Raw genomic sequence first — 72,089 nt, 5'->3', positions numbered from 1 at the left:
ACATGGATATTTAAAGGAAAAAAATCACAAAGTTTCATAAACCAGGTGCAGGCAGGATTGGGGTGTGAGGACAAATCTGATTGACTTGGGGCTAGGGGTTCTCTAAAATTGGTCTGACGACATTCCAGGGTGGTCAAAGTATCTGGAACATTCCCGAACAGGTTGGGCCACCCGGGAAATGGGTTTTTATGGACAGTTGGTTTCAGGAAATGGGTTTTTATGGCCAGTAGGTTTATCCTTAGCTTAACACCAACAACAAGATGGTTGCAGTTTCAAGATGGAGTAGTCCTAGTCTTTCGACACTATATTTTTATTCACTATCAAAAATATCCTGGTGATAGGATGGTATTTTAAGAGACTGAAAATTGATTTTCCTTACTGCTGTATATTACTCTACAAGCCAAGGACACAAAATGGGTATTATTATATCTTCCAAGTGAAGTACAATTTTATAATTGAAAATAGAGGAAATAAATACTGGGGAGACTCATGGAAGGACAATTCAGTATTAGATGCCAGTTAGTATTCTAGTTCAATCTTGCCATGACTAAGCCTTCATTTTTCACTTAGGATTAATCAGTGACAAGTCACATTCAGACTTTGTCTCCAATTGTCTTCAAATATATTGGCATTCCTCTTTCTTTATTGTCCTGTGATAATGATTGGGAAATCATCACACCAGTGTTTCATGGTATTTCTTCCAATAGTCTTAGTCTTCTAGTCTAAACATTACTGCAAGTCTTGGGATTTAGCAAATAACCATGATGTTTTGTTAAGGTGACCACTTTAATCCCTTTGTCTTGGTTCTTGTTCTTTGAAGAGGTTGTATATGTGAAACATGGTCTTTGGTTGCCATCTATTTTTTAAATTATATCTACATATCTCAGTAGAAATCTATCTTCCTCGGTTGCTTATTTAACATTGCTATTCAGTAACCAAAATGCAACTTCATCTTTCTTGTGGTAAGTACTGACACCTAACTTCTACTATTTTGGGACAACATCATATTATAGATTTTTTTATGTAACCACTAAGTTCTTGTACCAAGGGGATTTAATTCAGCATGCAAGTTTATGAGAAGTTATACTCATCTTAATCCGTGTCAACCCTTCCACCATTCTCCCCCATCTTTCCTAAGATCACACATCCCTTTTGAGCTAACTGTTCCAATTTATATGTATGCATGCTGAACTTTATGGTAATCTCACAGTGTGTATGTATGCATGAATGTCTGTCTGTCTGTATGTATGTATGTAGGTATTATTTATGTAGGTCATGGAGCTTGAACTCAGAGAGTGGTCACTGTTCCTGAACTCTTTCCACTTTGGTAGTGTGGGCTGGGCTGGCTTTGCACCACAATCTGGAGAGCTCAGCCCCTTGAATAGCTAGGATTATAGGTGTGAGCCACCAGTGCCTGGCCTGGACAATGTGATTTTTGTTTGTTTGTGTTTTGCTGTTGATGTTGTTGTTGTCGTTCCGGGGTCTTGACCTCAAGGCTTGGGTGCTGTCTCTCAATTTCTTCTGCTGATGGCTAGCAGTCTACCACTTGAGCCAGAGCTTAATTTTTTGTGTTACATGTTGACACCTAGCTTTCATCCAGGGGAAACTTATCACAAAGATATCATAAAACCTACCTTTAAAGATATTTTTATTTCTGGTTTGCCAAAGATGGCCATAATCACATCTTTCAGTGATACTGTGCACTATTATTGGTACAGTTGAGGGCGCTGATTAAAACAGTGATCACTCTGTCTGTAAAATGTAATTATCCTATAGGTCTTCATATTTCAAGTGATAAATTCCTTCCACAAATTCCATTTAGCTCAACCTCTTTATTTGTTACCCGAGTTTATCCCAGGCAAACCACACATTTTGATTTTATTTGACTTTAACTATTAATGTCTTAGAGTTACTTAAATAAACCCAGATAGAAAACTTTCTCCATTTCCTGGGATCCAAGCAAATATTTGAAACTTCAAGTTAATGAATCATTGTAATTTTGCTGCTGCAGAAATTACCCAAAATTCAGCCTTAATGGTAATCCCTCTTCCTGTCAATGTATTCTGTAATTTTATATTTTTCTCCCTTTTATTTCTTACTATACCCATCATATACTCACTTAAATTATTGTCAGCTCTAAATCTGATTATTAGCCTTCCAGTCAAACAAAATCTGGATAGCACTTAAAAGTAGCGTTTGCTAACTCATGGAGGAGTGATGTGCACATAGTCTTACCAGAATGGAAAAACTAAGTCTTCCTGAGCAGAGATGCAACATCTCTATTCTCTGTTAAAACAACAGCATCTGTAAGAGTTATTATCTACATGAGCACCTCAATACACATACACAAACTACCCCTCAGGGCCCAAAAGTGTCCCAACCAATTTCAGATCAAAAGATCCTTCTTGAGAAAATGTTCATCTCTGGAATATGCAATTATCACTATCAAATTTTCTATTTGCAAATGTCACTTCTTCAGTTATCAGAGGTAAGAGTTTTCTTTAAAAAAATACACATGGATTTTTTTTTTTGTAATCACATTTAGCTATTAGTGTCTTGACTCAACAACCTTAGTTTCTCACAATCTCTCTGCAGGTCACCAATAAGATATGGATTTCCACAGGGTTTTAAAAAAAAATTTTTACTCACTATGCTCACAGATTTTAAATGCATGAATCATTTCTCTGAAAAACACATTTCAATCTGGAAATCTCAAGTGGAAAAAGTATTAGTAATCAGGCTGCCACATTGTACCAGAAATTTTACACCACAGCTAATATTTAGATTGGCTTCCTTTTCACCTGTAGGGTAGCGAGTGATCCTATTTCTGTGACCCATTTTCCAACTAGTTCCTTGAGCCTCCCTTAGTACTTCTTTGTGTTATGTGAGATTCTCTGAGAAAAGATGCCAAAAATAGCTTCTTATGTAAGGTATTTGTTGGGAGACACGAGTTAAAGTGAAGGGAGGGGAGCCAGACATGGCACATTGCAGGCTCAGCTCACGGGAGCAGAATAGGTCGTAAGTAGCCATAAGTAGGAACAGTCTTAGAGCATGACACATCTCTAAGATATATTTGATTACACCAATGGAAACCACACAAATTAAATCCCTTTTTCAAAAAAAATTGGAAGTAGGAGAGATTAAGTAAAAACCTCAACTAGGGGTTAAATATGCACAGTGGGTAGAACTATAATGTAAAATGACCATTTAAGCACTGTTTACATCCACACGATTCTCACATGGAATCTTGGCTGTATTTGGTATTGCTCAGCTCATCCAGACTTATTACTAGTTAAAATGTCATAAAGGCTCAATAATGTGGTCTCCCACAGCCAATTTAAACCCTTTGTACAATGTCAACATTTTTCAGATGAGAATATGATGGGAACTGCAATCTACCCAAGCTACAGGCAAGGCTACAGGGCTATAACTACAAGGGGGTACACAAAATGTCCATCCTCTCATTTTTTTGTCTGCTCAGGAGTATCATTTTCTTCTCCCTGAAAGCACGATATTAGACTACAGATAGAATATTACCAACACTTATTAGAGGTTCTCTATACTCCAATTAAGAATCTCCTCCTCGGGGCTGGGGATATGGCCTAGTGGCAAGAGTGATTGCCTTGTATACATGACACCCTAGGTTCAATTCCCCAGCACACATATACAGAAAATGGCCAGAAGTGGCGCTGTGGCTCAAGTGGCAGAGTGCTAGCCTTGAGCAAAAGGAAGCCAGGGACAGTGCTCAGGCCCTGAGTCCAAGCCCCAGGACTGGCAAAAAAAAAAAAAAAAAAAAAAAAGAATCTCCTTCTCTTCCTCTTGTTGCTCTTCCTTCTCTTCCTTTTCCTCATTCTCCTATTCCTCCTTCTCCTCTTCCACCTCCTCTCTGCTTTTCTCTCTCTCTTCTTCCTCATCCTGTTAATTTTCTTTCAAATTTCTTCCTTTTCCATTCCTCCTCCTCCTCCTCCTCCCCCTCCTCCTCCCCCTCCCCCTCCCATCCCCCTCCCCCACCCCCTCCTCCCCCTCCCCCTCCCTCTCCCCCACCCCTCCTCCTCTACATCTCCTGTTCATTCTCTCATTCCATTCTCTTTTTCCCTCAGATTTCAAGTAGGATCATTTCTCCTTGCAAATTTGAGAGTAATGATCATTCGACATATGAATGTCAAATAGCCAACCTTTTATTTTTCTGGTCTGCTACACAAGTATTATCATTTAGAATAGATGCTTAATATTGTTTAGGAAAAAGGAATAATATATCATTTATAAAATATCACAGGACATTATTATATCTAACTTTCTGACTCTTTTTACCATGACTATATGTAAATATTTGGAATGATGTATTCTAGTTGGCTTTTCTATTGCTTTCTTCTCTGGGGCACAGTTATATATCTTGATGTTGCTGAAATCAGTCATGTCCATGAGACTGGGGTTTAAAGTGCCGCAAAACCATGTAGATTATTATTTTGTAAAGCTGATTTGGGTGAGAAATATCTCTGATCATTAATTGGCAATATTCTAGACAGATTTTTTTCTTTATAATGGCATCCAGAATAAAGATGCTATGAATCAGTATCAAGAATGGAGTCAAAGAAAAATATTTTAGCTCCTACTTGGACTCAAAAATGTTAAAGAACTTACCTATTTTCAGCAAGCATATAATTACCAAATAAAATGTCCATTTTTTTCATGAAAATTAACTATAAACTTTTGGTAACTATTCCATCTTGACAGAGTTTCAGCATTCTGAAGGAAGTATAACTTGACATAATAATTTCTCCTCAAAGTTCTGACATGTTCTCACATACCCTTATAGCTCACCCTTCAATGTTGGCACTAACGGTTCTCCGATTCTTATTTGTAATATGTGGGTAGCTAAAAGTCATTGGCCTTTTACAAATAATCTACTTTAGCAATGTTTAAAGAATATGAGTACACAAACCTTATCAAACCGTCACACTATTCCTTATCTTCTTCTAGCAAATGGCTAGTCTGAGAGGATGGTGCTGACTACTGAGGGTGCTCTGAAGCTAAGGTTTAAAGAAGATTGCAAACTGAATTTTCGGTTTTCTTTTCTATAAACATGTCATTGCGTGTCCAAAAATATGAGTGGGTTATGCTCTGGTCAGCATATCTAAGGGGTTGATGTCTTAAAATGTTAGATCATGTGGGAGGGAGAAGGATATTTGTTTGTAGAGATACTTTTGACTCGAGTGTTACTACTCTTGTTTGATCTTTATAAGAAAAACTGGAGTGAGAAGAAGATTGTTCAGACACACTCAAATAAGGTTCTTAAGGAATATAAATGAGCTGAAAGTGCACTTTGATGTTATTTACCACAAAATGTTTAGTCTAGAAAAGAAAACATAAATGTAACAGAAGAAAAGTTGCATCAGTAACAATCCCCCACAGGGAAAGCCATTCATACAATTTTGCGTCGTTAGAGGTCTTTTTTTTTTTTTTTTTTTAAACAAATCGCTGGTCAAGTAGGTTTTTGTGTGGAGCTTGAATTCTGGGCCTGGGTACTGTCCCTGAGCTCTTCAGCTCAAGGCTCTACCGCTTGAGCCACAGCACCTCTTCCAATTTCCTTGAGGTTAATTGGAGGTAAGAGTCTCATGAACTTTTTTACTCATGGTGGCTTTGGACCCAGATCCTCAGATTCCTAAGTAGCTAGACTTACAGGCATGAGCCCCCAGCACCAGACTTAATCAAGCAGTTTTGAAATGAAGAAAATGGATTCATATTCTTGAAGTAACAAGGTTTTTTTCTTGCCCAATTGAATATCCTCTTCTACTGACTACATACTAGGAAGTAGCTAAAATGATCCTAATTGAAGATAGATCTGTAGTCCTGCCTGGCATGCCATGAATCACTGATGTGAAAGTAGATTAATTAATATTTCATTGACAAAGTATTAATACCATTTCTTAAAGGAACGTTCCCACTGGCAACTTTTTTTTTCTTTAATATCATCTTGCTGATTCCTTAAATTACCTTCTAGATAGTCTTCAGTACCATAAATTGTACAAATGGTGACAATCCCTGGACCACTACAATTGTCAGAGTGTAATTACTTGAATTGCCTTTATTTTGAGACAAAATTATCTACCCATGGAATTTGTACATAATTATGTTTCCTAAAGGCTATCAGTGCCACATGCGGAGAACACAGTTAAGTAGCAATAACTTCGCTTTTTGTTGTGGTTGTTGTGGGTGGTGGTGGTCATGAGGTTAAGCTCAGGGTCTGGGCACTGTCCTTAAGCTTTATTATTCAAGGCTAGGCTCTACCACTTGTGAGGCACTCTGGTTTTCTGGTGGTTAATTGGAGATGAGAGTCTCAAGGACTTGCTTGCCTTGGCTATCTTTGGACCACAATCTTCAGATCTCAACCTCCTGAGTAGCTAGTATTACCGATTTAAACCACTGCTGCCCGGCTGATTTGAATATTTTAATTTCCTATAAGATGGCATTATGAAAGCAAAATATTACATTTTATTAATAAAGTTGTTCTTTGTCTTACTTTCTAAAAGTTCACTCATGTAATCATTTCAAACATGGAATGTCCTCACTCCTGTTATATAAAAGCAAATTTAAAACTAGTGACCTATAGCTGCTTTTTTAGGTGACCTGTCTTCGCTAATACTGAATTCTCGTGGAAGAGCTTTTAAGAAATGAACAGCAAGTTAATTTTAGCAATGTAGTCATAAAAATCAGACTTAAAATAATTGTTTCATAAATTGCATTATGCTGGGGGCACCAAACTAATAAATACAGACTCTACAAGATGTTTTAAGTCTCTTCTTTAAAAGCCAGACTTTCAAATCTGTGGTCTTAAAATTGATAGCTGCAATTCTCCACTTGCTTTGTAACCCCAATGGACCTGATACAAGCATGATACTCCCTGAAAAGAGAAGTGCTATGCTTAAATTAAGCCCAGTTATGGTGCAGAACAAGTCATATATTTAGGTGAAACTGTTTCTTGGGTGAACAAGATATCTTGACACGTCAACGGAATATGAAACTCAATTTCACAAGATTTTGCTAGTGCCAAAAAAGATTTAAGTAGAACTATCACTTTTAGTCTCAACAGAAAAGATAAGTCTTCCTGTATGGACTTTTACATTCCTTGTCTATAAAATTAATTTCATCATTCCTCATAAAGCCTATCATTCTTTAAATCTTCAAGGAAATAAAATTACACTTCACCATTGATTTTTTTTTGTTTTTACTTTTCAAAACTTCTTAGACTTCCAATTATCCTATACCTCTTTTTCTCCAACCGCAAGAGTATCTTTATTAACCAGACAGTCTTCACAGAACAGGGAAAAGGGGCACATAAAGATTTGTTAACCTATTTTGTCATAAGAAAAATATGTCAACTCTCTCAAAACACACAAAGAAACATATCACCTGAGTAAAATTAAGGCCATTTATAAACAGAAGGCAGGGAGAATGCAATCAAGAACTCAAGGCAGAGCCTACAAATTAAGAAAAGTGAGTATGGACCCATTGGCTAAATGGATAAGATAATCAGCTCCTAGAGGTGGGGATTGTAGGTTCAAGTCCCAATTTGGGTCATATCAGGTTGCTTTTAGCCCAGCCCACGGTGGCTCATGCCTGTAAGTCTAGCTATTCTGAAGGAAACTGAGATCTGAGGATCTCAGTTCAAAACCCAGTCCAGCAGGAAAGTCCATGAGCCTCTTATGTCCAATTAACCACCAGAAAACTGGAAGTGAGGCTGTGGCTCTACTGGTAAAGTGCTAGCCTTCAGCTGAAGAGCTCAGAGACAGTGCCCAGGCCCAGAGTTCAAACCCCACAGTTGCCCCCTCCACCCCGCAAAAAAAAAAAAAAGGAGAATGAAAAGTGAGGGAAGGGCAGGTTGTGAGGAGTGTGTGAGAACGTTAAAAGAGGAGATATTGTCCATGATGCATTGTATGTTTCCATACACTGCTTTGCAAAAGAGCAACTTCTTTGTGCTGCTGCAAGTAGCAGTAAAATATTAAACTTCAAAAGGGATTTTGAAATTAAAGAACAGACAAAATCCACCCGAAAACTTTTCAAAAGGTAATGGTTATACAATGGTTATACAAAAATAAGAATCTTACAAGGAATTTCATTCTGACTATAGTGATTCTGGAAGCATTGCTGTGTTCTATAATCTCTATTGATTTCCTAAATTACTGTGCTTTCATGTAGTATCATGTTCCTTCATAACAGTCAAGTGTCAACAGCTGAGTGTCATTCTTCCAGACATTACACCTGGCATTGGTTCTGTTGCCCAAATTAAATTCAAGCGTTGTAAACTTGTTTTTTTTTTATTTTTTTTATTTTTTATTTTTTTTGCCAGTCCTGGGCCTTGAACTCAAGGCCTGAGCACTGTCCCTGGCTTCTTTTTGCTCAAGGCTAGCACTCTGCCACTTGAGCCACAGTGCCACTTCTGGCTTTTATCTGTATATGTGGTGCTGAGGAATCGAACCCAGGGCTTCATGTATACGAGGCGAGCACTCTACCATTAGGCTATATTCCCAGCCCCTGTAAACTTGTTTTTAATTAGAGGAAACATTAAGCATACCTTTCCCAAAAGTTCTTATTATGAACATGCTAGTGATTTAAGCAAAATCTGGCAGCTATCAGCGTTCTTCAAGTTATCATACTGCTTGAAGGAGGTAATTTTCCGATAGAGTAGGAAAGGCAGCTATCTCTATACAGTTTAAATAACACATTTATTTTCTTACAGATGTCTTTTCATTAATCAGCAGATAATAAAAATAATTACACTTCTACAACCTTTGTACTGTGGACAATTTGTTCATTAATTTCATGTCAAAATCTGTCACTACATCTGATTTTATTTATCCCTGTGATAAACTACCATAGATTCAAAAAGGTTTAATTTTGATTGTACATAGTGATAATAAAATATTTGGAAAGCATGGTAAACATTCACAGAAAAGAAACATGGAAGAAATGAAGCTAATGGTAGGACAGGGGATCACTGAGTCAAAGGATGAGAATCTTTCCTTGAATTTGTTTAATCTCTCAGGTTGTGTTCAATCAAAACTGCTCCTATTGGGCTATGCACACTTCCAAGAGACATTTTGAGGGACTAGGAAACACAGACACACAAATAGTCCTCTGAAATGCCATGACTTTCCTTTGCTGCCTTCATATTCTATTACCAACTCAGTTCTACCTTTAAGTCAGCTATTGCAAAAAGGCCCATCAACAGACAAAATCCTTTGCCCAGTTTAATCTTTAAAGTTCACTGCTCTCTGTGATGTGTGTTGAGAAAATGAAAGAATATAGATGGTGAACAGGTTGACTGCATTGTTTATTTATATGGCAGTCCTTCGAAAACATTGTCTTTCACAGCAGATGCTAAATCTACTTCACAGTTCTTTCCATAAAATTATTGATGTGCTGCTACACTTGATTGGGCACCATGGGTAATACCAGAGGCCAAAGAATGTACTACGGCAATTGTAGCCTACAAATACAGTACAATGTGCCCAGGTTGTGCGGCTTTTTTTTTTTTTCACTTAGTAATTTTTTTTATTAATTAAATTTTGTTGACAAGGTGTTGTATAAAAGGGGTACAGTTACATAATAAGGCAGTGAGTACATTTCTTGTGATATCTTACACCCTCATTTTTCTTTCTCTTCCCTAGATCAGGTAGGCATATATACAATACCCAATGTACCAAAATCATATACAATAATCACGTAGCATATGCCAAAGGAACTTCACCTAGAACTTTAAATGTAACGACAATAATAGAATCATCCTGTGTCCTTTTCTTGGAATTGTTTTTGTTTATCCTCGTCTTATATGATCATATGTACATAGCTGTTGAGCTATTGTGATCCACTGATAGGTCTGTTCTAGACCTTTTTATGTTTAGTAGTTGTTTGGTTTTAGATACATAATGTAAAGTTGCTGACCCAAACTTGTGGAAATACCATTTGAAAAGAAGTTTGTTGTTTTGCAGACCTGGTCTCTACTGCGCAAAGGAAAAGACGACTTCATGTTGCCTTTATGATGAGAAATATTACCAAATAACTACCATCAGTTTGTTTCTGCTAGGGACTATGAATGTATGCCAAGTTTTCCAATGGCCTAGTTTGTTTATTCACTTCCTTTTTATATCATTCCCTCAGTAGATTATGATGTCATAAGCCTTTGCTACATTTTATAGATTATCTTTATGGCATCAACAAGTGCTCAGTTTCTAATAGTAATATAATAATAATGTCATATATCTCACATATGTATTTGTAAAAGTGAAATGCTAAAGGTACTGGCTGACATATCAGAACATTATGCTTACTGACACAAATTGCTGAAACTAGCTTGAACTTCCCCTTGTACATTTTGCTGTCTCAATTATTTATGGCTAGTCCAGCACATCTTTATTTCTACCATCTGCTTAGTATCCCAGTTACAGTGCTGAGCTTATTTTAATTAGACTTGTCATAGGTGATTCACTAGTTGCTTAAACAGTCAAAGAGCAATGCCGAAGCCAGACTGTAACAGATTCTGCCAACTTTGACCCTTGTATGACTGCTTATTTGTTCTTGGCTTTTAAAACTGACACATATTTCTCTATTCAAGATAAATGTGAGCCCACTTCCATTCTTGGCAACATAGTACTCTGTCCTTTGGGTTGGATTACAATCATTATGGTATAAATTGTGCAAAATGAGTAATACTAAAAAGCTCTTCCTTGCCAGCAGTTCAAAGTGGAAGATGTTGTTGAATATAAATTGAAGCATAGAGGTTTTTACTCAAAGGGTATACAAAGTCAACATCAACTGCGTCCAAGTGTATACCATGAGAGAGTTCTAATCACATTTAAAACCCACGGAATTTACCGTGGCCAGACTTAAAAACAAAAGCAGATATTCATGTTAGATAGATACCTAAGGTGCAATATTAGGCAAATTAATTTGTAAGTCAAAGACACAGTCGTGATACAAAATTTATGCTGGGTAGTGCTATCAGTTGCAAGAAGACCTCTATGAGATAAACCTATTTCAACATCTGGTATTTCTTTCTTTCCTTTATTGATCAGCATGATATTCATAGAACATAAAATTAATCATTTAAGAAAACCCACAATTCTATGACCTATAATACATACAAAAACACCTACAAAAATTACCTCCCTCTAGTAAAAAGTATTTTATCATCTACAAAGGAGAACTCTGCTTTTTATATTGAGCATCATGTTTATCTCTTATCAGTCTCTTTCAACTGTTAGGATGCTTTCTGTCTCTATTGCTTCATCTTCTCGGGATATGTCATGCAAAAGGAATCATATGTCATGAAACCTTTTGTGTCTGGATTTTTTTTCACTTAAATAATGCTTTAGAGGTTCATCCATACTCTCCATATAACCAATGCATACCTGCAAGTCATTCTTTTATTTCTGTTTTTTTACAGATTAACAACATTCCTTAGTTTTGGTATGTCACATTTAGTTTATGTATCTGGTAATCGATTTTTGGGTGTTTCCATATTTGCTGGTGATCTACAGTGCTGCTGTGAATATTTGTATATAGATGTGTGTTTAAATACCTGTTTTCACTTGCTATATGATCCATCAATGTTGATTCATATAGTAATTTTATTTATGATTTTAGGAATATGATACTTGAGAATGACATTCATTTGTAAGACTTACAACACAATTCATTCAGAAGTTATTTTCTGCTTTTCCTCACTTCATCATAACAAACCTCAAGGAAAAATATAATTTGATGTTTTATACACATAGTTACATATAGCTGTCCACATTTTATAGATATAGAAACCAAATCTTGATATCTGAAAGTTTTGTGTGTGTGTGTGTGTGTGTGTGTGTGTGTGTGTGTGTGTGTGTGTGTGTGTGTGTGTATGCATGCCTGGTTGTATTGAGTTTGAAGAGATGGTCTTGAATTTGCTAGGAGGCAGGCACTTTACTACTTGAGCTACGCCTGCACCCCTTTTTTTTTTGTTACTTGTGTTCTTTTTCCACAGGACCTTGAATTTTTGCCCAAATTGCCCTGGGCCACAGTTTTTTCTACTTATGTTATTAACTTATGTTATATTATATTAGGTTATGTTATGTTATAACATGTTATTTGGAACAATAGGCAAATGCCACCACACCCAGCTTTTAATTGGCTGAGCTTAGGTTTCACAAACATTTTGCTCAGGCTGGAACTGAACCCGAGTTTTCCTGATCTCGCAATACTGAATACATATGGTTCCTTATAGGCATGGGCCACCATGACCTGCCTGATCAAAAGTACTAGCAAGATTGTATCTACAGTTCACAACTTGAAACCTAAAATCCCACTTCTCTACATTCTATAATTGACCATGTAGATCCACCTATTGGCTTGTCTAGTGCACAGAGCGCTGCATCCATGACATTGTTTTGGTTTCATTTTTCTGTTCCTGATTTTCCAAACTGTGTTTTGTATCACAGGGTGCCAGTGACAGTCTGCCTCAACTTGGAGCCTTGGAGCCCTTTCCACTGTGTGAATTCTTTTCTATTTACTAATTCTTGCCAGTAACAATGCAGATTTGTGACTATGTGCTTGGGGCATAATTATCAAAAATTACTATTATGATTTACAATTTAAATCATTTGCTATTACAAAGGGAGAAGCCTGGCTGGTTCAGTATTCCAATGATAAGACCGATAATTGGAAATCAATGGAATATTAAAAATGTGAAGACACCTTGACATCTTTCAAGGAAAAAAATGTAATCATCTACATTTATACTTGTGATTATTGAAAAGAATGAGGATATAGCATGGGTGGCACAGAAATGTGAATGAATGGAAAATGGAAAGACAGTAGGGCAGTTTGAATAGCTGGCATGATTTCTGTTTTTCTCTCAGGTTATTTTCTACTCTAACTTGATTTTTAGTCCATCTCCCTGCTAAACACTTCTCCTTTCAGTTCCCCTCTGAGCCTTTAGGGGAGATTGAAAGTAGCAGTTAAAGCTGGATATGCCCAATAGCCAAGGCAAATTTTATTTACAAGATGCTCCCTGTTATAGTGTTTGCATTGTCTAAATAACAGGCAATAAAATCTATCAGCTGGAAATCTTCCCTTGTTGTAAATGAGCAGAGGATTTTAATCAGCATCTTCTGCTGAACCATCTTTCAAGGACAGTCTAGACTGAATATTAAGAAAGCTACCTAAAGCCAATATGCAAGCTTTTATGGATTTAATGATCACACAGAAGCCTACTGACAACTATGATGGGTAGAAAGGTAACAGGAAAAGTTTCTGTTTCTTAGAATTTAGCATCTGAGGGTGCATATTAATGCACGAATTAGGAAATATTTTCTACGATTCTAAGTATGCATTTTGAGATCAAACTCAAGAGAAATTAGTTTGGGCCTCGAATACTTTAACAGAATTTCAAGTAAAAGCTAGAAATTAAATTGAGCCTCAAAGAATTTTGGAAATGTGAAATTAAAGGGGAGATAAAAGGCAAAACAATAAAGACAAAGAGGTGTTTAGAGATTTATGTGAGATAATAGCTTGAAATAAGAAAATGCATAAAAATGAAGAAAATACCTTTAAAGAAGGTTTCTCAAGTTGTACAAAGTAGTTTAATTTTTTGAAAAAGTAATTGTAGCTCATTGAGCTGAGATTAAATAAGATTGGACATACTAGAGACACATATAACTATAAAATTCTTCCAAAAGATAGCTAGTAATCTAGGACATTACATCATATTACAATCTGAGGGTAAGGGGATGTAAGTCTAAAGGAGACAGTGGAAATGGTGTAGGATAAAAGGAAATTAGACTTGATATTTAATATCCGTGACCTTTTTCTTACCTATTAGTTTTGTTTAAAAACAAGACAAAAGTCTACTTTGCTTTAAAGCATAGAATATTTCCTTCAACTCTTTTTTTGTACCCTATGGGAGAAGCCAAATATAAAATGAGAAATTTTGCACTGCTATGATTCAAATGTTTCTCATTAGAATTTATAAAGTCCTCCTAATGGAGGTAAGAAACACCTATAACTCATGTGCATCATAAATACTTGTAATAATTTAAATGCCATAATAATAAATTAACTTTAAAGTTCATTTCCAACATAGTGTCTTGTGAGTATTGCTGTTGGATTGTTTCACCCTTTGTACTTTGCGTGGACATTTTATTTCCCTTGCCTTCCTCAAACGGATTGGAGACACAAGGTATCAAAATAAAAAATAGTGACAACAGGGGATAAACCAAAAGTGAAAAAACATAAGGAAAAAGGAATAAATACATATATTACATTAAAAAACAAAAACAAACAAATAACAAAAATCCTCGTTTTCATATCTTGGAGCAGATATGTTCATTGCAGCATTATTTACCACTGCTAAGATATGGAACCAACCCAGATGGCACTCAGTAAATGGATAGATCAAGAAAATGTGAAATGTACATACAATGGAATCCAATGCTTCCATCAGAAAGAATGGTATTTCCCCATTTGTAAGGAAATGGAAAGACACGGAAAAAAAAAATCATACTAATTTAAGTGAGCCAGAACCAAGAAAACATAGGCTCCATGGTTTCCCTCATTTGTAAAAATGAGTATATGTCTAGCATAGTCCTAGTGGAGGATCACTATAGCTCAATAGCTATGAACATATGACCATATAAAATGAGGCTGAGATCTCATATAGTAGGAGGTAGAATACTTCCCAATTCTCACACTGTCCTCTATTTCTCTCCTATCACTACAGAATTCTCCAGGCTGCCAAGTTTCTTATGCTTTTAGTCAGTTCTCAAAGGTCCAAAGCTTACAGGGAAAAAAAAATTCTAGATTCTTAAAGGAATAACATTGTGATATTTTTTTTCTGTCAGTCTGTTCTTTTCTCCTGTTGATTCAAGTGTCTGTTTCCACTTGGAGTGGCCTCTTCTCATTTGATTATCTTCTTCTTACCTTCTTCCCAGCAAATCCTCCAGAAGATTTTTCCTTATTTTCTCTCTCTCCATGTTCTTGCAGGATGAAGTTCTGTTAAGGGAAAACCTGAAATATTTCCATTTTTCTATGCTGACATGAGGTCACAATAAAAAATTTCACACTTGACCTCAAATGAGCTGTTGAGGTGGGAACTTGGATTAATTACAAATATTGTTTAAAAACATTTTCAGCTATAAGATGAATATAAAATATGAATATATTTTGTATTTAGAATTGGCTCCCATCCCAAACCTATCTCAACAAGTTTTGGATGTAGTCCAAATTAAAAAAAAATAGATATAAGCATGTTGCACAAAGAATACACAATCTGTAAAATTGCTTTATAATACTTTCTGTGAAATTTTAGAAGATCTCTCTTTTTAGATATTCATATATACCTTTCTTTTTCTTTAATAATTTAAATATGTCTTTGAAGGAAAGGTGACACACAAATAAATATCAAATATTTTCTAATATAATAGTTTGACATGAGAAAATGACTAAAAAATAACTTCTGGCAGTATTAATCAATTGGAAAAAACAGATTCTACCTCGTTAATTTTGTTTGTCTTCATTTCTTTCTCATTTTAGTATTTTTCCACCTATTAAACTATTCCAATAGAGTTCGAAAATGTAAAGAAAAGAGAGATCTTAAATGCTATAGTAAATAAAATCTCCCAATTGTAGGAATTTTTTTTGCTTTCAAGAATAAATAATAAAATTGTTTTTGTGAGAACCGTATATTTTATGTCACAATTTTTTTTATCCAATTTGTATTCTTTTTTAAAATAGTTACTTATTGTCAAAGGGGTTATTGTGATTTACTGTCAAAGGGGTTACAGTTTTATACGTAAGGCAGTAGGTACATTTCTTGTACAATTTGTTACTGTATTCTTGAGAGTCTAATAATGTTGCTTATCATATAAAATCTGAGTCTGTGTCTATAGACTAATTGATTAAATAAGAATAATTCTGAAGCTATATATTATTTAAATTAATTTAGAGAAACTACGAGAAGTTATGCTTTTTCACTGAATACTTAAATGATTGTATGTATATATTTATGGATATACATTAAAGTTTAGCTTCTATGAGAGTGGATTTTAATAACATTAGGATGTTGTTATACAATCTCAGGTTTAAAATTGGGATATGCAAAACTATTGTCAAATGAATTTCACTTTAATCTTGTGAAATGACCACTACTCACCAGGGTCTCTTTTGAGAATTCTTGTAACTTTTACAAACCAAAACACACACACACACACACACACACTGAAATATCCAAGGTCTCAAGGGTAGAGAACCTCCTTCCTGCCAGGGGCTATTTAGCATGTGTTGGTAGCTGGTATTGATGTTTATGTTGCCATGACAAAAGCTCCTATAGTATTGAATTTTGTGTCCCACCTGCAATTGCCTTGGCAGGGGCCAGATCAAATATTAGGCCTCAGGCTGGATACTTCCCATCACTGCTTGGGGATCAATATTGCTATTCCAAACAGAAGCAGAAGTCTTCATGTAAATTACTTTAGACACGATGCTGTATTTGGACGCTATTGTATTTAGAACTTAAGGGAGTTTCTTACCCATTATTTTTCTTATTCCACAGTTTCTTGTATTTCTTTGCAGTTACACATCTACGACAGTCTTCTTTCCTTCAGCACACAGTTCATATTGAAAAAAAATATTTGCTAAGTGAATGCAAATCATACCAGTATGTTGTTGTTGTGTTTAATTGTATTATTATTTTTCTCCTTTTGTCCTTGATATATGTGGATAGAAGTTCATGAATACAGATGACAAATGATCAGCTTTGTCAACTTGTTTTCAAAATAGAGTTCATGAATGAGGCAGAATAAGATAGCAGCTGAACAAGATGCTTTGGGGATAATGTGCACATAGACAAATTGAGTTGTATGGCTTAGATACCAATGACATTCATGTCCCCCCAAATTAAGGAATCCAGTAAGAGACCACAGTGCTTACTACTGGTATAAAAGGGAAGATCTATTGAATAAGACAGATCATTCATCATTGGATTTTGAACAAGACTTAGAAACCTAATATTGGAAAGATTTTAATGGCCACCATCTCCAGGCCCATTTTTGTATGTAGATTATTAAACCGTCTCTGTGCTAGGAAAATACATGTGGTCCTCATCTATAAGATTTATATTTTGATCAACACCACTTATAGTTGATTGTAGTGGAGTTGATCTGTAAATCTATGCCAGTAGTAAACAGCCCATAGTGGTATACACCTGCTCTCCAGTGTTGGGTTGGACTAGGCAGGTCTTACTCTTAGAGTGTGACATACGTTGATGGTGCTAGAAGGTAGACACAGGCGGACTAAGGGGAATCTGTCCTTAACCCTCTCAAAGCTGAATAATATTCTTCACTTCCTAATTTACTCTGGACAAGTCTTAGCCTATCCGGAGCTCCTTTCTCTAGGCACTGTCCTCACGCTGTCTGCACACACCATCGACTTCTAACAAATCTGTGTTTGCATTGCCCTCTAGCGAAGAAATAGTGAACACACACTCACAATAGATGGGCAAGCCTGGACTTGGATGACACTTAGCACTTAAATAGTGGAAACGATTACAGACTCAGAGAAAATAAGCAACAGGCTTAGCATTTCTGGAAAGGCAGCATGAACAAAACCAGATTAGGAAGGCTAGAATAAATACATAATTCTGAAATGCCCAAATGTAGTCATATTCCAACAAGCATTAAACACTTTCAGGAAACCATGGCTTCAATATATATATATATATATATATATATATATATATATATATATATATATACAATCTTACAAAGTTGTTCATAAGACGGTGTCTGACAGACCTCAGAGCTATATATCATGGTGCAGAGGGGAGAGTGTGATCAACTGGTTCACAGTTGCTGTTAGGTAGGAGCAAGAAAGTTTGGTGTGTTAACTGCAGGTAACAATAACATACCACTCATGCCTGTAATCCTAACTATTCAATTGATTGAGATCTGCGGATCCCGGTTCAGACCCAGCCTGGGCAAAAAAGTCCCCATGAGATTCTTATCTCCAATTATTCAATGAAAAACAGGAAGCGGTGCTGTGGCTCAAAGTGGTAAGAGTGTTAGCCTTGATCAAGAAAGCAAAAAGAGCTCAGGGACAGTGCCCAGGCCCTGAGTTCAAGCCCCAGTACCAGAAACAAACAAATAATAACAGACATAAACTTCCAAAACCTACATCAAAATATTGTGTGAAGGGGTTTACAATAAACAAATGATCAATATTTGAGGAGATACATATATTTAAATTGATTGATATATCACATAATTTATAAAAGTATCAAAATAATACATGGTGCCCCATAAGTGGGTATATCTTCTAGATTTTCATAACTACATGACTTAAAACACTTAACCATGTTTTATTGTATGATACAAAGCAATATTTTTAAAGGTAGATCAATTGTAGTATATTAAATGTGAATATAATTGCATTAATTAACTGGAACTAATTTGTTTTATAATCACATAACAGATATAGCCTGTCTATATTTTCATATCAGTTTAGTTTGATTCATTATTTTACATACAATGCCCCACTTTCCTCCTAATGCAACACATATCTTTCTTTTTAAAATATGAAATGAGTGAATTGTTGAATCCATGTCAGTTTTGCTAACCAGATTTCTCTAAAAACATTTAACAAAATGAAAGTTCAATAATTTCAGTAATAATAAGTTCTCTTTCACAAAGCAAGGACAAGGTCAAAACAATCTCCTGGAAGAACTTTTGAAATTGCAGAAGTAACATTTCTAATAGTCACCCAGAAAATATGCTTGAGAGGAAAGAGGCCAAGGATCAGCTGAAATGATTATATCATGGAGGAAAAGGCATTCTAGTACCAAAGCTGAGGCATGAAATAATCTGTGCCTTAGTATTCCAGGAGCCTTCTTCATGTGGTTCAATGTAGAACAGATTATTCATCTATTCCATCACCCAACTACTCTTTACTAATGATTTATCATTATTCTGGCGTTGTTCTAGCTGTCGTGTTACATCTATTCATTGCTGCTGCTGAAACATTGATTGACCAAATAGTAAAATCACAAGCCACTGGATGCTACAACTTTATTCAAGAACAATTTAATCACCTCCTCCCCAAATGTTCTGCTGCTTGCACTGATCATTTTGACCTACCTTACCCTATTAAAGATATGAGACCTAGACATTGAGGCTAGAGATTAATCATATTTAGGTTTCTATTCTCAGAGAAAAACACAATAGGATCTTGGTAAATTTAAAATGATATCCCTTTCTTTTTCTCACCTAACTCAACAAATTCAGTTTGTGACCTTTAGAAAATCATGTTACTCCCCAATGTGGGTTTCTCTACTAGGCATGTGAGATCTCTAGTTTATAGTATGAGGTTTGGGCAAATAAATAAAATAGATTGTGGAAGTAGTGTAATTCAATTCCTAATTTATAATAAGCATTACAAATTATACACGGTTATTTTAATAAAATGAATATTCCTTATAACTAATTTTAATAGTTGATTTTACAGAGTTATTGCGACTAGAACATTAAATTGTGACAGCGATTTCTTTTAACTCTAGATTACTCTGAGCTTGGTAATTCATAAATCACACTTGAAAACCCTTGCTTTGAGACATTTTGGAATTATAAAAGATTCTATGCAACTGGATTCTTCCCAAGGAGTCTGAAACACGACTGGGTAGCAAGTGAAGCAGTTGAGTGGGCTCATAGCTTCTGTCAGATGGCTTGGGAACCATGTGATGTGATGGCTGCTACCTTTGATTGACACAGAGGCCAGGGGAACCATCGGTGCTATGTCCCTGCAACAGTTTGCTAGTCACTCGACATTGTCTAGTTTCAGCTTTAGCAAACAACAGCAAAAAAAAAACCCCTAATTCCATATTTTGTCAATAAACATTTACAACAACACAGAAAGAAAAGAATAGGTCATAGATAACAGATGACCCTGTTTATCATTCTTTAATATAAGGTAAATAACCCAGAGTACACATGGTATGGAAGCAAGATAGAAGCTGATTCAATTATGACATACAAAAAATAAGTAAGGTACTTAACATGTAAATATCTAAACATTATGCAATCATTTAACAACATTATTGACTGTAAAGTTTTATCTAGTTTGTATGGATAGAGAAACTAAGAGCCAGGATTTTTTTTTTTAATTGCCCAAGATGGAAAACTTGCTGAGTAAGTGATGTATGTGATTAGAGAAATACAGGCATCTGTGATGTTTAAATCACCAGACATTACTATGACTCTCTACAGGTCCAAAGGAATACATGTTTCTAGATATACATGATTAAAATGCTATATATAAGAAAATATCAATTGTATTTCATAGAACAGTCCCCCCAATTTTTTCTATATAATAACTTGAAAATGTAGATATATAATAATCAGCATACATATTCTTCTGTCTGTAAATTAACTGATTTTTCATATTTACCTTCAAAAAAACTGATTTCAATCTTCTGTCAAAATTTCTAACAGGCTCAAAGTCATGAAAATCACACTGACAGTTGTGACAGGTATTTGTTTAGTTTTCTTTCCTTGTTCTGAGTCACTGATCTGAAGAATTCTGGATTTAAGTAACAATGGGGGCAAATGTGGACAGCAAACTGAAATGCCTATCTTATCAGTACTCCTCTCACCTTATACTCTCAGGGGTATTTTTAGGATGCATATGGATTTATCCCGGAATCACTGCCTTTTCAGATTTATTGTAAAAGAGCATACGGGTTAATACATGTAGAACACACCTGAGGATGGATGAGCCACCAGTGCACATTAGTTCACTCATTAAAGAAATGAAAATAAGTAATATATTAAAAGATATGAAAAGAGACACCCAGCAATGCAGGGCATATGAAAAACTGTGAATGAAAATAATAATATGTTCAAATCCCCAAATTCTGACAAGTAAAACAATCTTCCTATCCAGTACATTCCAATCCGAAGGTTACAGTGCATTAAAAGAAGTTAAAGTCTTTAGTCAACTTTTAAGAGAAAATGATGTCAATGAAGATTGTAAGCATGAAATTTTGATGTGACATCCAACTATTGCAGACATAACCATACTCTGAGTTAGCACATAAAAAGATCCCTTATGGAGAAAGTTAATGGATATTTAGATAAAATAGTCAACTATTTATACTTAGACTTAATTTAATAACAGGATGGCTTATCTTGTAATAGACCTGATTTTTAAGGGAAAACATGAGTTTAAACCACAGTAATGCTTATAAAAATTACATATATATGTGTATATATGTATATACATGTGTATATGCTATAAGACATATAATCATATATATACATTTTATATGTTTTCATATAATATGTATTTCTATATAAAATATATAGGTTAGTTTGTATATGGGTTAATATTGTGCAAATGTAATTATTAAATTTTGTTTGTTTTCTAGAATATGACTATATATGACAATTATATGTACTATATGTCACATATCCTACTTTATAGGACATGAAAGATATGACTTCCATATGATTCCCAATTTTAAATTGTATATACAATTGATTGTAATAAGTTTGTTACTCCATCATTTTATCATATAAGGCTATGACTAGGTAAATTTCTAGAACTGAATTAGGTGCCTTTGAACTGTTAATTTTGTAATCTATGCAAATTACACTCATAATTTATGGAATAAATGTTTCATTGCAGGTACAGAATTGAGAGATTTTAGGATTTTCTAATCATGTTGGTTTTTAAAACTGAAAGCACTGTTTTAAAATGTATTTCTCCCATTAGAATTAAGGGTAACTAATATGTCATATGTTAAAGGCTTATTTTTTGTTTCTCTTTTATGACTTCCTAGCAAAAACGGATGCATATTTTCCATTTAGTTTTATTCATCATTTTGTTATAAATTTGAGTGCTTACATATTACAGAGTTTATATTTTGACAAATATTAGAAATATTTTTTCTTAATTTTTCACAGTATTATTTAGTTTGCTTATACATTTTTGTTAATGAAAGCCTTAGGAAATGTGCATGTTTGTGTGTGCATGTTTGTGTGTGTGTGTGTGTGTGTGTTTACTGAATTTAGAGACAGAATTAGAAATGCCTTCAGTGCTAGAATAATCTTTTATATAATTAAAATTGATTTTTACATGTAAAATGTAAAATCCATCTGTCAGAGAATAATAGAATGAGTAGATATTTTCCCACTGATCTGAAGAATCATACTAATCATATACTTAATTCCTATATACTCATTTTTGTAATCTTATACAAATCATAATAGTAAATATGTGAATGACTTTACAGTCTTTGTGTATCATTGGCTTCTTTGCAAACTTATAGGATAGTGGTGTAGAGATGTAATTATTAAACTATGATTCTTTTCTAGAATATGACTATATATACACTGGTTTTCTTTTCATTTTCTTAAACTACTCTAACATTATTAGTGGTTTTACATTTATAATTTAGATTGTATGTTAAGTAACAAGTATGTGAATACACAATTATTTGTATTTTTATTCATGTCATTAAATTTATAAATTAACTAAACTATTATGTTTATATATTTCTTCTTATTCAAGAGTATAATACCTGAAATATCAAAACTTGTATTATGACAAACATGATAAAACACGACTTTTTAATCCCAATTGCTCTAGAGACTACTCCAGAAGGATTACAGTTTGAAGTCATTAGTAACTTAATGCCATATAAGATGAAGGTTCTAAATACTTTTTTATATTTGTAAATATATCTACAATGAGATAAGCCAACTCTTCAAACACCTTCAAAAATAATTTTTAGTTCTACTTCCTTTTGCCATCATTTCCATGGACACATTATTGACTTTAGTACTATAACTATGATCACAAATATCATAAAGAAAAAAGCTTTAAATTTGGAAAACACCAAATGACATTTGGAAAAATTCTTATGGGCTAAGTTCTGTATTTCATTAAAGAAAACACTATTGCATTTCTACATAGTAAACAAAAGAAAGTGCTCATCAAGGAAGGATACTGGAGGAAATAAGAATTTTGATCAATAGAAATGGTATGGTGCTATTTTATATACAACCATTTATAGGAAAACAAGTAACAATATATATTTTATGGTATAACAATATTGTGTGACCTATCACTATTACAAAATCCTAAATGGCTGCTCAAGATCTTCTGATCAGAATTTGAGAGTGGGAGAAAGAATAGTAAGAAAGGTAACCGAAAAACCCATTGTGGAGAGTTCCTCTATGCATTTCCCTGCCCTACGGTTGTGGCTATCTGTTGTCATGATAGACATCCATAAAGAGTGCTCTTAGTCAGTTATCTAGTGTGTGCTTCACATCTGTCATAAATAAGCATGTATTTTAGCTGATGGTCTTCAGTAGGATTAGAAAAATCTTTTGAAGTATGTGTTTTCAGCCTTATGTTTAACTAAGAGAAAAAAAAAAGTCAAGACACAGATCTTCTTTAACAGTATTCTCTGTTCATGCTAGCTTTCCTCAGCTTCACAGAACAGTCTTTGTGGGGTGATACTGTGCTCAGGCACTGAGAGAGAAGGCAGTTTTTCTTCTTTTCTTTCTTTCTTTCTTTCTTTCTTTCTTTCTTTCTTTCTTTCTTTCTTTCTTTCTTTTCTTCTTTTCTTTCTTTTCCTTTCCTTTTTTTAACTCAAAATTTTATTGAATGCAATGTTGAAACCACTAATGATTTCTTTGATAGGACTGAGTGTTGGAAAATCTTATTTTCAAAGGCACTTTCCTTTGTTTCACACAAAACCAGTCATATATAACTAATTCAAACATTGATATTCATTTTTCTTTATTTCCAGGAAGGCAGTTTAAACACTCAGAATCTCACTCATGAGAAATAATTCATTTTCCCTGAGTCGTCTGTTGATCTTCAATCCAACTCTTTGATCTAGAACATTATAGACTTTTCTAAATCCCCGATATGTATTAATATGATGTAAATTGAATTAGATAGATTGACTGCACCACTAAAATGCACACTGAGATATTTTGATTTAGCAATTATGTTTTGACCTACTTTACTGGGTTGCTTCCAATAACAGCAATTCAGTTTCGGAGACTGCACTTTCTTATTTTTGTCTGTTTGGTTTATTAATCTCACTATTACTCACAGCTGTTGAGGCAGAAGCAGGCCCTGTGTGTGGCCAGCAGGGGTGTAGGGGCCAGGAGGAGGGACATCCCTAGCCTGGGGAGGGGAGACACATCTTTGCTGGCTGTTGGTTGGGACCCCATTATTTTTGTCTGTTGAGCTGTTCCTTGGCTCTTTCCTATGAAGTGTTACTTTATGTACTCATTTCATTACAATTAGGCTTCAGCGGTCTCTCTTCTGAGAGGGAATGTAAACTCTAGGTCTGGCTTAATAGGGTTCCTTTGGAAGTGGCCTTGGAGGTCCACAATGTGCCTTTTGCTGGGTACTTCGCCCACCTTTGTAACCCACATGGTCTACACTGGAGCGTGGGACAAGTCAGGTAGGTTGCATCTAACTGTCTCAGAAGGAAGGTGACTCCTTGAGACAGTTACATCATAAGGAGATATGGGAAGGTAAAACTTTGTCAATGACGCTTGAGCCCTGATTCTGACATGAGAAAGATAAACTTGTATTTACATTGGATAGCATAACAACATAAAACTCTTGCTATAGATTTATTCAGTGTTTCTACAACAAGAAAGGAAGTCAGATAACCGTCAAGAAAAATGGTAAATTCCTTGCCAGAGTTGATATTTTAGGGATTTAGTGGGATTTTTATATATATATTTTTTAGTGTTTATAGAAAAATGCTATTCCATGACTTCTGTTTCTACATAAGTATTAGAAGACATGTGATACCGATCATAGAATCCTCTACCTGCTTGCTGTCTTCTCAGTATCTTTCACAAATCTTCTGTGCCTTTTTTGTTTTTGTTGTTTGTTTTTCACCAGTCCTGGGGCTTGGACTCAGGGCCTGAGCACTGTCTCTGGCTTCTTTCTGCTCAAGGCTAGCTTTCTACCATTTGAGGCACAGCGCCATTTCCAGCTTTTTCTGTTTATGTGGTGCAAAGGAATAGAACCCAGGGCTTCATGCATGCAAGGCAAACACTCTACTGGTAAGCCACATTCCTAGCCCTTGTGTCTTCTTCTGTTTCCCGGGTTTTTAGAGTTCCTTAAGTTAGCAGAGAGTGTCAGGGAGAAATGGGTCTATACCGTTATGCCCTGTAACTGGTGTTTTCTTGGACCAGCAGTCAGTTTTTTCTTCTTCTTCAACAGATTTTACTGGAATTCTTTTCCTGGAATGTAGTTGTATGCAGTTCTGAAATAGACTTCCAGAGATATTTTAGCATTGTTCATATTCATTACCTATAAAGGTCTATTTTCTGAAAAAACCCATAAAAGTTAAGATTTGGGCCTCATAAGATAATTAAGGTTTCAAATTGCTTCTCTGGTCATCCTTAGGGAACAGCTATTGGGTTTCTTCATGGTAATAAATTAGGATGTACCCATTTAACCTTAGGATGATATTCTTATAACAACATCTTATCAAATATTAAATCATATAGTGAAAAAATATATGTAATATTTAGATGGTTTCTAACATTTAGATGATGTTTGAATTTTAGCATTTATTCTATCAAAATAATCTTATAATATGTCACCAAAGTTCCTGACCCCTTAATAAAAGGATAATTTTACTATGTGGAAATTTATTTCAGTTATATAGAATATTTAGTGAGTCAGTTGAATATCTATTAACTGGTTAATTTTATTGTGAGTCTTGTTCAGACATCCAAATACTCAAAAGAAAATTATTTGACATAAAACTGGAGAAAGTGTGTTTTGTTTCAATTCTTTTATTTTTTTTTTTTGAGGCTGCTGAAGGTATTTTACTATTTTGCAGATTAGCCAGGTGTTTTCTTCATATTAAGCTCTTCATCTGTCATATTTTTATCTACACCAAGCAGAAGGTGCTAGTATTATTTTACATAACATAGAAAGTTTAAAACAAATGTGATAGTCTGAGAGATAGAGGAATCTGACATATTTCACAAAGGAAGAATCTATAAAGAGAATAGTTTCCGTCTACAGTTAAGGAAATAAAGAATGACACTAGTATGATAATAAAAACATTTGCAAACACATTGATGGTCTTTTTGTTATTATTCCTCGTACCTAGAACTAGAATACGATAAAATTGATTTAGGGTGATTCAATATGCAAACAACAATAAATCACCTTGTAAATGTAATTGCAGTTTGGTAAAATTCATTATATATCTTTTACATCTAATAACACAATGACTATATAACTTATTTTCTGTTTATTTCCCAGATTCTGGACAAATTTAAACAGATATGCTCCACTATGATAGCCTGTTCTTCTTTAAAATGTTATTTATTTATTTTTATATATTTAATTTAATTTTTTTTTCAAATTTTTATTATCAGGGGCTGGGGATATGGCCTAGTGGCAAGAGTCTTTGTCTTGTATACATGAAGCCCTGGGTTCAATTCCCCAGCACCACATATACAGAAAATGGCCAGAAGTGACGCTGTGGCTCAAGTGACAGAGTGCTAGCCTTGAACAAAAAGAAGCCAGGGACAGTGCTCAGGCCCTGAGTCCAAACGCCAGGACCAGCCAAAAAAAAAAAAATTATTATCAAACTGATGTATAGAAAGGTTACAGTTCATACGTTAGAAATTGCATACATTTATTGTACTGTTTGTTACCTTGTCCCTCAAACCCCCCGTCCCTCCTCCCCCTTTCTCTTTTCCCCCCCTGAGGTGCTCAGTTCACTTATACCAAACAGTTTTCCAAGTATTGCTTTTGTAGTTGCTTGTCTTTTTTTTTTACCCTGTGTCTCTCAATTTTGGTATTCCCTTTCAATTTCCTACTTCTAATACCAGTATACATGGTTTCCATATAATGTTAACCAGTTATGCATCCAAAGCTGACATTAACTTTTATTCCTTCCATTCCTTTTTCTTACTATTATTTACATTTTAACTATAGTAAGAATGGATCGCTGAGAAGTTAAATAATTACTTATTGACTTCACAGATAGGCAATTTTAAATAAGAATCTGATTTTGTCTAATTATATGGCCATTTTTCCATTAAACAATGCATTTTTTTCATATTTTACACCAAATAACATCATTCACTAATTTCTTGGCCCTAAAATTATTTTCTGTCCCAAATAACTGTGAAGAGAAATATGCAAATGCGTATACAGTTCCTTGTGAATAAGTGGCATATATTACAGATAATGAGAAATGATGAAAATTGTTTGCCATTGAAATTTTTACTTAATGAGCATATTATATCTTTTCTATATCACAGGTATCATTTTGAAAATGAAATGAGAAGAGATCCCAAAATATTTCATTATGTGATAACAGAGGGTTACTATTACTACGTTACTCAGAGAAACATTATGAAAGTATTGGGAAAGAAAAAAAATGTTATTTTGTGGATGCATAAGGATATCATGGTAAAGTAGCATTGAAATTAAGCTTCTATAGACACATTGTATAAAGCATGGGCAAAGTATAATTCAGCTTGTCAGAGAAATACAAGAGAAGACTTTGAATATTGAACTGCATGATATTTTTCAGAGTTTGTTCCAGTGATTGTTTATTTCTACTGTGAGGCAAGAAAGCATATGAAAGTCTAGGAAGCCAATTGTAGCTGTATTATAATGAGCATCTGTGTCTAATAACCTATGCTATTAGTTAGAGGACATATTTAAATGATTTTATTTTTTAAATTTAATTTTATTGTCAAAATGATGCACAAAGTGGTTACAGTTACATCTGTAAGGTAAGGAGTACATTTCTTGTCAAATATTGTTACCCCTTCCCTCATTTTTAATTTTAAGCAGAAGAATATTCGAATCAGATGACCAGTGTTTTACTTGTATACACAAGAACTGGCCTCCTAGATATTACCATATTTCTATCTTTATTCTGTAAGGCTTTTATTCTAACAGTAAATGCTTTTCTTTACAAGTTTGAAAACGAGTTTTTAATCATGATCACTTTAAGCCATTCCCTCAACTCATAGACATAGGTATTCTTTATTATATAGGAACAAAGAGAGTTACACTTACTTAACTTTCTTTATCAGCAGTATGCTTTATCAAATCAATACTTACTATTTGTGGTCTTGGCCACCTAAAACAGCAAGAGCAGCCAGTTCTATAGAGCACGGAGCAGAATGGTGAAACTCTGGCTACAGCCATTAGCATACCATGTATCCCTTGACAATCGTTTTGTAGAGACTGCTGATAGGCAGGCTCACAGACTGCCAAATTTCCAAGTATTTCTCTTAACTACCTGTGTCCAGAATCCTTGTTTCTTTCTCTTTCTTTCCCTTCCTCATGAAGCAGAAGTCTCAACTGTCAGGAGACAGTGGCTCAGTGTCCCGAAATGGTCAAGTAGGGAGAAGATTCTGCACTACGTTCTAGTTTGCCTCCATAATGAAGAAACAAAACAAAACAAAACAAAACAAAAACTGGGATCTTGTATGCCTATGAATAAATTCACAGTGTGAAAGTAGCATTGGATGTGGGTGTGTCTAATGTGAGGCTAGACAAACTAGATTGAACAACTTTTGCAGAACACTAACAAAATAGAACTGCCCTTACGACTCATTATAGCACTTTACAGTGAAAACTATTTTCATATGGTTAGTCCTGTTTGCTCTGAGGTTTCATTTATACAGACGCCCCAAAAAACACTTGTCTGTCATGGCCTATGTCTTCCTGCTGTAGAGAGAATAAACAATGAGAGTACTTGAAAAGGTATTTTTCTGTCTTTCTAAATCCATGTTTATTTGATTAGCATTTTTACAAGTAAATAGCTCATGATTAGCAGATAGGCTTTAGAGAGCTGTTTCAAGGTACATTGGATATATTACAGAAATCAATTTTTCTGATATAGTAAGTGATTGGCTGGTTATGGCACATTGATCTCTGGAAAGTTTCTCAAGAAAAATGTGGAAGTTATTAACATAAATGCTGTTTTAATGATGTTGTCTAAGTAAAGACATTCATTTTGGAGCAATGAGGTGGAATAAACTCTTAAAGGAGAAACCCTGTTTTACCTTGACAAGTAGGATAAAGTCACAGTTGGTTAGAGATGAGAACAAGCTATGATCGCATTGGACAGCCTCTCAACCCCAACGGGTAGACAGCAAGATAAAGATTGCCGAGTGGTGGAGAGCATGCACAGGGAAGCTCCGCTCCAGTATAATTTTCCCAAAGTGAAGTATCTGGATGGAATAATTGCCCTACTGCTCAATAGCTTTTTTTTTCCTGTAATGTAGAGATCCTTAATAATTTTAGCTAATTTTTTTTTTTGCAATTTCATGGTTTCCAGATAAAATATAAGATTCCAATACATGTTTAAATTTAACATAAACAGCAAAAGAAATAATCACCTTGAATGTAAGTATGTCACCAAAATGCTACAGGACAATCTTATGATAAAAAAAATGTATCTTACCTGAAATTGCATTGTTATCATACATGTATCTTTCTATATCGACAGATTGGAAAGCCTAACTAGAAGAATGTGGACTTCTACTAATAAAACCTCAATAAACAAGTTTTTCAAACCCTAAGAATGAGTGTTGGAAGGACTATTTTCTCTTTCATTTCTACTCTTGTAAAAGCAGGTTATTTCCTTACATTACAAATTCCAATTCCATGCTTTCCATTTCGTTAGTCTGGGCCAAAGAAATTGAATATAAGTAAAGGCCCCAATGGACAATTATAGTCTATCTATTCACCTTAAAGGATGATTCTCAATAGAAATGCTCAGTACTATTATATAGGAAAAAATTTGGAATTATGCCAGAAGAGCGGTATTCAAGACCGGGAATTGGTGGCTCATGCATGCCCCTTCGTGTAGTAACTCAGGTGGCTGAGATCATAGTTCAAAGCTAGTCTGGGCAGAAAAGTCCTTGAGACTATTTATTATCTCCAATTAACCACTAGAAAACCAGAAGAGAAACTATGGATTCAATGATAGGGCACTAGACTTGATTTTTAAAAAGTTCTGAGGGACAGCACCCAGGCTGTGAGTTCAAACCCTAAGATGGATACAAAATATTATACTATTCTTTTTTATTATTATTATTTGCAGAACAACTCAAGAAATAGAGTTACTATAGAGATATTAATCAGGATTTCATACATTTAGATTCCTAGTATTGAGATGCAGATAACTGGAAAGTGAAAAGTGAGTATAGAATGCAGAGGATTACAGACAAATAATAAGGGACAGAGAGAGAAACAATTGTATACCCTGCCCACAGCTCTATCCAGGCCCAATGGAAAATACTCTTCAGCCAGTAAGTTTGAAGAAGATTCAAACTTGTCCAGAAAAACATGATACTTTCAGTTTCATTCTGTCAGAACTTGAGGTACTGGGAAATCAAGTGATGTGGAAACTGGGAGATTCCAGACAAATGTGTTAATGCCACGAGCTTAATCCATTATGCCTCTTACATTGGGAAGGGCAGGATATGAAATCAAAGTACCTCCAGGTGTTAGGCATGCTTACCTGTCATCTAAGTTAACTTCAATGCTCTGAATTATGCAGCAAAATCTTAATCTACGTCATCCTTCATGCAGTAGCTCTAGTAAATGGTTTGCATATATACGGTCCCTGTTCTTTTCCTTTATTTATATTTATTATTTTTGTATCCACCCCAGGACTTGAACCCAGGGTCTGGGCACTGTCCCTGAGCTTCTTATGCTCAAGGATAGAGGTCTACTACTTGAGCCACAGCTCCACTTCCAGTTTTTTCTGTGATTGATTAAAGATAAACAGTCTCAAGCACTTTCCAACCCAGCTATCTTCAAACCATGGTTGTCAAACCTCAGCCCCCAAAGAAGCTAGTATTACAGGTGTCAGGCACGGGTGCCTGGCTTTGCATTTATTTTTAAAGTAGAATATGAGGAAAGAAAACTTTATCATTTTTAAATTAAATGTTGAAATAATCTGTTATTGAACTTGCATCATATTCTAGATAACTTATTGTTATTAAGAGATCATTTTCCCTTGCTACAAAATTTCTGTACATCATTATTTCCTCTCTTTCTAGATGAAACTCTAGATGAAAGAAGAGGCATTATAACTTACCTGGTAACAATCTCTCAACATAAAATTACAAAAGTAGGATTCAAGTACATTCCATCTATTTCCATCTATCTTTTTGTATTTTGGACATATATTTTAGAATTATACAATTAACAAATTAGTGTAAGGTTCAGCTGAAATATTTCTTTAAACATATGAAAGGTCAAATTAATACTGAATACTTCTTTCCTGATTCTATATATAGAATCATTTTTCTTGTTGCTTTGTACACAGCCTAATTCATGTTTTTGAATATGTCACCATTCAGATTGACCTCTTGGTATGTCAAAATAAAGACAAGTTATGGAAGCCGGGCACTGATGGCTCACACCTGTAATCCTACCTAGTCAGGAGGCTGAGATCTGAAGATCTCGGTTCAAAGCCAGCTCAGGCAGGAAAGTCCATGAGATTCCTATCTCCAATTAACGACCAGAAAGCCAAATTTGGCGCAGTGACTCAAGTGGTAGATAGTTAACTTTGAGATGAAGAGCTCAGGGACAGTACCCAGGCCCAGTGTTCAAGCCCCAGGGCTGTCAACAACAACAAAAAAGACAAATAATGGGATTTCATACTAATAATTCATTTGTCATAGAAATAAAAAAACTATACATTGAATTCCAAATGCACCAGATATTTCATGCCTACTGTCATTTTGGGTCAATATAGATTACTAAATAAAATTTAACTGTGTTATTATTGGAAAGAAAAAAATGTAACCAAGTGTTTTCTATGAACCTCCTATTTGTGATTTTTGCTAGGTTTTTGTTCAAGACCAGGACTCAAATTCACTGTCTGATGTTTTCTCTCATTCTCTCAGTAACATTTGAACCATGCCTCCAACCCCATGAACTTCCTATTTCACAAAGCCCCCCACCCCAAATTACATGGAAAATTGAAATAACATTTTTGCCCATTTTGTAGATTTAAGAATTATATTTGAGACATGGTGGCTCATGTCCATAATCAGACCTACTTGGGTGACTGAAATATAGGGATTCCAGTTCGAAGTTATTTTAAGCAGATAAATCTAGAAGATACTATTTCTAATTAACCAACAGACAACAAAAATAAATGTAGAAATGGCTGAATTGTGGAATACCAGGATGAGCAAAAAAGGCAATTGAGAGCATGAGGCCCTTAGTTCTAGCAAAAGTAGCTAGGGGAAAAAAAATTATAAAAATTCTGGTGACTTTGCTATTTTATAGGATATATGGATGAGATTTTTCAGTAATATTGATATATCATGTAAATAAATTAAATTAAGTATAATTTACGGTCTATCTTTAAATCTCTTCATTATCATACCATTCATACATTTTTAGTACACAATTTTAATTAATTTAATTCAAATTATTTATTTAATTCAAATCAATTTAATTCAAAATATGAAAAGAAATGTAATATAATGGGTTATGCATATTTATGGTTGTAATCTTGTCTTGTCCCCCTCTCTGTCTCTCCATCTCTCTTGTTTCTCTCTCTTGCTCTCTTCCTTTTAATTTGTCATTCTTTTCTAATAACTCCCTCAGCAAGACAAACCACTGAAACTAGAAATTTTATTTTTCAAAGAGAGACAAAAAATTTCTACTCTTTTCCTGCTTTTCTGTTTTAGAGTAGGCCATAAAGTAATTCTGTAATCTAAGCTAATATTGTGTCATAAACTCTCATCATTCCAGTTATCCCACTACATACCCTAGAGAGAATGTTACATGCAGAAGTCAAAAAGAATTGGGACAATCGTTATTTGATTCACTATCAATTAGCATTAGATTACACTATGTGTTCAAGCATTTTTCTCTATGTTTTTCCCCATTCTTCAGTCATGTGCAAACTATAAAGTACCCACAAAACTCAAAATAATAGTTGGGAGAGATTCTGAATAGCTCAACACATGGAAGTTCCTATAAGAGAGAGCATGGAAAGTCCCTACCATTTTCCACATGGTTTGTTATATGTATTTACCTACCTATGTTCTTTATAATATCATTCACAATAAATTGAAAAGCATAAACATTTCCTTGAGTCCTGTGAGCTACTCTAGCAAAGTGGTTGAATTTGTGGAAGAATGAAGGAATCCTGATTTGCAATGTTCTGGTCAGATGCACAGGTAAAAAAACTTCAGGCTTACTATTGGCATCTAAAGTGAAATGAGTAGATAATGGAGAATGAGCTCTTTCTTTTAGACTACTAGCCTAGATATAGTGTCAGAAATGAATTGACGATCATGTTTCTTAGCATCATCTTATGTGATCATATGTGCATAGTTATTGAGCTATTGTGATCTTCTGGGACTTTCCTAGATGTGTACTGATTATTACCAATGAGGGAAACCATAGAGTCTATTTGTCTTTGGGTCTGGATCACTTCACTTAGTATGATTTATTTCAAGCCTTTCCATTTCCTTATGAATGAGAGAATGTCATTCTTTCTGAAAGAGGCATAAAATTCCATCGTGTATATGTACTACATTTTTTGATCAATTAATCTACTGAGGGGCATCTGATTTGGTTACATAGTTTTGGAAATAACTGGTTTTCACTGTTTTTGTTATTTTCAACATACTGTGTGAAATTATGACATTTTCTTTTCTCTTTCTTCACCAGGGTTTTACCTCGGATATCACTGCAACTGATTTTGGTACTCTGGGTATTGAATATACATTTAATGGAAATAGGAAAGGGAAGGGGAATAAGAAAATGGAGAGACAAAGGTAGGCTGTAAACTGTACAACTCAGAGGGAGAGGGAGAGGAGAAGATGGGAGAAAAATGAAGGGAGGAGGTAACAAGTTTGATAAGAAATGTATGCACTGCCTTACCTATGAAACTGTAACCCCTCTGTACATCACTTTGATAATAAATTAATTAATAAAAAGAGAGAGAGAAAAGAATCCTAAGAAGAAGAACACAACAAAGAAATGAATTGGTGAAAAAGATACTTTTTTTTTTTTTTTTTTTTGCCAGCCTGGGGCTTGGACTCAGGGCCTGAGCACTGTCCCTGGCTTCTTTTTGCTCAAGGCTAGCACTCTGCCACCTGAGCCACAGCACCACCTCTGGCCGTTTTCTATATATGTGGTGCTGGGGAATCGAACCCTGGGCTTCATGTATACGAGGCAAGCGCTCTTGCCACTAGGCCATATCCCTAGCCCAAGAAGATATTTTGATGATGTTTTTTGATTGTGAAATGCTTGCAGGTGGATAGTAAGATGGCCCTTTAGCTCTTACTTTCACAAAAATTTCCACCTCAATCACTGGAATGTGAAGCTACAAGTAAAGAAGACACTTTTTTTTTTTCCCAACTGAAAGAAATGGAGGTATTACACATGCATGATACTGTTGTGCAAAACCCACTGACAACTGTTTTGCCTGTGTTTGATAATTACACCACATAGCTGCTTTCACTAATGCCTTTTCTGTAAAGTTGAATTATTAATCTCAAACAATGATTTGAGTATTATGGACCAGGTACTATCTTACCAAATTAAAACTCTAAAAACACAAAACAAGAATAAGAATTTAAATTAAGAAAAGAAAAAATAATGTGATGACAATTTGCTTACCTGTATTTTAAATATAACTGTTTCATCAGTGTCTGATAATGATGGTCATTTTTAGTTCTTACAATGTTTTACTGACTGAAACTGTCTGCCCACATCAATTACTTGTTTAAGGAAAGGACTTCCCTTTCCCTTTCATAGCAATATAGACAAAAAAAATGTCCTTTATAGGGATGATCCAATCATCACTAGTACAAAGCTACATCATCTTCTCATACCTCAGAGTATGAAATTTGACTGCCTCTTTACAGGAAAATTAAGAAAGATGCATTAGTGTAAAAGAAGATAAAGTAGCAAACCTTCCAGAGGGGTTGTCTAATTTCCTCAAACTTGAAAATATGAATTCATGAAGGAAATAGTAGGACCAATGCAATATAAAAATGATAACAAATCAGCAATTCCTCACAATGAAGGAAACAAGCATGTAACATATCACACGTATGCACATACACAAACACAGGGAAGATAAAATGAAGCATTTCCGTCTAAAGAAGACTAGATTGATCCTATTTTCATGAAATTTCTATTAACTGCACAGAATCACACAGACCTTTAGACAGATGCTTGTATGCAATTGAGGAGGTGCATGAGGAAGTAGAGTATTTCATAAGGGACATTTTAGCCTATTCATTCCACGATGCTCTAATGATTCATTTTTCCTTGCAGTGTTAAGCAATTTTAACTTTAAAGGAATTGCAGGAAATGATTCAGGGGATAGCACAGAACACTTCTGTCCTTCATTTCTCTGTAGGTACTGTGTTTGGCATATGTCAATGGGCAGAAAAGCTAAGAACCTATTTAGCTGTGAATAACTCTACTTTCACTACAAAAGTATTAAAATTATTTCAGCTATTTTCTTCCATTCTCTTTTTATCATCTAAATCTTTTATATCTGGGGAAAATATCCTCAAGAGTAAATGTAACCAAGTAAATGAGAAGTAGGGACAAACTCAGCCTCTATATTAAGCCTAATATACCTAATTACATCTTGTTATTTCTTTCAATAATGAAACAGTATTGTCTTGCATCCTGTGTAGTATTTAATAATAAAATGAGGTAGCAGTGAATATGTAACAGAAGACAAGCGATTTATATTTTTATGAAACTTGTTTTTTACTTTTATTCCACTTTGTCAAGTACTAGTAAAGTGTACATGTAAAATAAGAATGTAGGTCTAGGTAAACTGGTTCTGAGAATTGAACTTAGAGAAAGCTCTACCCTCCTACACACTCAAGCTCTGAACTAAACACCATCTCAAGACTCAGAAATTGTCACGGCCAGCCTCCATTCACCACCAGAAGCTCTCAAATGATCTCAATCCCTTGGCCTTTCTAAGGTACTTCTGTATCCCGTTACCATAGAAATGGGAAAAAACAAGATAGATGTCAATAATGTTGCTTCTATAGAGGCGACAGCATTGAGTAGACCTCCTGTTGTTTTTTGTTTGTTTGTTTTTGCCTTTTGTCTCATTCTGCAACTCTTTAGAACCAAATGGGTATGCATTCTTCTCAATGTTCTCTATCACAATATTGGATTAAAAACTTTTTTCCTATTTTTTCCTTTTATAGGTAATTGTTAAATAAGTTTGTCGTCTGGTTTTATATTAAAGTTCACCTATCACATTCAAGATTCTTTAATGTGTTTTACACTAACATCAAAATCGATCCCTTCTTAGCAAGTTATTCGTATCACCTGAAAACAGGCTGAATTCATAGTGAAATATGAAAGGATGATCCATTTCTGTGGCAAACAGCACATTGAAGATTACGTGATTGAATTCTGAAATTTCTGGTTTTCTGGTTAAATGAATCTACATTTGGAGGCAGACGATTATGCTTCAGACACATATGGTAATAAGGAGAAAAGAAATGTAATGTGAAGTGACGCTTAGGTTCAAGTTTTTCACTAATTCTCTCCGCTCATGTGTCCCATAGTGAATTTCCATAAATGGCGCACTACATGTGGGACTGTGGTCCTTGTGGATTAGAATGGAACTGAGGAATTCTTCTCGCATAATGACTTCCTATCCCCTGTAATGTCACAGTGCAGCTCATTAGCACATTTGAAGTGATGTTGGTGTGAACAAAGCCACTGCATGTAATTAGAGTATATCACATGCAATTCTGTATAATACGTAATGAATGATCATGGTAATAAATGACTCAATGATGTTTGTTATGCTATACTTTTTAACTTTTTATTATAGAGTACATTCCTTCTAATTATTAGAAAGTGCTGAAGAATTTATATCGTGGAAGATGATTAAGCTGTGCCTAATTTCTATCCATGATCATCCTCCAACAGAAAGAGAAAAGGAAAATAGTGATTATAATGATCTTAACATTGAGTAGGCCAACGTGAAGGGCTGCGTTTGTAATGTACACGTGTGTGTGTGTGTGTGTGTGTGTGTGTGTGTGTGTGTGTTTGTGGTCCTGGGAGTAAAAATCCAGTACCTCAAGTGCACTCAGCAAGTGATCTAAAGTGATCTGTACACTTAGGTTTTAGCACAAGTTTTACAGTAGGATAAATCTTATAGACTATGAAAACAAAGAGAAATATCACACAAAGCTATATAATATGTGGCCTTTAGATATTTATATGCACGCTACATACATCATACTTCAATCAAATTTACCCACTCTATCATGCTTCCTAATTGTTTGCCATCTTTGTTAATTTTACAGTTTCTAGTCTATCTGTAGTCTCAAGTACTCAGAATGCTGAGGCTGGAGAATTAGTAGAGTCCACAAGTTCAACAATAATTTGGGCAATCTTGCAAGGGTTTAGCTCAAAATGGAAAAAAAAGAATCAAAAATCAAAGTAACTCTGTAGACCAGACTTTCTTTACTTGTCTTGTGAATGTTATTGAGTTCTTATGCAACCAAAACATATAGCTAGTGCAGGGAAGTTCTAGGATGTCTTCATCTATTTGTCACGTAATATTGAGGGAACATTTATTATATGGCATTCTGTTGCACACATGGACCACACAATGAATAAAGTAACTCTCAGTGCTAGGGTAGGGGAGACAGAATAGCAAAAACATAATTAATTAAGGACTAGCTATACCAGCCAGGTGTTGGGAGCTTACACCTGTAATCGTAGCCAGTCAGGAAGCATAGACATGAGGATCAGAGTTTGAAGCCAGCCAGGCAGGAAAGTCAGTACAATTCATATCTCCAATTACCTAGTAGAAAAATCAGAATAAAAATAAAATATAATGTAAAAATAAATAATATAATGTAGTAAGTAATAATAAATAGTACAAGTCCAAAGTAGAGTTGTGACTCAAGTGCTAGGGTTAGCCTTGAGCAAAAGAAGCTCAGCTAGAAGGCCAGTGCTAAGTTTCATCCCCAGGATAGGCACCACAAACAAAACAAATCAAAAGTCTATGAGAATGAATTAAGCACATCAGAAAGATTTAAATACTATGGGAAATAAAAGAACAGGACAAATGGAACCTGAATCTGACAACATATAAGAGCGGGGAGCAAAATTAAATATGGAAGTAAAAGTTGTAAGCATTGGAAGTGTCCCATGGTAAAAGAGCCCTGATTTCCAAATATAAGTGGAGGGAAGAGTAGTGGGACAGATCTGTAATTCCAGTCATGCAGGAGGTGGAGATGTGAATATAGCAATGTGAGGACAGTCCAGACAAAAGTTAGCAAGACCACATCTGAAAAAATAAGGAGCTACTCATCTGTAATACCAGGTATGTGGAAATAGAGGTGGGGATATTTTAGTCTGAAGGCTTCTAAAGAAAAAAATTCACCAGAACCTACCTTAAAAAAATAACTGAGTTTCACTTAGCATCATCTTATATGTTCATAAGGGTATAGCTATTGGGCTCTTGTGATCTTCTGCTTGACTTGCCTAAACCTGTACTAATTATTCCCAATAAGGGAGACCATAGAGTCCATGTTTCTTTGGGTCTGGCTCACTTCACTTAGTATAATTTTTTCCAAGTCCTTCCATTTCCTTACCAATGAGGCAATGTCATTCTTTCTGATAGAGACATAAAATTCCATTGTGTACATGTACCACATATTCCTGATCCATTCGTCTACTGAGGGGCATCAGGGTTGGTTCCATATGTTAGCTATGACAAATTGTGCTGTGATGAACATGTATATACTGTTAATACATGTGTATACTGTTAATAGAACTAGGAAAATGAAAGGGAATACCAAAATCGAGAGACACAGGATAAAAAGACAAACAACTACAAAAGCAATACTTGCAAAACTGTTTGGTGTAAACCAACTGAACAACTCATGGGGGAGAAGGAAAAGGGGAGGGAGAGGGGAAAATGAGGGAGGAGGTAACAAACAGTACAAGAAATGTATCCAATGCCTAATGCATGAAACTATAACCTCTCTGTACATCAGTTGACAATAAAAATTTTAAAAAAAAACTGAGTTCAATAAAAATTTGAGAAAAAAAAACTGAGTTCATTTTACTTAGCATCATCTTATGTGTTCATAAGGGCACAGATGTTGGGCTCTTGTGATCTTCTGTTATGACCAGCATACACATGTACTAATCATTCCCTATCAGGGAAACCATAGCATCCATGTTTCTTCGGGTCTGGCTCACTTCACTTAGGATAATTTTTTTCAATTCCTTCCGTTTTCTCCACGTTATGGAAACAAGTGTTCTATCATTGTTGTAATTATTTTCAACATGCCTTGTGAAACCCTACCTTTTTTTTTTTTTTTTTTTTTTTTGGTTTATCTCGTATTCCCTTCCTGTGGTTGTATCCCTGCTATCACTGTATCACATCTGAGTACCCTGGATACTGTATATATGCGTATTAGAACTAGGGAAGGGAAAGAGAATATCTAAATCGAGAGATACAATAAAAAGACAAACGATTCCAAAAGCAATACTTAGAAAACCACTTGGTGTAAACCAACTGTACAACTCATGGAAAGAGAGGGAAAGGGGGAGGGGAGAGGGGGGATGTGGAAGGAGGTAACAAGTTGAACAAGAAATGTACTCACTGCCTTACATATGAAGCTGTAACCCCTCTGTACTTCACTTTGACAATTAAGGAAAAAAAAAACTGATGCCAAAAAGACTGGGCATGTGGCCCAAGTAGTACAGAAGTTGCAAGATAAGTACAAGATCCTGAGTTAAACTCTAGTACTATATATACATAAGGTTTTTTTTCAAGTTACTTTTTGCCAGGTACTGGTGGGCTCCACCTCTAATCCTAACTACTGAGAATGGTGATCTATAAGTATGATTTATTAAAGCCAATGTTGGTAGACAAGGATGAGAGCTGGTGGTCTCTGGTTAGCTAACACAATACTGCCCTGGAGAAGTGATTCAAAGAGCAGAACTTTAGCAGTGGGCAAGCAAGCTAATTAAGATCCAGGTCTCCAAGTCCTTTATTCAATCTCCAGTATCAACACACACACAAAGAAAATGCTTTAAATTATACAAAACTTTTACTCACCAGGTGCCATGCTCCATCAAGAATGCAATATCCAGAGCAAAGGGGAGATATTCATAAGCAGAAGTGATGGAAATTGCATAATTTCAAAGCTATTGAAAATGTGGACAGAAAAACCACAAATTTTCTACGTGCTTTTGCCAGTATATTTTCTTAAAACTCAACCAAGCTTAGCGGTAGAGTGCTTGCCTTGCATGCATGAAGTCCTGGGTTCAATTCCTCAGCAACATAAACAGAAAAAGCCAGAAGTGGTGCTGTGGCTCAAGAGGTAGAGTGCTAGCCTTGAGGAAAAAAAAAAACCAAGGACAGTGCTCAAGCCCTGAGTCCCAAGCCCCAGGAATGGCACAAAGAAAAAAACAAAAACAAAAACAAAAAAACTCAACCTAGGTACAGTCACACACTCTTCTTACATGAGTTTCAGTTATATTATATATGTTAAAATTGAAAGGGAATACCAAAATCGAGAGACACAGGGTAAAAAAAAAGACAAATGACTACGAAAGTAATACTTGCAAAACTGTTTGGTATAAATGAACTGAACACCTCATGGGGAGAAAGGGAAAGGGGGAAGGGGGAGAGAGGAATGAGGGAGGAGGTAACAAACAGTACAAGAAATGTATCCAATGCCTAACGTATGCAACTGTAACCTCTCTGTACATCAGATTGATAACAAAAATTTTTTAAAAAAGAAAAGGCAATGTAGTAAAAACTCGAACATGCTTGAAGCTTCTAACCAGTTTAATATTTATCTTGACAAAATGTCTTTACTCAGATAATAAATTAGCTGATAATTTAATGTGTCAGATGGAAAAAAAATGAAAACCTTTCAAATTATCCTAGTTTAGATTAATTTTGATCCTATTTTAGATCCTGGTTTAAATGACTGTTTTTATAGGAATTAATATGCATTAATTTCCCTCTTCTATAGTGAAACTTTGCCAAAGTCCAAACACAAGAACTGTTCCTTTTTGTTCAAATATTTAAATGCTTAATGGTACCTAAGAGGCCCACAACATATTTGTCCTCAGTTCATCCAAGTAGACTCAAAGCCTAATAGATAGTTATCCTTTGTTCTGTCTTTTGGCATCCTTTTCCCATCGAGGCAAAATGTACCTCTTCTTTTATACCTGTTTCCCTTCAAGCTGCACTATTCCACTTCCAAACACACACACACACACACACACACACACACACACACACACACACACAGAGCAGTAATAGAGTTATACAGCCCTTGTCTTGAGGATAAATTGTTTCAATTATTTTATTCTGCAAAACAATGAGTCAGTCTGGCAATATTGGGGCATTCATGAGAGACAACATTATTTTTAGTCCTCAGACATTTTTACTGATCATAGAAATGTTCTCATAGTAAATTTTATAAATATTGTTCTTAAAACAAAGGTATTCTTTTTTTAGTATTTTTCTGCCAATGTCTATATTTCATTTATGAGGTACAAGTAGTATAATGAGAGAAAATGTTTCTTCTGAACAGAAACTTAATGCATACAAACTACATTTTTTTTGTAATATTTTGAGTATGTGACACTCTTCTTGATACCCAAAATTTGGTGTGGAACTTCTTAATGAAAATGTCCTTTCCAATGTTGCTAAACCTACTGTGTTTTTCTGGGGGAAAATGATGAGGAGATTTCATAAGGTCAATGGTGAATATAAAATTTTCAATATCCTTTATAGTCCCAGTCCACAAAATGATACTGGATTGTCACATTGTATTATTCTAAATTAAGTGTGTAGAATCGATATTTTAGTGGTATCTATATATTATAAATGTTTATGCATTTTGATATCTACCCGGGATAAGCAAAATTGTCATGTTTAGAGCTCTAGAACTGGCAGAGATGTCTAGATAGTTAAAAGTGTATAAAATGGTTGAATACGAATTCATTCTTTGTCTATGATTACCTATGTAATTTGTGTTTGTCATTTGAATCAGTTTAGAAAGAGTGCATTTGTTTGTTTTTCTTTTCTACTGACCAAGGTATTTTTTTTTCAGCTTTACTAAATACCAGACAATTTTCTTCTTTCTAACTCCAAGCCCCTGACTCCGGTTTTTAAAGAGAATCTACTTTAGAAAATTCTTGACTATCTTTTCCCTGCACTTTGAGATGCAAATCTTCTGAAAGCTTTTTGTGAGTTTCCTTTCTTTAAGATTTCTCAGCAGGTAGAGATATCTCCTGATTCCTTCACCCTAACCCGTAGCTTTCCTGTGCTTTCCTCGGTGGGGCCGAGTTTAGGTTGGCTTCTTGCCTCTCTCCCCCATAAAAATATTTTCCCCCTATTCTTGCCTTTCTAACAGTACCATTCATACATATGTACATCACTTAATATGTCACACTAATGTGTGTGAAAATGTTATTTTTTCTTATCTGTTAAGGTTCCTGAGGCAAATGATCATGTACTAATATTGTGCCTGGGTCAGCATGACTTTCAGAAATTATTTGTTGAGAGAACTATTAAGTGCTTCCAACAATGACTGGATTTGCTATGTATGAACAATATTTCATGTCAAATGAAATCCTCAGGATTTACTCAATTAGTAGTTATATTGAGGCTTTGAACTTCAGAGTTTTAATTAGAGACTGATTTTGTGAGGGCTCTATGTTTTAATACAAATTTAGTGTACTTAATGAATCTAATTTTGCTGCTTTATACACTTCATATGTTGAATTAAAACTAAAAAAAAAATCTGCATTTCTTGCTGTTTTTTTTTTTTTCTTTCCATGAGTTTTACTTATAGTTCTTTAGCCTAAGCATCTGTTTCATGTGGGCACCATTAAAGAGCTCTGTACATTTCTGTTCATGAGCAGAGAATTTGAAAACAAATAGACTACTCCATCTTGAGTATATTGAAAACAAAGTATATTCAATAATCTTTCAGTTCAGAATAAAAAGGTAGATCTCTGTTTGATTTTTATAAAAGCCCTTTTATTTCAGTCTTCCCTTTGTATTTAACTCTTCACTGTAGAATAAATCCACTTAACATAGTTCTCAACGAATGGAGTAGGACGAAGGGTTTAGCTCAGAGAGCCAAAGAAAATCATGGGATACATTTTATTCTTATGAAACAAAACATTCATAATCCTCTTGGAAATACATTTTTGTAAACATACTCGTTTCCTCACAGAGTCACAGTTTTATTCATTTAGCTATTTGGTTGTAATTTAACTAATAAGTCTATGACTATTTCTGGTCTTAAAATGTCTTCGGATTTGAAAAGAATTTTACCTCATGTGGAGAAATAATTGTCTGAAGAAATTAACTTGAACTAAAAAAAAAAACAGAAAAGAAAGAGAAATAGAGAGAATGACACAGAGAGAAAGCTTTAAAGTCAACACATCCATTAAGTAAACATTTGCTCGCAGGAGACATGATGACATTCAAACATTTCTCATTACCTTTGTTACAGATATGAATTCTGATGAGAACTCACATTACAACTTTCACTTGTTTTAGTTACATAAATATTTTACCCTTTGCTTTATAGGAATATTGTGATTTAATCTTTTAAAATTTGAATGAATCTTCAATTATTCTGATAGATACCAGTAGGCTAAAGTTAAAATGCCCATTCAACAAAGGCAGTATTCTCTGAAAACTCTGTTGTTCAAGGAAAACACTTTACCAGACAGTATATTTCCATGAAGATGCTATCTTATTTTCCATTTTAGAAATAACAATTTGAGCTCACTTGTGGAAATCAATATTCATATTGTACCAAAAGTGTTTCAGCTCACTAGAAAGAGATTATTATAACAACAAATTGTCTTCCTATGAGTGGTTTTTCATGTATGGGAGGGACTTTTGTGAATAAGAACCAAGTTAGAAGAGGCTAATAAGAGAGCTTTCTTACCAAGCTACCATTTGCAGGTTATTTATTTGTGCGGTTTTAGTTTTTTCACTGGTTGCTCATACCAATAATTCTAGCAATCTTTCAATTTTGTTTTAGTAACTTATATAAATTGAATAAGGAGACTTCATTGTGAAAACTGTCTAGAATATATATATATATTCTAGCTATATATTCTAGATATATATTATATATAATATATATATTCTAGATATGTGTTCTCTCTCTCTCTCTCTCTCTCTATATATATATACATATATATATATATATATATATATAATCCTGATGCGAATGGCTCAAACATGTAATCATACTTAACATGGGAGGCTGAAATCTGAGAACTGAGGTTTGAAATGAACCAGTGGCAGGGAAAGTTTGTGAAGTTCCTATCTCCAATTAACCATGACAAATCTACAAGTGGAGTGGTAGTGCACTAGCATGAACAAACATGTGAAAGGATAGCACCTAGGCCCTGAAATGTATTGAAAAACAACAACAACAAAATCCAGGACTGGAACAAAATACCATAATTAAGGGCATCTATTGACATGATTATCTGAAGATAATCAATTCAAATAATAATCCAATATAAGAATTACAAACGCTTACAATTCATTAACAACAGAAGTAAAATTATGACACATGCAATTTTACTCTTAGTAATTCACTTGAAATGTTTTTAATGAATTTCTTCTTTTGTATAATATTATAGGCCAACTGAATACACATTTCAGTAGAAGAATTTTTTTCTTTACTTTTTTTGTTTTGCTAGTTCTGAGACTTGAAATCTGAGCCTTGGTGCTGTCCCTGAGCATTTTTGTTCAAGGCTAGTGCTTTAAGACTTGAGTCACAGTTTTGGACTTTTGGCAGTTTATTGAAGAGTCACATAGAATTTCCTACTCAGGCTGAATCTGAACTGCATTTCTCAGATCCCAATGTTCTATGAAGCAAGGATTACAAGCATGAGCCATCAGTTCCCCAATAATTTGTTTTAATAAATAATTAGTCATCCAGCACCTACAAGACATGAAATAATGAGGTGGTGACTGGAGACACTTGTCAAATAAATGAGTTGGATTTGTTTAGGAAATGGTGAATAAGAAATGATTGGAACTAAAAATGTGATACCCAATTAGATATTAGAGTAATTTAGTATCATAAGCTCCTCAATAATTAAGCATTGAATTAATATGGTGCCCCTTCACTGGATAGTTCAGAAAAGTAAGAAGACAGGGCTCATCTTCTCTCTCTTTGCAGGTATTGGTGTCCATTTTGAAAATTAATAGGGCCATCTATATCATAGTGTAATTCCGATTATCTTTTCAATAATGATATTATGTCTCAAATCAGAAAATGGTGTCAGTGTGATAGGAACTTTAGATGATTTGAAGGGAGAGCTCCTAAATTGGAATGTATTAACAATTTGAAGCTACCTAGTTTGGATCAAATCACTTTTCTTATATTTATTATTTTTACCATTTCACCCCTTAAAATAGTCCATACAACCAATTCCAAAGCAAATTATAAAGTGTGACCTAATGAATATATTGAATATGACATGGGTACCTTGTTCAGATGAAGATGAAAAGCAACCTGTTTATATTTTATAACATTTCATAAGGAAATGATTAGAGATTGATGTTAAGAAAGAAATAAATTGTTAGAAAATTTGAAGACTTATATAGCTCTCATTTCTCATTTTGTTTGGGATATGTTCTGACATGTTTATAAAAGAGAAAGTAAAAACTTATTTTACAATACCTAATAATATTGGCAAATTATGAAATGGAAAAAATGATCCTGTATAATGACTTAAGATGAAATTACTTTTAAACCAGGTACTTGTGGCTCATTTGTGTAATTCTAACTACTCAGGGGGTTTAAATTTGAGAATCAAGTAGTTCTGAAGACAGTCCAAACAGGAACGTTCATGAGACACTTATCTCCAATTAAGCACCAAATATAAACATAAACAAATAAATAAAGCCCAAAGCGGAGATTTGTTAGAGTGCTAGGCATGAGCAAATTTGCTTAGGGACAGTGCTCAGGACTTGAGTTCAATGGCCTGAACTATCACAAGAATAGAAGGAAGGAAGGAAGGAAGGAAGGAAAGAAGGAAGGAAGGAAGGAAGGAAGGAAGGAAGGAAGGAAGGAAGGAAGGAAGGAAGGAAGGAAAGAAGGAAGGAAGGAAGGAAAGAAGCAAGCAAGGAAGGAAGGGGCAGAGATAAAGAGGGAAAGAAGAAAGAAGTAAAGGAAAAAGGAAGAAAGTGAAAAAAGAAAAAAGAAAGATGAAGAAAGAAAGAAAAAGAAGGAAAGAAGAGAGAAAAGAAGGAAGGAAAGAAGGGAAGGAGGAAGAGTCTTTCAATAACAAGAAAAAAGTCAGTGTCTGTGAAAATAAAAAATATACTAAACATATTAGCATGTTAACAGCTACATGAAGAATTAAAAAGAAATCAAATTTATTGAGTGATCAATGGATAACTAAAGATACATGGTAGGGTAAAATGTTTATATAATTAACCAATCCAGAAGTTTGGCTGTATATGACATTGAAAGGAATGAATATAACAGGAGATTGAATGGATTTATGCTTATCTCAAATGAATTCTTCATTGTCTTTAAGCATAGAAAATTGTCCAGTGGAGAAACCAGGAATGTACAATTTATTAGACAGTTGAATTTAAAGAATCCAGCATTGCTTTAGAAGTTTGGTTTTGGTATCTATAAAAATAGATCATCTAAATTGCCATGAAAGAACCAAGAAAATATTTTGTTTTAGACAAAATTAGCCACTGATTTATGAAAAAAGTAGTTGTTTTCCTGGGTACTGGTTGTTCATGAATATAATCTTAGCTACACAGAGGGATGAGATCTGAGAACTGAAGTTTGGTGCAAACCCAGGCAGCAAATTCATGATACTCTTACCCCTAATTGAAAGCAAGAAGCCAGAAGTGGAAGTGTAGATCAAATAGTTGAGTGCCAGCCTTGAGTGAAAAGCCAAGGGAGAGAACAATGCCTCAATTTCAAGCTCCTGTGCTGATAACATGTATACAAACAGTGTGTCTAGACTTAGAATTTCAGCTTAACAATTCTATTAGTCAGCAACTATTGTAAAAATAATTTATGTATATTAGTGATTAGGATATGACATCATGTATAGAGTTGTTTCATCTATAAGTAACTTAAAATCATTTTTAAAGTTAATTTGAGAAGACCTAAGAGCTCATGGAGTGTAGCAACAATGTATAAATTCTGATTAAAAAGTAGAGTTGGGAAATTGTGCAGAAATTATAATAGTGATAATATAAGTGTGAAACTCATTACTACGTACATAGTATCATAGATTTAAAACCTCATGAAACAGTCAATGGGAAAAGAAACTTCTTTTTTAAATTCCAGCAGCTAAAGATTCTTGCTGTGTATTTTTTATAAAGCAGGTTTAGGATTTTTAAAGGCCATCACCCAAGAGCCCTTTTGCCAATGTACATATGAGTGTAACTAGCAAATTTTATGTCATGTGCTTCTGAATCCCAGGCCCTATATATGGAAGAAAGTTTGGTGCAGATGCTGAAATTCTGTAGCCCATAATGAATTGGGATTCTGTAAGTTTGTGTAAAAAGCAACAGTAAGCAAATAATAACTTTTGAAGCTTCGCTTGAGGAGCAGCTGGTTTTCTCATTGAAGTTATAGTATTGGCCACTTCCTTTAATATAAAACAAAAATCACAAAATAAAAAGGGAAACTTCCAAGCAATAAATCTTCAACTATGTCAGACTGATGAGACTATGTGAAATCTATCATAAACAATGACAGTAAAAAGAATGCTTGGCCCCAAAAGTTTACAAAGTTAAGCTTTAATTATTTTAACTCTGCAGCTTGTATAATGTTTGGTAATATTTCCTTTAATACGATAATAACTCAAGTTATATATTCAAATAGAAAGTAAAGAGGTTTATAAAAAGAAAAGAATATCAATTTAATTATAATTGTTCCCTGTTTAAAAGAGATTCAAGAAAATCATCTTTAAATAAACATTTGTGCAGTCTCCTAATCCTTGTTTTGTTTGGAATGAAGATTAGACTTGATAAATCTGTAATTGTTAATTATATCAAGCAAAATGATTGGGAAATTATATCATAATTTGTGTACATTGTCATTGTAATTTTATGCCTTGAAATTATTTTTTAAAACCCTAAAATTGTCACATTCACTTACTTACAATAATAGAAGACAAATATATCACTGCTAACAGTTTAAAATAAGTCATTATACATAAAGAACAAATTCAATGAGTCAGTAGAGTTGGTAAATACTGTCTTTGAAACATGAAGTAAAATGTATGTAAAATCATACATTGAGAAGTGAGTCTCAAAGAATTCTATATACTTTTATATTCTCTCAGATTTAAAAATCCCCATGCTTAGAGTATGTCTTCAGAAGAACTTTTATGCCAAATATACTATCAATATATCTGCTTATTCATAATGGTTCAAAATTTAACATTTATTCTTTAGAGCTTTGCTGTTATATCCAGGCACCCTGGCTATTCAGGAAGCTGAGATCTGTGAGTTGGGATTTGAGGCCGGCCTAGACAGAAAAATCAGATAAGACTCTGACCTCCAATTAAACAGCAAGAAGACGAAGGTGAAGGGATGACTCAAGTGGTAAAATGCCAGCTCTTGAGCTAAAACACCAGAACAAGAGAGAAGTTCAAGCCAAGGTACTAGCACCGCAACAACCACAGCACCATCATCTTTAAATGCAACATAGCTATTCAAAACTCATTGTTTAAAATCATATATTTATTCTTAATAATATATGTATGTGAAAATAAAATATTTAAGAAATAATTTCAAATAGTCTTAAATTATATGTTAGATCTTTAGATGTAAGAAGAGAGTACATTTTATTCACATTTGGTTAGCACAATAACCATTCCAGTAATCATTTAGTATCCAATCTATCTCAACATGGAGCTTATAATTGCTCATTTCTATGCCATTTTGTTTTAGGAATCCTTGTCCTTAAGCTTTTTCAATATGTAACTGTGGCTGGGTGACCTTAATGAGATTAGCACACTCTGGAGTCAATGTGTCCTCCAGAAGCAGTGTCCTGACCTGCGTATCCCTGTTTCATGTCCTGCCCTTTCATTGCAATTCCTGCTCCACATTGTCTGGAGACCTTCATCTTGCCTCATTAGAGAATTCACGTGCATTCATATGTCTATCAGTTCTTCATAACTCCAACATGTACACCTTTAATGCATTAATTTAGTTACCGATTGTTCAGTGCTTGATAAACCAGTCTTCTTTGCCTGTTGGTGACATTTTGCAAGAAAGACTACAGTATGTAATCTTTAAAGCTATGTGCTTTGTAGTAAGAAATATGAGATTGACATTTGTGTCTACTCAGTCATTGTACAATATTAGATTATTAATTTCTATAGAATTCTGTTTCCTTCAGTGTAAAAAAGGATGAAAAGTGTTATACATTTATTTATGACATTCTAACTAAATAATACAATAACAGATTACTAACAAGTATAAATGACATGATAAGAATTTCAAAAGTTATGAAAAAAATAACTATGTTCGGTTGTAACACTTTCATCAAGCCTATGCTAAAATATAGTTTATTACAATGACTAGTGTTTTTAATAGCTTGCTATGTAAAATGCTCATCAATGATGTAATAATGAATAAATCTAGATGACCACGTAATTGAAAACAATAATTTGCTTTTTGGGGGTGATATGTATCCCTTTCAGGACAGTGGTAGAGCTTTAACTCTGAAACATCCCAGAACAAAATGTCTTCATGCTGCACAATCACAGAGATATTTACTTCTTAAAGCCCTGTTGAATCAGAAATTGAGAAGACAAGGCGATCTTGGTATAGTTCTCAAGTTTCCTCAGTTCATCGGTAGATGATCATTTTATCTTCAGTGTACAAATAGACTCGACAGCTGAGCTAGTCACTGTATCTTACAGGAAAAGCATAATTCACTGAGTAAATTGTACCATCTTATTCAGATGCAGGAATTAATATGAGTATTTTATTCAATTGTTTTCTATGAGATTTTTGAGCATATCAAATTAAAACTTTTGAAAATACGTATCACACATATATTCATGCGTATATATGTACTTTTACACTATCTCATATATATACTGTAGACAGTCAAAATATGACCTAAATGTATATGTACAGTGATCCATCAATGTCCACAGGTGATTGGTTCCTTGTTTTCTTAAGTCCCTTATCTAAAATGGTAGAGTAGCTTAATAAAACATACAGTTACATTTTAAATTATTTTTAGGTTATTTTATCACATCTGATTCAATGTACACTGAATATTATATAAATAGTATCATACATATGCACATTGAAAATTTTATAAATAGCTGCTATTCTGTATTGACATTTACATGTTCACTACAGATACAATCATTTGTATATTTTGTTGGTTCAATCCAAGTTTGTATAATCCATGTTATTTAACCCTATTTTTTATTTCCCTTACCTTCCTCCCTTCCCCTCCCCTCCCTCCTCTCCCCTCTTTTTCCTTCCTTTCCTTTCCCTTCCTTCCTTCCTTCCTTCCTTCCTTCCTTCCTTCCTTCCTTCCTTCCTTCCTTCCTTCCTTCCTTCCTTTCTTCCCTCCTTCCTTCCTTCCTTTTATTGTTTTAAGTGACACTGGGATTTGAATTCAGGACTTCAATCTCAGGATTCAAGTGCTGTACTAGTGAGTCATATTTCATTTCTAACTCTGCTTTTTATTGATTTTTTTTTTAGTAAGGATCTTCTTTCCTACCCAAGTGCATGACTTGAATATGATCTGCCTATTTTAAGCATTTCGTAGCTGCGAGGGTAACAGTAACAGGTACATGCCATTGCCTCCATCTCCCCACTGATGACACAGATTCTCATTTTTTTTTTGTTTTTTGTTTTGTTTTCAGCTGTCCTGGAACAGAGAATCTCTTCTTAGCTTTCCCTATACCTTAGAGTAACAGGCGCATGATACAACCTGCACAACATTTGTTTCTTGAACATGCAAAATGTCCATTGAAAACTGGGTGATGGTTTACACATACAGGTAGCAGATAAAACCAACTTATCACGTACAGCAGATAACCCATATTTAGGGAAAAGCACTGAACATATTTGCATGGAGAAACAATTTCATCTTAAAGAACAACATAGTGATTTTTCAAGAGTAACAGAACAATAAGAATTATGGAAATTAACAGCATATCAACAACTAGAGCAGTATACATTATTAAAAGAACAATGAACTTATAAGGCAATTTTACATTACATATGGTAGAGATGGCAATGGAATAGGTTCAAAAGACAATAAGCATATTGGGTTTTCAAAGAAATGATTACTTTAAATTTAACTTTCTTAAATACCATTCAATAGCCAACCAAGTTAAATAATATACATGTATCATTTCATTCCAATTTTTAAACAGCATTCTGTATATGATGGTTGATCTTTATTACCAACTTGTTAAGTTTAGCAAAAGCTTAGGAGATTAGAAAAAAAAAAACATTGGGATGTGTCTGTTAGGGAAGTATGCAAAGACAATTAGATTGTGACCTAATCAAGGAGATTAATTCTTTAATAAATTAAAAACAAGATGGCATGCATGATTGGGAAGAATCGGAAGGTAAGTAGTAGGCCTAACATAGGGAAGTAGCTCCCTGGAACTAGAAATGTGTTCTTGGGGATTTCTGTCTTCATTGTCATTTTTTATCCACGCTCCACTTTCCTCTGCTTCTTGGCCCAAACCATATGAACTTTCTACTCTGCCTCATGCTCTCCACCATGACACTGCCATATCAAGACACATCTTTCTTCCTTTTATTTTATTTTCTCTCTCTCCTCTCTCCTCTCTCTCTCACTCTCTCCACCCCCGCCCTCTCTCCTTTCTCTCTCTCCTCTCTCTCTCTCTCTCCCTCCCTCTCTCCCTTCTCTCCCTCTCCCTTTCCCTCCCTCCCCTCTCCATTTCCTTTCCCTTTTTTTTTCTTCCGTGCTTGGGCTTGAACTAAGGGCCTCCATGCTGTGCGTAAGGATTATCTCCCAAGGCTAGTAGTGCTATATCATTTGAGTCACAGCTCTACTTCTGGCTTTTTGGATAGTGGGTTGGAGTTGAGTCTCACAGGAATTCCAGCCATGGCTGGACTGGCTTTGAACCTCAGGTCTCAGCCTCCTGAGTGGCTAATAATACAGTTGTGAGTCATCAGTGCCTGGCTAGATGATTTCTTGTTTTATATAACACTTCATTTTAAATTATTACCCATCAATATTATACTTATTTATGTTAAAAGTACTCTTTACAAATTATTTTAGAATACTAGAAAAGACCAGACTTCAAGTTCATGTGGACCATTCTGCATCAGAAATGTTGATCTTCCTTCTGTATTATACCTCTGACAGCTTTACCACAGAGACTCCACCTACAAACAGAGACTTTACTTTCAAGTATGTAGATGTGCTGTTATTGGTGCTTTTAACTCAAGGCCTGACATTGTCCTCAAGCTTTTGCACTGAAGACTGGCACTGTGAATAGGTGAAGTGAGTAGCATGCAGGCAAGAATGTACTGTTGTGGAGGAAAATAAAGGAAGGGGTGGTTGGAAGGGTGTGTGTGTGTGTGTGGAGATGTTGAAGGGCTGACAAAGATCAGGATGCATTGTATATATGAACTGCTTTGTTAAATGGCAAAGCAGTTAATATGGAACCTAAAACTAAGAAATTGAGAAAAGGGTGGGAGAGAATTTTGAAAGGGGTGACATTGATCAAGAATCATGTTATTCGTAAACTGCTCTATCGATGGCAACTTCTTTGTATAAGATAAAAATATTTTTTTTAAAAGGAGAACCTCTTATAAGCAACTCTAAACTTCTGACTTCTGAGGAAGAGATACGCAAATCAACAGGTATAGGCAATATAGGCTAGGAGGTTCTTATAAGCAGATATGTGCCTTCTAATTTTGGCAAATTGAGATACTTTAATGCTTATATGAAAATAAGAATAATACAACATAGTAGACATTATAAAAAAGGGAGAAAGGGAAAAGAAATATAAACAGAGACAGAAACAGAGAAAGACAGAGAGAAAGAGAGAGAAAGAATTTGTGTGAATATACAGTATGTGCATGTGTGAAAATACCACAATTAACCCCATTGCATAATTAATATACATCTAGTAAAAATAAAAGTTAACAGAGACAATAAAAAAGAAAGAAAGACTGACACTGTGGAACTTGAGCCTTGTTTCCATTTCTGGTTTGTAGCTGGTTAATTAGAAATATGATTCTCAAAGATTTATGTGCCTGAGCTGGTACTAAACATTTATCTTCTAACCTCAGGATTATGGATCTGAGCCAATGACATTTGACATTACCATTTTATTTTGTGTATGTGCCAGTACTGGAACTGAAGTGTATGGAATTCAAGGCCTCAGTGACGTTCTTTAGCTTTTTGCTCAAGGCTGGTGCTCGGCTGGAATTTTAAAGAATTTTGGAAGGATATTTAAAATAATGTATTTTTGTTATCTTCTGTGAGCTTTTCCTAGTTTCACAAATGCTTCATGTCAGCTAGTGAATGTGATCTTAATGCTTGTGAATTTTATTTTATTCCTTATTTAGATGAAATTGGTTTAACAATTTCATTCACTTCTGTGATGCAAATATGAGATTCTCTTATTTCGGAATACATCTGGTCAATTAGCTGCCATAGGAATAGCAAACTTTATTTGATTTCAGATTTTTATGTAGATGCATGATTGCCTGTCAGTACCTTCAATTGACTCTCACAAACTATTTTTGGATTTGTATTTATTTAAAGCCCCTAACTGGCCCTTCATAAAATCACTATATTTCATGAATTATAGAATCTCATCATATAATAATGTTTTCCCTTCAGGTACATAAATTAACTCATATTTGATTATGATTTATTTGTTTTCATCTTTTTTAGTATTTATCATTTTCTTTATCTCAAAAGTTTATTTCTTTGATCTTATCTAATAATTGTGAAATAGAATCAATCTTTAATGCACATTAGCACAAATGGTGCATTGATTAGATAAACAAAATAAAAGCTTCTAGGAACCTGATTATGCTATTTAAAGCTGAGAGGGACTTTAGAGTCCAAAGGAAAAAATCCAGAAATATATTCTCTTTCTCTCTCCTCCTTTTGTCTTTTCTAACTTTCTTCTTTCCTCTCTTTTTTCTTCCTTCCTCCCTCTGTCTTGTCCTTCTTTCCTTCCTTCCTTCCTTCCTTCCTTCCTTCCTTCCTTCCTTCCTTCCTTCCTTCCTTCCTTCCTTCCTTCTCTCTCTCTCTCTCTCTCTCTCTCTCTCTCTCTCTCTCTCTCTCTCTCTCTCTCTCTCTCTCTCTCTTTAAAGAGAATCTCAATTCTGTGTTCAAGTGGTCTTGAATTCCAGGGATCAAATCATTCTCTCTTCTCTTGCCAAGTGCAGTAGTATTACAAATATGCACCATTGGACCAGGGCATTTTAAAACATGTAATTAATTAATGTATACATTTATTTATTTATGGGCTGGGGATATAGCCTAGTGGCAAGAGTGCCTGCCTCGGATACACGAGGTCCTAGGTTCGATTCCCCAGCACCACATATACAGAAAAAACGGCCAGAAGCGGCGCTGTGGCTCAAGTGGCAGAGTGCTAGCCTTGAGCGGGAAGAAGCCAGGGACAGTGCTCAGGCCCTGAGTCCAAGGCCCAAGACTGGCCAAAAAAAAAAAAAAAAAAAATTTATTTATTTATTTGACTTTTTTGCAAGTACTTGGGCTTGAACTCAGGTCTCTATCCTCTCCTACTTTCCTGAATGCTAGCAGTCTACCCCTTTAGCTATTCAGAAGTTACCACCTATAGCTATTTGGTGGTTATTTGAATTTATAGCATCTACAATCATTTGACTGCAATGATATTTTGTGTATTGTAACTTCACCTATATTTCTATTTCTCTCATTCAATTCCAAAGTGTTTCTGAGCTTCAAATTGCATTGTTACTGCTTTCAAAGATTCTCTAAATCCTAATCTTGAGAAAGAGCCAAGCTAACTCCCCAAGTCAAATCCCGTGTCACACTTTTTCTGTTTCTATCCTATTGTTTTAAACAAAATGGCCTTATTCAATACTCAGTGCCCCATATTTAATTCAATCTTATTTCACTAATAACTTTTATTAAAGTAATAACTAATAATAAATAATAACTTTTATTAAATCTTCTATCTGCAGAGCTGTCCACTATGATCATTAATTCCTTCTTGTTATCAGATGTTTTCCAAGAAGGATATTCTAAAACCTGTGATGAAGAGCATAGTTACCGGCAGCAAACTACTCTGTTAAAATCTCAGCTCTACTTCTGACAAGCTATAGTGTCATTATTTACAAAACAGAGTTAGTATAACATTTATTTCAAAAACTTCTTCTGAGTTTTAAATTATTTTATTGTTCAAACAAGGCATTTTAGGAGGAAGCCGAGCCCATCAATGCATAGAGAATCATTAGCTATCATTATTTTTCAAAATATGATATTGGCATTTTACTTAATCTCAGGTAGTTGTGTTTTTACTCACGTGACTGCCTCCCACCCTCTATTCTGTTTTATTTGTTTTGTTTTTGTTGCCAGTCCTGGGCCTTGGACTCAGAGCCTGAGCACTGTCCCTGGCTTCTTTTCGCTCAAGGCTAGCACTCTGCCACTTGAGCCACAGCGCCACTTCTGGCCTTTTCTATACATATGGTGCTGAGGAATCGAACTCAGAGCTTCATGTATATGAGGCAAGCACTTTACCACTAGGCCATATCCCCAGCTCCCCACCCTCTATTCTGAATTTGAACAACCTAGCTACTTAGCAGGTTGAGACCTGAGAATATTTGCTCAAAGGTAACTGGAGCAAAACTGTCCTTGAGATTTTATCTCTCATTAACTAGCAAACAACAGGCTAAACCCATGGTTCAAATGATACATTTCCAGTCATGAGAAATCAAGAAAAACCAAAGAAAGATATCTCAGTTCAGGACACAGCACTTGCAAAAACGTAATGTAAAATAAAAGAAAAAACATATAGTATGACTAATACCAAGACAATTTCAAAGTAATTCTATATTTTAAATTTATAAAATATGTACCTAATTATAGTACTGATATGATAACTTAAAATTTAAACTCTGTAAATGTCTATCAAAGGAAAAAGAGTGATCAATCTTTGATGAGTTAATGTTTGTATTTCCTCAATAATGTCCTCTTTCTGAACTCCATGGTTTTTCATATATAAAAGGTTTTTGAAGGAGACTTTCATGTCCTTTTTCTCTTTGAGACAGAAAGATATGACTTAAGGAAATTAAATGGAACATGAAATATTGAAGATCTCCTTGAGAATTTAAACTCCTGTGTAGGTGTAATTCCTCAATTTTATATAACTCAGCGACAGGAAATTATATAAAAGTATAATTTGCACTCATGTTCTAGCTCTTTTTTTGATTCATGCAGTGGACTGAGGCTAGATTATATGGACTATCTTAAGGCTCTTATAACAACACCACACTAGCATTAATATAAAAATCAACGCTTAAGTTTAATAAAACATGCAAAAGAAGTGTAGCATATAGCCTAAAGAATTACTTTTCCTAATTAAAACTTTATGGAGAAAATGTGGAACTAGAAATAAATTCCGTGGATTATTCTAATGTAAAAAATGATGAATGAAGATTTAGTTTTCATTGTCTGACTTAAGCTTGGGATTTATCATCCTTTTCTTTTTTCTATACTGGGGTTTGGACTCAGGACATAAGCTTACCCATGTTGGTGTTGTATCATCTGAACCACAACTCCAGCTCTTCTTTTTGGTGGTTACCATGAAGATAAAGTCTCAAGGATTTTCTTTGCCTGGGGTTTCTTTAAATCACTGTTTTTCTGGATCTCAGCTACTGCATGCTATGCCAAACATTATATATACATTATATCTTAGGTAAACTGTGACATTATACTGAATTTTAATTGACCTAGAAATTATTTCAGTGAATTAAATTATATAATTTATAGTTTTATTGCTGTGATTTATATCAAATCCATTCCTTCTTTGATGTGTGTTTTGTATTACATACAAAGAATAAGTCACTGTGAAAACTGTCACAAGAGATTGCTGTCACCACTCTTCCAACGGTTATGAGTGTTTGCACCAACCAGCTTTTTACACCAACTATTTGTGACTACAAAACAGCTTTTATTCTCTTGAGAAATTTTATTTATACTTTCAATTAGAAAATGAATTCAGTTATTATTTAGATATACAAAGAAAATATAATTTTGACACAATATTTCATACAACAAATTAAGTTTTTAATTTAATAAAAATCTCTTTTGTTTGGTTTACAAATAGCAAGGACTAGCTCAGCCTATGTTTCAAACTTGCACTGTTTTTTTCAGCAATTTATTTGCTTTTTTGAAATTCATGTTCAAATCCAGACAATAAAATTGGTCAACATCTTTACTAGACTTGTCTTATAGCGTTAACCTAGTAGGTCACAATTTGGTTTATATATAATTTGTAACTAATTTTATAACGTAGATATATATGAATATATAATATCAACGTTGAAGTATACTAACAATAAGGTATTTGTAGCAGAGATATTTATTTATTCTCCAACTATTTAACATATGGAGTGTTTGCATTATATTCTTCTGGTTTATTACAACTCTGATGAATCGAACCCAGGGCTTCATGTATAAGAGGCAAGTACTCTACCAATAGGAAATATTCCCAACCCCTTACTTTAGTTTTTAATGTATTATGTGAAGTCATAGCTTTTTCTCTCATTTTTCCTATGGTTTATCCCCTTCAGGCCCTGTATTTGATTTTCATACCTTGTGCATTGCATGCACGTTTATTTGAATTAGAGAAGTGAGGAGGAACATCAAAATGGTGAGACAAAGGACAAACCAATGCAACAGCAATACTCACAAGACAATATTTTGAATATTTACTATACAACTTGGAGAGGGATTGGGAGGAAAGAAAGTGGAAGAAAAATGAGGAAGGGGTAACAAATATGACAAGAAATGTACTCACTACCTTATAATTGCAAATGTAATCCCCTTGTATATCACCTTGAAAATAAAATTAGATTAAAAATAAAAGTATGTAAAAATAGTTGAATCATCTGGTGTGATATCATGGACAGACATTGTAAATCCATTATATTTTCAAAGGCTTCATTTTCTAGCTTATTAGTAAATAGAAAACCTATGATAAATCAGCCTGTGGGTAAGCCTTGATCTCATCTACTATTGTAAATTAGGTTATCAGCAACTCCCACTAATGCAGTAATATAACTGAAAAGTAAATCATAGCCTATGCAGTAATTTTGTTAGGAAACATGATTAGATGCTCTCTAATGCTGACATCATAGTTGATTTCTCATGACAGATGAAATAAACTGGAAGAGTATAATGAATGGATGTAAATATAGTGATTTATGTGCTCATGTTGCGATTGTCTATTAGCTTTATCACTTAGCATAAATTCAGTCTAACCTCGTGACTTCACATTTCAAAACTAGCCATTAGTAGAGTGACAGTTGAAGTATGGCAACTAATGTTTCGCAATGTTGATTTGTATTCTGAAAGTTTGCCAAAATCATAAATCATATGTATTTTCACCAAAAGAAAAAAGAAACAATTATTACACAAAATTGTGGGTGTGTTTAATAGCTCTGTTGAAGTAATTATTTCCTAATGTTTCTGTGTGTGTGTGTGTGTGTGTGAGAGAGAGAGAGAGAGAGAGAGAGTCATAGTAAGAAAACTGAAGGAAGGGGATGGGTGGATGGAGTGAGAATGTTCAAAGAGGTGACATTAATCAAGAGGTATTATATTCATAAACTGCTCTTCTGAGTGGCAACTACTTTGTACAACTACTTAAAGAAAAAGAAATCAAAAAAGGAAATGAAAACTATTAGAAATACAAGCAGAATAAGAAAGCACTGAAGGGAATGGAATTTGAGAGAAAAAAAATTGCTGTGTGAAGTCACATGTTTGTAAAGATAAAGTGAATGTGTATACTATATATGTATAAATATATTCTTAGTTCGGATATTTAAATAGTAATATCAATGATGGCATAATTTGGAGATTAAAGAAGCATCTGTATGCTGTAGAGTGTGTAGGTTTTTCAAATCTACCATCCATAGAGGGAGGTTATTGTAGGGGTCACATTTCAAGAAAGTCAGCCAAGGAAAGCATATGAGCATTGTGCAGACAGCATGAATCCCAGTGATTTACAGAGAGAAATATCCTGCAGTCCCATGGATAATCAAAGAATGATCTTGGCATAGTTCAGAATAAAGCTTGAGCTTAGGAGACCCTGTGAGTAGTCGATAGTCACTTTTTTTTTTCCAGAGAGACTGTCTTTCCAACTACTTCCAAAAGAAACAGAAATAAGAATCACAAAGTTTTAGATTTCATATTGTGCTTTGTTACATACAAGCTTTGATATATAACTTGTAGAGTTATACCAGCTTTAGATTACTGTGCTCATTTACCCAGAACCTGAATTTTAATTTAGCATTCTCACCTATTCTCAAAGATATCAGGGAATGAACAGCTTAAATTACAAGGCCTAGACACACTCAGAGCCAGAATATGAACTTCCCATTGTGGCTCCAGAGTCGATGTCCTCCATCCCTGTGTTATGTTTCTCTGGAGAAAGGAATAGCCTCCATGTATAGGCATTATGTGTTATCACGTCCTATCCAATACAGGAGAATGGGTAATTTGGGAATTTGGATGTCTAGTCTTAGAGCATGACTTTCTATCTATGTCTTTGTGCTTCACTCTTCTTGTTCTCAGAATGAGATAATACCTTATACGGAGGGAGTGAGATTGAGGATGATTATACTTAAAAAAAAAAAAAAGCTTCCATTTTGATTAAGTGGTCGGTAGCTGGAACGAAGGATACAACATTGAATGATTTAGATTTTATGGGTGATTTATATTTTATGGATGATACATGCCAGCTTCTTGAAAAAGACTTGAAGGAAGCTGTTTTCCTCAGAGTAGAGTGGAGACGTCAGGTGTTAGGAGTTCACAGGTGCACTTGCAGAGCAGTGCCCTGGTTCTAACCCATGAAAACCAGAAGCCAAGGTTTTGAATGACTTCTTTAGTTTAGAGATAAACTAGGATCACGAAGTCTTCTGACTCCCTTCTCATGACCATTGCCTTTCCTTCACATTTAATATAATTTAGTACATACTGTGTGATAATTTTAAAACTTGAGAGGGAGAAAAAGTGAAATGGCACTTGTAGATATCAGCACATACTTTTGAAATGTAAGGAGATTATTACTTCACTCCAGTGATTTAACCCTGCCTCTGGGCTCCAAGGCTATGAGAATCAGATGAAACTCAGCCTTAGTTTTTGGGGGAGCACTAAGATTTCCATATTGGGAACTTGATTGTAAGAATAGAGATTAATCAAGACTTTAAAGCATGGAGAATGCCTGAGAAGTAGGCTGAAATGGATTTTTAATAAACATTGCAAGTATCAAATTTACCTAAATAAAGAAAATTTCTAAATCTCTCTGGCACTTGGTTAAATGGATCAGGAAAATGTGGTACATTTACACAATGGAATTTTATGCCTCTATCAGAAAGAATGACATTGTTCCATTTGTAAGGAAATGGAAGGACTTGGAAAAAGTTATACTAAGTGAAGTGAGCCAGACCCAAAGAAACATGGACTCTATGGCCTCCCTTATTGGGAATAATTAGTACAGGTTTAGGCAAGCCATAGCAGAGCATCACAAGGCCCAATAGCTATACCCTTAGAAACACATAAGATGATGGTAATTGAAATGAACTCCATGTTATGGAAACAAGTGATATATCACAGTTGTAACTACTTTCAACGTCCTATGTGTATGTGTAGTTTCTATTATTGATAATGTTTTGTATCACCTTCCTATGTTTGTACCTACACTATCTCTGTAATCTTATCTGAGTATATTGGAACCCGTGTTTACTAGTATTGGAAGTAGGAAATTCAAAGGGAATACCAAATTCGAGAGACACAGGGTAAAAAAAGAGAAATAACTACAAAAGCAATACTTGCAAAACTGTTTGGTGTAAGTGAACTGAACACCTGGGGGGGGAGGGAAAGGGGGGAAGGGAGGGGGGCATGAGGGACAAGGCAACAAACAGTACAAGAAATGTATCCAATGCCCAACGTATGATACTGTAACCTCTCTGTACGTCAGTTTGATAATAAAAATTTGAGAAAAAAAATAAAAAAAATAAAAAAATAAAAAATAAAAAAAAGAAATATATCCAATGCCTAACGTATGAAACTGTAACCTCTATGTACATCAGTTTTATAATAAAAACTTAAAAAAAAGACAAAAAAAAATGCTCCAAGTTGGGAGACAAAGCTCACCTCCTGCTGTGCTAAGAATCCCCAAAAGATATAAAGCACATCCACTACTGCCAGGATTAACATTACCCGTTTGCCCTGTAGCATAATCAACTACCTCAGGCTATGGAGCATTAAGAATAAGTTTAGATATTTTGTAATGCATCCTTATTCAGGATTAAGGTATTTTTCAGCTGTCTACTTGGTATTACTTCTTCACATGATAAGATTTATTTATTACATATTTGTAGTTCTTTGTAACAAGGATTAGATTCCACTCCTCCAAAATGTCTGTACGTTGTATGGAAAATTGTGTTTTCCACAAATGGCTCAAATGATATACCCGCATTGTCTGCAACGTAACCGCGTCACTCTCTTTGTACTCCACAAAGAGATTAAGACTAATTCTCTACCTTCTCAGGTCTGAGAAGGCCATTTTACCACTTGTGTCTTTACAAGTAGCAAACAGAATGCGATTGACAGTTTTTGGGCCCTGTTTCTTGGAAGAGGAACCGAGTTCCTCAAGGATGACAGGGGTTTCTCATCTATTCTGAAAGATCCTGGAAATGGACACAATGGGACACAGAGATCTGTAATGAAGAAATTCACATTAGGAATAATGTTAGTATACTCAGGAATTTGAGTCAAGAAGTTCAACGCAAAGATTACTGCAGAGGAGAAGATGATAAAGGCAATTTTACAGAAAAAAAACCTTCAGCCTAGCTAGTATCTATGGATATCTCGGCAGTGTTTGTTCTTCTATCTTTCCACCATTTCTGTGTAGGTGAGGGCAAAAATGGATAAACTTACATACAATGCAAAAGGTACAGAAATGAAAGATAGCACAAAGGAGAAAAAAAAAGACATAAAACTTCTTGTCTGGGATGGAGTTCACTCCAATAAACATCACGTTTATTTGCTCATATGCCCATAGCTGATGGGAACCTGTTTGTGTAACTCAGTATTTCTCTCATGCCTTATCCCATTTACTATCCCCATAGAATCTTCCTGGAATTCCCCATCCTAGTTTCCAGCCTAGAATCTAAATCTAAATGTGAAATTTTACTACCTCCATCCTATCCCCAGGTGATAGGCAGCTGAATTCCTACAAGCAAATGGGACAGGGGACTTTATAAGTTTCTAGACCTGTCAGATCTGTTCTAAAACCTCAATAGACTCTCTGAACCCTCTAGCTCCCGATGACCCTACCCTCTACCATGACCCTTTTAAGCCCCATCCAGCCTTATTGGTCAATTGGATAGATGCCAAGGAAGTAGGATTGCTAGGTCATAGGGAAGCTCTAAGTTTTTTTCTTTTGTGGAATCTCCATACTACTTACCAGGCTGGTTGAATGAGTTTACCTGACCACCAAAAATGTAGTAGTACTATACAACTTGTGGGGGAGGGAGGAGGGAAAACTTGGGAGAAACCAAGAGAAGAGGTGGCACTGTTTTTTGTTTTGTTTTGTTTTGTTTTTTTGTTTTGTTTTGTTTTATTAAAGAAATATACTCATTGAGGGGTTTTCTTTGCTTTTTTCGGGGGAGGAGAGGGCTAAGCTTTAAGTGTATTTTAAGAATAGGGCCCTTGTCTGATACATATATAGTAAAGATCTCTCATTCTGTGAGCTTTGTATGTACCTTGCTACCTATGTCCTTTGCCATGCAAAAACTTGGCAGTTTACTGAAGTCATATAGGCCCTGCATATAGGTCATGCTCTAAGACTAGACATCCAAATTCCCAAATTACCCATTCTCCTGTATTGGATAGGACGTGATAACACATAATGCCTATACATTCCTGTACATATGTCCAGTTTTTCTTTGATTTGTTTTGATTCTGGATCATTACTTAGGGAATTTTGACCCATGGCCAAGGATCCCAAGTGTTTCCCCCACCCCTTCGTGGAATATTTTCAGGGTATCTTGTCTTACATTGAGGTTTTTGATTCATTTAGAGTTGATTCTGGTGCTGGGTGATATATAAGGATCTAGCTTCCTTTTTTATGCACATGTGTAGCCAATTCTACCAGTATCATATGTTGAAGAGGCTTTCTTCCATCCCGTGTTTTTTAGTTTCCTTACCAAATATTAGGTGCATATAGGCCTATGAGTTCATTACTGGGTCTTCTCTTCGATTGTATTGGTCCTCAGCCCTATTCTTGGGCCAGTACAAAGCTGTTTTTATTCCTATGAGTTTGTAATAGAGTTTGAAATTTGGTATTGATATTCCTCCAGCACTGTTACTCCTGCTAAGGATTGGTTTTGCTATTAGGGCTCAACAACCCAATTAACACATGGGCTAAAGACTTAAAGAGAGAATTCTCAGAAGAAATAAAACCATCCAATAGACATACGAAGACATGTCCAATATCTCTGACCATAAAAGAAATGTACATCAAAACAACACTGAGATTCCAACTCACTCCTGTTAGAATGTCAATTATAAAGAAAACAGGAAGGGATATGGCAAAAAGGGAACTATTTCACAGCTGATAGGAATGTAAACTTGTCCAACCACTCTGGAAAACAGTATGAAGGCTCCTCAAAAGACTAAATATAGAGCTTCCCTATGAACCAGCAATCCCATTTTCTACCTTATATAATAATAACCCCTCTGTAAACTATTTTTACAACAATAAAATATAGAAGAAAACAATTTTAAAAAGAAAATGATCTTCTGAGTCAGAGAGAAACACACAGAGAGAGAAAGAGAGAGAGAGACAGAGAGACTGAGAGACAGAGAGGCTTTACAAGCCTTATCTTCCTAGGGTAATAGCTTTAAAAATAGTAATAGATGTAGACATTTTTGCTCCTGTCCTCCCTCCCTTTTTTCCTCTGTCTCTACCCCCCTTTCTCTCTCTTGCTATCTCTCTCTCTTTGTAGAGAAGAGGTTTTATAAGGGCCAATAGTTTGTCATTTTGAGGAACCTGTCTTGTTCAAATGTCTCTGTCAACAAGGTACTTACGTCCCTCATAGACAGATCTGGCCTTCAAATAAAATATAGTCAGCTGAGCAGGTGCTAGATTCATTGTGCAGAAAACCACCATGTGCTTTGGTCTATAACCAGATGTTGCCTATGCTGATCAGTCAATATATACAGAAATAAACTTGACAATGTGCAGACATTTTAGAAGTAGATTCTCAAGTCTCAGCTGCCTAAGCGGCCTGTACCTCAGATACAAATTTCCTGGCTAAGTCCTTTCCAAATGGATGACCTAAAGATCATAATAAATATAAAATGGTTCTATTCAGCCAGCAAGTTTTGTGATTGGATTTTTTTTTTGTTTTTGGCCAGTCCTGGGCCTTGAACTCAGGGCCTGAGCACTGTCCTTGGCTTCTTCCCGCTCAAGGCTAGCACTCTGCCACTTGAGCCACAGCGCCGCTTCTGGCCATTTTCTGTATATGTGGTGCTGGGGAATCGAACCTTGGGCCTCGTGTATCCGAGGCAGGCACTCTTGCCACTAGGCTGTATCCCCAGCCCTTGTGATTGGATTTTAACTAGAAATAAATAATTATATGTGAATCTATCTTCCAATGGAATTGTCAACATGGTAAAATACCATAATTCCAGTGAACTTCTTTTCAACATGTGGTACCAATATTGCCTTGATTTTTACCACTATCTTATAATTGAAATGCCATTATATTAGAGAAATCAATTGCATACTTTAAAAGGAAAGCAAGACCTGTGTTTTTTTTTTTTTCTTCCCCAGAGCTGAGGACCGAACTCGGGGCTTTGTACTTGCCAGGAAGGTATTCTTTCTCTGAGCTAAATCCCCAACACCGAAGTGAGAACTTTTATTCTTCACATGTGGGTTTAGCAATATAAGACTTTGTTTTGATTCTGTCTCTTAAAGGGGCTTTGAACTAATCACATGAGTCATTTCAGAGTACTTGCACTGAGTTTCTGCCTAATTACAAGGAGGGAAATTTACACAGGAGTGAGCTTCTATGGTTTCATGATTTTCCTCTTTTGGGTATATATATCTAGGAAAAGGTGATAAGTGGGAACTGTCACTAGACATAGATTCCCAAAAGTGATGGGGAAGACAAGTGAATGTGTAAGGGCCAGGAAGATATGAGTGAAAAAACACAAACATTTTACCCTTTATTTCAACCTAGATCTGAGTTGGTGAAAAGTAATTTCATTTTGTCTTACATTTTTTAGATCTGATAACAGGATTGAAGCTTGGTACTCGGTATTTGCTGATTGTCGAGCCTGGCTTCTACCTCACAGCGCCACTTCTGGCCATTCTCTGTATATGTGGTGCTGAGGAATCGAACCCAGGGCCTCATGTATACGAGGCAAGCACTCTTGCCACTAGGCCATATTTCCAGCCCACACATCTTCCTTTATTTTTGGCCATTCCTGGGCCGTGGACTCAGGGCCTGAGCACTGTCCCTGGCTTCTTTTTTTTTGCTCAAGGCTAGCACTCTGCCACTTGAGCCACAGCGTCACCTCTGGCCATTTTCTATATATGTGGTGCTGAGGAATTGAACCCAGGGCTTCATGTATGGAAGACAAGCACTCTTGCCACTAGGCTATATTCCCAGCCACCACATTGTGGTTTTAATTTCACTGTCTCTGCTTACAAATATGTAATGTTTTGCATTTATATATTAGCTATTATCTATTAGTGAGAAAAATCTATTCAAATTCTTTGCCCAGTTTTAAACAGGAATTTTTTTTTCTTACTGGGGAAAAATCTGAGCTTCTTGCATGTTTTAAATATCAACAACTTATCCATTTTATGATTTTCAAATGCTATTCTTAGTCTAGATTATTTCTTTGCTCAACTGTTTCCTTTGTTATACATCCATTTTCATCTTAATGCAATCCCATTTACCTGTATTTGCTTCCTAGTATACTTTGGGGGGAATATGTGATAAACTTCTGTTCAAAACAAGTTTATGAGATTTTTTTCTTTATTTTCACCTTACCAGATAATTATAAATAATAATATTTGGTAAGAAATTTGAATGAAAACCATTTTATAATCTGGGACAACAATTTTCAGATGTAGCCTTAGATTCCTGACTCACCCATTAATCATCTGAAAATTTATGAAATTTTTTGAGGATGTGCCATTTTGTGGGTAGAAGGAGTTTCCATATCTTGCATCATATTCTAGAAAAGGCTGAGTTGAAAGTAAAGACTGTATTTAGTCAAAATTAGTCAACGGCAGTGAATGTAAAAAAATACGGAAAGCAAGCAGTGACCTCTATAATTGGGCCGTCCAATTGGGCCGTCTTTCCTAATGCTACATTAATGTTAATTAATTAACAATCCAGTCATCAATTCACTTTAAATATATTCTATATAAACAGATATTTCTTACTTACTAGAAAAAGTGGAAGCTATCAAATGACCCTAAATGTAGGTTATCTCTGACTCTCCCAGGAAAGTCTGGTTTTAAGGAAATGATATAGGTGTTGCCATACCAAATGGAAAAGCAATAGGCCAAAATCCCAGTTCAATATCAAGGATCTTGCTTCAGTGAAGCACTGGTAGCTCTTTTAAATAGAGCATGGAAAATACGTACCTCCATTTTACATGTAGGAAAATGTTTATTGAATTTAATTGATAAAAACTCTTGTTAGACCAGTAATGTGTAAAATAACCTCATGGATAATGATAATGAAAACTTTTAAGGAAAAACTGGCATTACATGTATTTTCTCTAACATACAAACATTCATTTCAATAATTAGGTATACATGTTTAACATTCAGTTCTTTAAAAGTGGGACATAGCCTTCAGTAAAAATGACTGAGTTATTCCCAGAAAATGCTAAATAACTTCCAATTGAGATATTAGTCTCATCACAAAATAAGAAATAAGTTATGAATATATAGCTTCAAGGGTAATTTCACAAAGTATGTATGGGAGATTATATGTTTTGATTAAATTATTAACAAAATTTCAGTAAGATCTTCATAACAGTCAGGCAAACCAGAATCCACTGTAGATAATTACTTGATTGTCTTAAGGCTTGTGATTACATTTAAAAATTTTGTGTAGGAGTAATAGTACAAATGTCACCAGTGTACAGAGAATTTTAGACTTTTGTTAGTTGACTAGAATAAATGAAAAATTTGTCCAATTTGATCTGTGTATGTGTGTCTGATCACATCTTGCATGTAGGAACATTACATTTACCTCATTTCCTTTCATACGTTTACACCAAAATCAAAGCTGTTTTGTTTGTAATGTTTTCTTGTAGAATAATATTATTACTCCATCAGCACTCAGTGGGCAAACATATTTTTCAACATCCCTCTTTTAATTAACTTGTCTTACAAACAAAGGCTACCAGATGAACACAATTTATCCACAGCATGTATTTTCAGCTAGAAGGCAGATAATTATTGTTCACTGCAGAAATAATGTTCTCCTACTTGCTCATGTAAAACAAACTTCAAATGTCATTTTATAGCAATAAAGATTACACAGCACAGAGCTGTCTTAAGAGAAGACAATTACCCTGGGGGAACTTCTCATTAACCTGAAGGTCAGAGGTGAGGCATCATCACCAGCTCTGGCTAACACAATTCTAAATTGCCAAACTCTAATGTAATGTCCTCATAATCACAAAAGTGGAGACAGTAAAGACTAAACGGTCATTGGGATACGTTTCTAAGTGGAATTATGTATTGTAGGAAATGACTTGGTACCTGCAACTTTGCCACCATGGTCTGGGGATTAGAGCCTGTTGCATGAAATAATTAGGCTCTGGGAGGAAATGGCTTTCTTTAATAAACCACTGGCAGCTTGGCAACACATGTATTGTTTTGATTAATCAGAGCAATTGCAAAGTGATTCTTAAGCATTAAGAGAAAATTGCACTTTGTTTAACAAAGTGTCTCAAGTCTGCCTGCCTTGCTCAACCATGCTGTGACATTTCGCTGATATAGAATGATAAGGAGATGCATTGGAGAAGAGATTGCTTCTCAGTTTTAAGCTGTAACTTAATTTCTTATACAGTGACATCCTTAAATCTTTTTGCAAAGCTAGGTCCTCTGTCTTCTTATATGAATAATCTAACTCTGCAATAAATATAGAAGTGTTTGCGTAAAGTCTTGCCCAGATAATGAACAGAAGAAGCAACAACAAAATATCTCTTCTTTCATGCCAGTACTCCATAAAGTGCAAAGGAAACAATGATCCAGGAATAGTTTTCAAAGGGCAGTATAAACAGAGGAAGAGTAACAAATGAGTCTAGTCATGGTGCTAGATGTCCTTAGTCCTGACTGGGGAAGCTAGGAGCAACAAAAGATTGAGATGGCCTGGTTAACAAAGTTCTGTCTAAATAATATCTTTAAAAAAGAAAGAAAAGAAAAGCTATTGATTAGTGTCCTGTTGAACATTTGCTACCAGATGATCTATACTGTGGAATTTTGACTGATTCTCTTACCTGTTTTACTGAAACAATACAGCTAGAATTAAAATTCCAATGTGCCCAGCATTTCTGTATTACTTGGGAAGGCATTATGTTGCACCTTGATATGAACAAGAGACATACAGTGCAGAAGGTCACACGAGCAGTTAGCCAGAATAAAGATTATATGAAGAAGATCTGGATCTGTTGGTTTATTCAGAGGGCAATAAAAATGTTGAAGAGAAAATAAACCAAAAAATCAGTTTGCTTTTGAAATTATTGTAAAGAAGGTTAGACTTCCTCACTGAAAAGAGGAAAGAAAGGAAGAAAGAAAGAAAGAAAGAAAGAGAGAGAGAGAGAGAGAGGGAGGGAGGGAGGGAGGAAGCAAGGAAGGAAGGGAGGGAGGGAGGAAAAGAAAGAAAGAAAGAAACAAAGGAAGACACCACCACCCCAAAACTTGATATTGAGTGATGGTAGGATTGCTAGCCATATGGGAAACAAATTTAAGAAGCCTCCAAATTGACTGGGTGCCAGAGAATCAGACACCAAATAAAAAAGTGGAGAATTTATCTTGAAATGATATACAGATCAGATGACAGTTATGGTAAACAGAACTTGACCAGGTTATTCCTTTGAAGCAAACGGACGGATGTTTCCAGCCTCCTCACATAATATTTGGTTGACTTTTAAACCACCTAAGGCTTGGACATTGAAGGGAATGACTCGCATAGCAATCCTTCTGGCTCTATTTCACTGTGTATATTTTCACTATGGCTACATAGCAATACAAGCTCCACCCTGATTAACCCAACTGAAGCTCATAAACGAATAGCAGAGTGGATGAGGTTCTTGGTAGAACACATGGTTTCACGCTTTGGAACCTGGTGGTAGCACCAAGTTTGTGTGTGCGCCTCCAGGAGCCAACACAGTTATTCAACCTCAGTGTGCATGAATCCACTCACCCAACCACACGCACGTGCCCTTACCTCAGTGAGCCTGTGTCTCCTGCCCAGTCTCTAACACTTTTCCTCAGCCCAAATGGCAGAAACAGAGCAGCCTTAGCACCTGAGGACATCCAGTTCTGAGCGGGAGAAGACTGACCTTGCATACATATGGCAGTTGCTCCTGAATGTGTTAATGTTCCTTAAATCCCAAACATATTTCTATTTTAATCAGAGCTATGAAATGAAGTTTCATTTTGTGTATTGTTTGATAAAAGAAACTTGAATAAAATCTAGAGTTTTACCAACATTTAAACAAAGGGTGTTGTAAGTTAGAACAGTGTTCCAGTAGATTGTTTTATTTTGATATTTCATGGAACTCACATGGACTTTTCATGTACCTTGGAGTATTATTTCACTGTCAATATATCTAGATGGGGGTAAGTCTTATGGAAACATCTTATTTAAATGTGAAACATGGAACTCGATGGAGAAAAAAATTATAGCATATTTCTGTCTTTATGTCTCCAACCATTACATGTAGAACCCTATTATTAATTTTAAAAATAAAGCATATAATTTGATGTGACATCAGAATGTGTCCTGGGGTAAAGAAAATTAAGTGTAATTGAAGCACAACTTTGAGGCAGTTTTGCTTATGTATGTCTGCATATATCTAATCACCAAGATTCTTATGCAACAATAATTTTATTGGCAATATATCTGTATGCTATAGAATGACATGAATCTTTTAAGTATTAAGTTGAAATGCATTGAGACATTTCTCTAGAAACTCTTTTTACTCATACCTAGAGAAGAGAGGTAGGAAATTAGCTCAGCAATGAAAAACAGATATAAAACAAGAACTATAACCAGATAACTCCATCCTGTGGCCAAGTCCTATAGCTCACATATATAATTACTATTTGAGAAACTCAGCTTCAGTTGTCTGCTCATCTCAACTAGTGCATTTCCTGTAGAGAGTAAAATGCAAGAGTCTACAAGACAGGAAATAAGTATGCTTGATTTTTCTTTTCTTTTTTTTTTAATTAGTGACTTTTTATCAAGCAAAGGATCACTCTTGTTTAATAAAAACAATGGTATAAATGCCAAGATACCCAAGTTTGATTACTTTCATTAATGAGGTGATAATATATCAATTTTAAATATTGTCTAGCTAATTATACTAAGAATAAATTTTTTTTGTTTTCTCCATATCTTCCCCACTTTTTCTTTGTATTTTCCCTATTTCCTCTTTCTTCCTTCCCATGACTTTCTTTCTTTACTAGATATTTAATCCTTAATGTTATCATCAATTTCTTCCAACAATTTTAAAGAAATCTCATCCTAGTAGAGTAAGCCAAACTTAACATTCTTCAAAAAAAAAAAAAAGGAGCCCAATGTAAATGTATTTGAATTCGGCTACAAAAACTATAGTTTTTAGTTTGCCTATAAAGTATGATTAGGAAGGAAGGAAAAATTGACATGCTTCTAATTTAAAGACATGGTTTGGGGGGATTTCTTCCATTCTTTCTTTCTTTTTGGCAAGTCATGGGGTTGAGCTCGGGGTCAGAGTGCTCTCCTTGAGCTTTTGTGCCCAAGCCGAGGCTGTACCACTTGATCCACAGCTCCACTTCTGTGTTTTCTGTGATTAATTGGAGATATAGGTCTCATGGACTTTCTTCCCTGGGCTGGCTTTGAACTGTGATGCTGAGATCTCAGCCTCCTGAGTAGTTAGGATTACGGGCATCAGTCAACAGCCCCTGGTGGGGATTTCTTAAATTTAAGATAATAGATTTTGTTCATATGAAGAACAAATATCATAAATATGTTCATATTTTCTTATTTTTGACTTTTCAATAATAATGTAGTAATAATAATTAATAAAAGAAAAAAATGAATGAGCAATCATCATGCATAGGATTTTAGAACATTATACAGACTGAATTTGAATAATAGAGCATAAGAGCAGCAAATTTACCTAACCAGAAACATTACAGGAAATATATAATACATGCATCATAAATTCATTTGTAATAAATATGTAATTCAATATCTAATATATACAAACACATACTATAGAATGTACTACCACAATACATAATATGACAAATATAATAGTATATTCTAGAATGTATTCAGTAATACATGCATATATATTCACTTCTGTTCATCCACCTTCCTTTCTTCTAGTTACTAATCTTCACTTGATTCTGGTTTAGTACATTCTCTTTCACACATTGTATAATCAGATCTTCCAGATGAGATTTTCTCAGTCATTGAAGGGTGGTCAGATGAAATA

The sequence above is a fragment of the Perognathus longimembris genome, chromosome 22 (genome assembly GCF_023159225.1).
Source record: "Perognathus longimembris pacificus isolate PPM17 chromosome 22, ASM2315922v1, whole genome shotgun sequence".
In the NCBI taxonomy this organism is placed as follows: Eukaryota; Metazoa; Chordata; class Mammalia; order Rodentia; family Heteromyidae; genus Perognathus; species Perognathus longimembris.
Note: the sequence above shows the minus strand (reverse complement) of the source record.